The 70836-nt window shown below is 41.8% G+C and overlaps 8 protein-coding genes and 2 long non-coding RNA genes across 12 annotated transcripts in view; 5 read left to right on the forward strand and 5 right to left on the reverse strand.

Moving 5' to 3' along the window:
* Positions 1 to 2417, forward strand: part of LOC134182083 (uncharacterized) — a 2878-nt gene extending 461 nt beyond the window's left edge. The window contains exons 1-3 of the mRNA XM_062649412.1: positions 1 to 325; positions 391 to 941; positions 1392 to 2417. The exon at positions 1 to 325 is cut by the window's left edge and continues 461 nt beyond it. Coding sequence (XP_062505396.1) covers positions 1 to 325; positions 391 to 941; positions 1392 to 2107 — 1592 coding nt within the window. The 3' untranslated portion in view covers positions 2108 to 2417. The remainder of the gene's footprint in view (positions 326 to 390; positions 942 to 1391) is intronic.
* A 1078-nt stretch (positions 2418 to 3495) lies between these two features.
* LOC134182485 (uncharacterized) lies at positions 3496 to 6067 on the reverse strand. Its single transcript, XM_062649888.1, has 4 exons — positions 4793 to 6067; positions 4274 to 4717; positions 4024 to 4213; positions 3496 to 3662 (listed from the first exon to the last, which is right to left on the reverse strand). The coding sequence occupies exons 1-4, from the start codon at positions 5387 to 5389 to the stop codon at positions 3496 to 3498; spliced, it is 1398 nt and encodes a 465-aa protein (XP_062505872.1). The 5' UTR covers positions 5390 to 6067.
* Positions 6068 to 22308: 16241 nt separating this feature from the next.
* On the forward strand, positions 22309 to 25361 carry LOC134182136 (uncharacterized). 2 transcript variants are annotated; one of them, XM_062649485.1, is made up of 4 exons: positions 22309 to 22392; positions 22459 to 22959; positions 23754 to 24280; positions 24389 to 25361. In XM_062649485.1, exons 2-4 carry the CDS (start codon positions 22463 to 22465, stop codon positions 25111 to 25113), a joined length of 1749 nt encoding a protein of 582 aa, XP_062505469.1. In that variant the 5' UTR covers positions 22309 to 22392; positions 22459 to 22462; the 3' UTR covers positions 25114 to 25361. The 2 variants fall into 2 exon arrangements, with proteins under 2 accessions (XP_062505469.1, XP_062505468.1); XM_062649484.1 differs by having other exon boundaries at positions 22332 to 22959.
* Positions 25362 to 29769: 4408 nt separating this feature from the next.
* Positions 29770 to 37273, reverse strand: LOC134182180 (uncharacterized). The gene is made up of 3 exons (XR_009970284.1): positions 37067 to 37273; positions 36945 to 37007; positions 29770 to 29913 (listed from the first exon to the last, which is right to left on the reverse strand). It is a non-coding gene; the product is annotated as an uncharacterized LOC134182180 (long non-coding RNA).
* A 1693-nt stretch (positions 37274 to 38966) lies between these two features.
* Positions 38967 to 40608, reverse strand: LOC134182717 (uncharacterized). Of its 2 annotated transcripts, XM_062650149.1 has the most exons (3): positions 40143 to 40608; positions 39656 to 39780; positions 38967 to 39592 (listed from the first exon to the last, which is right to left on the reverse strand). In XM_062650149.1, exons 1-3 carry the CDS (start codon positions 40570 to 40572, stop codon positions 39143 to 39145), a joined length of 1005 nt encoding a protein of 334 aa, XP_062506133.1. In that variant the 5' UTR covers positions 40573 to 40608; the 3' UTR covers positions 38967 to 39142. The 2 variants fall into 2 exon arrangements, with proteins under 2 accessions (XP_062506133.1, XP_062506131.1); XM_062650147.1 differs by having other exon boundaries at positions 38967 to 39780.
* Positions 40605 to 42276, reverse strand: LOC134182486 (uncharacterized). Its single transcript, XM_062649889.1, has 3 exons — positions 42139 to 42276; positions 40799 to 41131; positions 40605 to 40733 (listed from the first exon to the last, which is right to left on the reverse strand). Exons 1-3 carry the CDS (start codon positions 42274 to 42276, stop codon positions 40605 to 40607), a joined length of 600 nt encoding a protein of 199 aa, XP_062505873.1.
* Positions 42277 to 58541: 16265 nt separating this feature from the next.
* Positions 58542 to 59645, reverse strand: LOC134182487 (uncharacterized). The gene has a single exon (XM_062649890.1). The coding sequence runs from the start codon at positions 59643 to 59645 to the stop codon at positions 58542 to 58544; it is 1104 nt and encodes a 367-aa protein (XP_062505874.1).
* A 6127-nt stretch (positions 59646 to 65772) lies between these two features.
* LOC134182759 (uncharacterized) lies at positions 65773 to 66525 on the forward strand. The gene is made up of 2 exons (XM_062650198.1): positions 65773 to 65871; positions 65948 to 66525. The coding sequence occupies exons 1-2, from the start codon at positions 65828 to 65830 to the stop codon at positions 66318 to 66320; spliced, it is 417 nt and encodes a 138-aa protein (XP_062506182.1). The 5' UTR covers positions 65773 to 65827; the 3' UTR covers positions 66321 to 66525.
* Positions 66526 to 69756: 3231 nt separating this feature from the next.
* LOC134181882 (uncharacterized) lies at positions 69757 to 70238 on the forward strand. Its single transcript, XR_009970213.1, has 3 exons — positions 69757 to 69853; positions 69917 to 70095; positions 70154 to 70238. It is a non-coding gene; the product is annotated as an uncharacterized LOC134181882 (long non-coding RNA).
* Positions 70239 to 70367: 129 nt separating this feature from the next.
* Positions 70368 to 70836, forward strand: part of LOC134182663 (uncharacterized) — a 1327-nt gene continuing 858 nt past the window's right edge. Inside the window, exon 1 of the mRNA XM_062650097.1 lies at positions 70368 to 70795. Within this exon, the coding sequence (XP_062506081.1) occupies positions 70478 to 70795 (318 nt within the window). The 5' untranslated portion in view covers positions 70368 to 70477. The remainder of the gene's footprint in view (positions 70796 to 70836) is intronic.

A 70836-nucleotide genomic window follows, 5' to 3' on the forward strand; every position in this document is an offset into this window, starting at 1 on the left:
TGGGACTCAATTGTCTTGAGTTTAGTAGCCACTTGCTGGACCGACAGATCGACCCCAAATCGTCTTCGCTTCTTCAACTGACAATAGGGAGCGGCTACGTTTCTTTCAAATCTGACGTTCAAGACTGGTACAAGCTACGCCGTGAGATGCACGCAAGTCTGAAGACGCCGTCGGCCTCGCCTGTCCAGATCGACGTCGGGATCAACGCGGAGCGCAAGAAGGAGTCACGCAGTTTGCAACGACACGAAGGCCAGAAGATCCACACGAGAACCATCTATTTCGACGTTGAAAGAAGAGCTGGAGAATACAGCAATCAGACGTCTAGGTACGCACATAAGTCGACAGTGATTAAAATGAGTACAGCATGTCTACGGACACCATCCGTTTTAGGACCGACGACAATGACGGTGATCCTTTTCGGTCTCGTCTTGATAAGCTCATCAAGATTAAGAACGAAGAAAAAACCAGTACAACTATGGCACAGTGTGGAGACGAAGAAAGACGTAACAAAATGGTCGAGATCTGCAAGGGTTTAATACGCGATGAGAACCGGGGAGCCACTCACTTCATCTCTTCCGTAGAACTGGGAGCGAAAATTTATCGCACCAAGAACGTCGTCGTTTGTCAAACGGCATCCAGGTTGTCGACGAACGCGACTGTAGCGGGTATGAGCAGTGCGTTGCTAGACGTTGCATTTAAGGACGAAGACATGGCTCTCGCTGCCAAGTACGACAGCCGTATGTTTGCTACTGTCGATCCCATGGTGAAAATGAATGGAGCGAAGACGGTAGTAAAAGCAGATTATGAGCGAGTTATTGGCTATGATGTGACTCCCGTCTGGACACTCGTAAGCGATCCAGAATGGCGAAGGGCAATGAAAGATGCGTCTCTGTTGTACGTGAAGGAAGAGATGGCTGCGTCACGCCCAGTAATTGCTGCAGGTAATCATAAATTCTTACAAGAAACCAAATATAATAATTTTGTCGAGGCAATATTTTCTGAAGTACAATATAAAGATCATATTGTATATTTTGGCATGCCCATATTGCTTTTCAACGTCATACAAAATTTAGCAATTTTTGGCGGTAAATTGTGCGATAGGTAATTATTACCTATATCTTGTTTTCTTGGAAGAGGTCAATCAAACACTGGTGCATCAATTTGTAATAAAACGATTGTGGTTTAGTGTGTGTCTAGATTTGTTTTGTTTACAGTTTTTTTCTAATCGTTTTACTGTATTGCCTGTTTACTCTTATTCTCATTAATTAATTTCTGTCATTTTTCTTTATCCATTTGTCTGTCTGAATATAAAAGTTTACCAAGATTTGTGTCAGTGTACACATGCTTCAGTACAGACCACGCTGCAAAACATTTTGTCTAATGTTCTATAGGCGGACCATTCTTGATCGGAGCTGGCAACTACTGTCTGAAATGTACATGTACTACAACATCGCAACCTCCAAGCAAGCATGGCAACACGAGACCGCAACTTGAAAACACCGATGAAGACAAAGAGCAACCCGAAGAACAACAACACTCAAAACTAACAGTTACCAGTATCAATCAATCGGAACGAAACATACAAACGGGCAACAGAAGCATGGAGAACGCAAGACTAGAAGCAGGCGACAAACGCACTGTCCACAAGGTCGGAACGACGGATGTCGAGTTCGAATTTTTTATCGAAGTCCCACGGCGTCGCGAGACCAGTTTGAAATGTCTCGACCGCGATCCATACGATGACTGCGATCCTATGGAAGATCCAGACTTCGGATTTTACATCTACTGCAAAGTAGACGATACCAAGTTATACTTGTGCGCAGACTCGACAGACGAGAGCAAGGTTTGTCTTGTCACCAGCGTTCCTTATCCCAACGCTTACGCTCGATTCTACGTGGAGTTTCCGAGTACCCGCCTTCTGGCACCCGTTTGTCGTTGGGCAAAGGATTCGTTGCACGTGTTGAGAAAGACTGCGTACATGAAACGACGTCAGTATCTTGTCATTGATGCACAGACTAGACAGCTGTCGTTTACCTCTGGAGACGAACTTGTTCGTAATCAGAGAGCGAGATGCCAGTTTGCTGTTGAACATATGCCAATTGCATAGGGCAATGTGAAGAGAATTGAGAAATGACTTTTATTATGAATCTAGAAAAATTGATTTTAATACTTGATGTTGGTATTTTCTGATATTTCACTTGTAGAAGGCTTAATTCTATCGTGACCGTTACTCTTAATCTTTTTTGATAAACCGCATTAAATTTGTTATTTCGTGATGCAATGATGGTGCAATTGACAGACTGTCTATTAAGAATATTTTGTGAAGGCTTCAACCGCGTGTTTATAGCACTAGCCATCAATCAGTACGTTTATTTTAACTTGTATGGTATATAAGATTTAAATATGTGTTGCAACTGTTTCGGTGCTTTGACAATTATTAGTAAGGGTCAGTGCGGTACCGATAGGCGACACACGGTACCGGTGTCACGGGGATTTGTGCACCCGGTGATTTGTGCACCCTCGCGCTTTGCTCGCGATTCCAGACCGTCGACTCGATGCTCCAGACCTCATGTCGGGTACACATATCACCGGTCATGATGCAAAGCTGCTGGTGATTTCGGACCCCGGTGATTTGTGTACCCTTGTGCTTTCCTCGCCGTCCCAAACCGTGACAACGTTTCAAGCAATCGATATTACTGAATACTCGTCTCTAGGCGTCGTTTTGTGAGTGAAGTCTAGTACGTAACCAATCAATCGGTTGACCAGCCTGACGTTGTTGATGTACGAAGGAGATTCACTCCAACTATAGTTGGAGACGATTGCAGACTCAGCTGCAAGCATAGATGGGTCTACAAGCCTGCAGTTCTCAACTTGCAACTGGGGATCGCTGTAGGAGCATTGATGTGCACGCGTGTATGCCAACTAGAGACTTATGGACGACCTGGTCATGTGTACACACGGACGGACGGAAATCTTAACACAGCTGGCAATTTAAGGTAAGTCTAGAGAAGATGTCGTTGTCAAATGTTTAATTAAGGTTCTAGATTCTGACTTAGTTCACAGTTTCAACTTTGTATATTTAAAGTTGATGTATTAATTGAACAAATTAATACTGAAGCTGTGTATAGCAAGACATTTATCTACATTTAGCGCAAATCCAAGGCTCACTACCTGACATTGTGACACATCTGTCATGATACAAGTTTTCACAGACGTAACACTCTACCATCTTGCCATGTGTCTTTGGCAACAAACACGTGCAGTGCAAAGTAATATAAAAGTGACTTCTGTCACATGTTTCCAATGGCTTGTCTTCTTCCATTGGAAAAGGTGAGAGCTCCTCTCGATCCAAACAGTAAATCAGATGTTGTCGCATTTTGGAAATATCAAAATGCATGATGGTTACATCATCTCCTAGAGCTGCATGAAATGCATATGCTATTGCAAATAGCCCGCAATCTTTACCATTTTGTTGCTGTTGCACTGGCATTTATTCTACCATGAGAATGTTGTCTTTGTGAGCCAATTGATAGATTTGCGCCAGCTGTGTTCCATACAAGGAGACAAGTGTAGGCCAGCATTGCTGTCGTATAGTCGTACTTGTTTGCCAAAGCAGGTTGAAGTCACCCAATGATGACTTCCTGTAAAATGAATCTGAATAGCTGTACAAAAATGCATTTGTTATTATTACAAACCACATGAATGCTTATAATATTATTTTGATAATATTACACTATTAGTGTAGTGTGGTGTTGTGTGTGTGGTGTTGTGTGGTGTTGTGTGTGTGTGTGTGTGTGTGTGTGTGTGTGTGTGTGTGTGTGTGTGTGTGTGTGTGTGTGTGTGTGTGTGTGTGTGTGTGTGTGTGTGTGTGTTCACGTGTATGTGTGTGTGCACGTGTATGTGTGTGTGTGTGTGTGTGTGTGTGTGTGTGTGTGTGTGTGTGTGTGTGTGTGTGTGTGTGTGTGTGTGTGTGTGTGTGTGTGTGTGTGTGTCATGTCAGTGAGAGGGGTATTTATTTCATACCATCACTTGTTACATGAGCGAATCCGTAAGTCTGGCAAAGGAGTGTTGACTCTAGTCCACTGATGTAGGGAAACTGCTTTAATAGAAGCTGATGAGCAGCATGCATGTGCTTGTCAGTTAGAAAGCCGTCGGCACACTTGCCTTGTATAATACATTTATCAGTTTCATTGAGATCCAGACCATGTACCCACTGCAAAAGAAAATTTTATAACAAATCTTCTGGTTATTGTGGCAAATTCAGTTGACTTACTCTTTGTGAACTCTCGGCAGCTGATGTTAGACTAGACAATGTTTGAGGCATACTTGCTCTCTTATTAACTACCTCAAACAAACTTCTTCCTTTACTGTTATACAGCTTTCTCATATCATATACCCACAGACATAGGTCATCAAGTCGAGAGCTGCTGATGCTGACATACACGTTTTGATATCGAGACACCCTTGGCAATGAGAGTGCTTTGTCAGTTTCCCAGACCTTAATCAAGTCCACGTCTAGTAGTAATTGCAATTCTGGTGTTATTTCAGCTTTTGCAAAATCATTGAACTCTTGATGAACAACAGGATTTACTAGCACAAAATCACTAACTCGTTTTAATGTTGGCTTTTTCTCATATGTTCGACAGTTTAGCCACAGAGCCACGTCTACATTGACACTAAGGCAACATTCTTCAACAGAGCTTGTATGTTCAGCAAGCTGCAAAACACAAAGTACATGCAGTAACCATAACATAACTAATCAATATGTGCCAGTAGCTAGATGTAAGCATACCTCTCTCTCGTCGTCTTCTTCAGCTTTCCAAGCCTCCCATATTGCTCCTGTGCGCCACAGCCGTAACAGACTTTGATCAAATAGCTGACGTTCTAAATCTGAGAAATTTGGCTTGCTGTTGCCCTTAATCCTAGTAGCAGCTGATTCATCATCTTTGCTTGTCGCATTTGCCAATTCAGAAGACTTCTGTGGTGTATTGTAGATCTTCAGCTGACTAATATTAACTTTGCGCTTCATTGTTGAATTAGTTTTGATGCAACGAAGGACACAGCCACCAGATGCAGTCATTTCTATAACTCTGTATGGTCCAAGCCAGGTGTCTTCCATCTTATGACCTTTCGTTGTCCTTTTTAGCATATTTAATTGCAAAACAGTCTGTCCAACCTGGATAGAGTTTACTACAGCTCCTTTTCTTTTTCTGTATTGTTGTTTCTGTCTTTCCTGACTGTTTTCAATGTTTTCTTTTACTTGAGGGAAAACTTTGTTTCTCATTTCCTTTAGATGATGTACTGCTTGCTGCACATCACCCAACTGACTGACAGAAGTGATCTCACTGTTTTCAGCTTCTAAAGGAAACCTAGCTTCTCGCCCATGCATTAAAAAGAAAGGAGTGAACTTGGTGGACTCTTGAACACTGGTTCGAATAGCAAAGAGAACTGGGTCAAGGAGTTCATCCCAGTCTTCTTCATGCTCTATTACCAATTTTCAAGGCATCTATGTAGTCATAATACTCTAATTGCAATAGAACTACACTTATCTTCTTATATTGTTTATCTTACTTTCTAATTGTTTGATTTGTTCTTTCATCTAGTCCGTTAGACTGAGGATGATAAGCGGCTGTTATTCTTTGCCTGACATTGAATTGACAATGGAGTACCTTGCACACCTGTTGAAGCAAACACAGTATAAACATCCAACTAGTGGTACATACACCTACAGGTGAAGCAAAGTTTACATTGGACATACATGATTTAATTAACAAGCACATAGGACATATCTCATACAACCTGGTTGACAAACTCTCTGCCTTGATCAGTGATAATATCGTTTGGTGCTCCATGCCTGCAGTAGGCAGTGTACAAAGCCCTGGCCACTGTAACAGCAGTTTTGTCTGATATGGGGAAAGCTTCAACCCATTTACTGAAATAGCATGTCATTGTTAGTATGTATTGGTTTCCTTGACTTGTCATTGTCAGCGGTCCCATGAGATCAATTCCAACTAGACTCCACACTTCTGAACGAACAGGAATAGGGTGGAGTTCGTTTGACTGCAATTTGAGAACAGAATTCGTCCTCTGGCACCTATCACATTTTCTTATCTAGACAACAGTAATTGTGCTAGTTAAATTATTTTACAAGATTAGTAACAAAAAAATTTCTACCTGATTTGCAATATCGATGTACTGGTTTGGCCAGTAGTATCTGCTCCTTATTTTGTCTGTGGTTTTAGTTCTTCCCAGATGACCGCCAATTGGATTTACGTGACACTCCTACATCAATCAACAGAGTGATTCTTCACTCATATACATAGCTATTTCAAGTAACTGCAACTAATTTTTATTATGATGCACTAGCCTGAAAGGCACGATCTTGCTCATTTTTGCTACCAAGTGCCAGTCTGAGTAAACCTGGAGTCTTTGTGTAGTACAACCTTCCATCTTGAACTGTAAAATCTTTTGCTCTTCTTCTAAATGACTTTCGTTTCCTGCTTGGAATATCAGTGTAGTCTGTCCCTCTAGAGACTAGGAACTCTTTGTATGAGTTCACAATGTTTTCCGACCATTGTTCTGCTGAAGTTACAGTATCTACTTCCTACCACATCATTAAAGTAATTGTAACGTTGCAATTGTTTAGAGCATTTCTCCAATACTAATGCATGCAGATGTCAATGCTATCTTACTGTAGCTTCTACGTCTGACTCTGCATCCGTCAACTCTGGATTGTCCATATGGCTCTATTACGCGCGTCCAGACTGAGACAACTTATTACAAGCCAAATAGAAGCATATTAGTACGAAATCGTAGATACAGCTACAACTCTAGAGTAGATCAACTGTAGCTAACCAAAGAATCAATTCTACGTGCTATGATACACAACTGCTCGCGACTGTAGACACTCAACTGCACAACTGCAACAACCTGCATCTGAATCCAGCGCTAGAGCTGTGTCTCTAAATATATAGTGTACCCGCGCGCGGCCTCGGCATGCCGCAGTCATTATCCGATTGAGACACATGTGACTGTGATCACAGTCATCCGGTTGAGTCAAAGTCACCATCCGGCAGTTCTAGGAGTCAGTCATCATCCGGTTGAGTCACAGTCATCATACATCCAGCTTCTTCTATTCAGTCAACATCCGGCTTCTTCATGGTCATCTTCCGGCCACGGGTGCAACTGTCACAAGATATTCGTTCTCTAGCTAAATGCAGATGTACAATAGATGATCGGGAACAGAGAGTACTTTAGTTTGCATTACGATCGCGAGTCCTGTAGCTTGAAAGCAGTCTGGGACGGCGAGGAAAGCACAAGGGTACACAAATCACCGGGGTCCGAAATCACCAGCAGCTTTGCATCATGGCCGGTGATATGTGTACCCGACATGAGGTCTGGAGCATCGAGTCGACGGTCTGGAATCGCGAGCAAAGCGCGAGGGTACACAAATCACCGGGTGCACAAATCCCCGTGACACCGGTATGTCTGCGCGGGTCTGTATATCGAGGCTAATTACGAGTACAGTACTGTGTAGCGTCAGATGGCGCTATGGACTTGTAGCGCGCGTACAGTACCCCCAGTTATGTAGTAAGCGCGCTACAGTACTAGAAATAGACCATTAACACGCGTAGTATCTGACGAGAAGGTGGGATTTCAGATTACAGTACGCGCGCTAGCATCTGTTCGCGCCAGGACGGTTTGACTGAGTGGGAGAGACTGCTTGAATACATTGAAGTGCTAGGTAGACGTGGGAGTCCTTGCTGTACTACCACCAGACTGTAAATATACTGGAATCGAAATTTAGAGGACTGTGGAGACAGACTACGACAGGAACAGTGAGCGTCATTCGCTGCAGAGGTCAACGACTACAGTCCGTAACAGAAAGCATTTATTGTGAGTGCCTTAACTTCTGGAGTAGCTAACGTTTGCTACTATCAGGCTGAGCTACAGAAAATACTTTTATTTATTAATGTATTAATTAATTAAAATTGACTAGAATACCCATTTCATATACCAACACTATTGCATAGAATTGCATGTGTCAAATCATAATTAACTACTTATTGCTCTAAGAAGGATAACACAAAGACTAACTAAACAAACAGCGCAGAGAACACACAAGGTCATGTCCAAACCATTGGAGAAATGTATTGCTACAGATTGTCTGACAAGTGTTCTTGCAACAGCTTCAAATGTACTGAGACAACATGACAGAGAACAGCTCAGATGGCTACTAAGCTGTGCTCTGTCAAGAGTCGAAAGTCTCCATAACCAATGCATTGAAAAGTCTCCTCAAGTAGCCGCTTGGTGCTCACATCAATTAAATATCCACTTCTTATCTCCTGCATTAGCTGTGTCACCAGCCTTTGCTGCAGACACGTTGACACGTGCAGATGAAATAAATTCCTGACAAAGTGTGGAAATCCAAGTTCCTGTTGATATCAGTTGGCCAAAGTGTCCCTTGATTTCTTGTCATCCAACTCCAGGTTACAGTTTTACTTTCATCACATGCCATTGCCTGCAAGTACAAAAGATTCCTCAAATCAGATTATTAAAAACCAATAATTGTGTTACAAACACAAACTAAATCTGACTATAATTAATTAATTAGTTCTTAGAGTGCTTATAATTAATTGCTTACAATTGTAACACTGCAGTTTGGACTTGATTAATAAAAATGTATAGAAATTGAGATGAACTGTAGTTACATAAAACCCATAATTAATTAACTCACTCCATATATTCTGTTGAGTCCAAACAAGCTGAACACAATAATTCCATTGTAGAAATAAGCCCAGGCATGTTTTCCTGCCAACGGCTCCACTGTGGACTCTCTTTCTCATCTGAAGAGTTGGGGAAGCACCATGAAGAACACCACAGAAAGGTCACTGGACCTGGTATTCATGAGGTACTAAGTCCCATAGGTATCCCCCAGTCTATTGACAGAAATGTGTTTCATGGGCACATAGGCAGGACTATCAAATGCGTACATATGCATGCATGCACACACACACACACACACACACACACACACACACACACACACACACACACACACACACACACACACACACTGAGAGACAGACAGACAGACAGACAGACAGACACAGACATAAACACAGACATAGACACAGACCACACACACGAGAGTGTATGCCACACGCCACACAAGCATGTCACCCAGAGGAAGGAATCTCATTCTCATCATAGGTTGCTGGTGGTTCTGCAAATGAAGAGACAGTCCCAACTCATGACCTGCAGAAGTTAGACACGAGATCTCGTGAGTGATCCAAAATATTCAAGACTAGACAAACATTGAACCGCCACTGTAGAAAGACACACAACGCAGAGTATGAGAAGCCTGTGTGGCACCACTGTTTCATTGAAGGCTGCAGTCAAAAGTTTATCCAAGTGAAATCTCTATCACAACACCTGGACTTTCATCACAAGATTGACATGGGTACTGTGTACTACATTTGTTCTTATCCACTCAATCTAACTACTGCAATCATAACTTTTAATTAATAAGGTATTCGGGAACTAGAATTTTCTAGCATGAAGGAGTTTGAGTTCTGGAAGGAAGCGGAAGAGACAGCAACTTTCACCTACTTTAGAACAGAGAGGAGCAACAGCTCGTAAGACAAGGACAACACTGGGTCTGGCAGCAGTGTGTGTGCAGCCAAAAACCCAGGTACATCTGTGGTGAACTTTCTATCAAGTGTAATCTGCACAATATCTATATCTGTGTATTTATCTATATCTATATTATATTTCTATAGCTATCTATAGGTATATGTATCTATCTATCTATCCAGACACGCCCACATTAGTTTCTTAAGTTAGAGTTTAGGTTTGAGTTTAGTTGACATTTTATGTAGTTTGCCGTATCTATCGAATGTCTTTGTACTAGAGAATTGGATATATCTAATAAATATTCTATCTATCTATCTATCTATCTATCTATCTATCATGTATGTATGTATGTATGTATGTATGTATGTATACATAAGTTCCCTTGGGCAAGGAACTAACATACAATTGCCTCTCTCTCCGGAGTGTCAGGTTCTGTCCAAGAAGCAAAGAAGTTTACATATAGACAGTGACTGTTGATAGTGTTTCAATTGTATACTAGTATCGTAGATTGTATACTAGTATCGTAGAAAGTATAGTAGCAAGTACTTAGTAGTGTCTGCAGTAACCTGGGCCCTAAGGGTCCTTGTAACCAAAAAAAAAAAAAAAAAAAAAAAATGTATGTATGTATGTATGTGGCTCAATTGGTTAGAGCGTGCAGTTGGAGATTGGCAACATCCGGGACCTTTGAGTCAGAGTTTGAGTGCGGGAGGGCCACATACATAAATTCCCTTGGGCAAAGAACTAACATACAATTGCCTCTCTCTCCGGAGTGTCAGGTTCTGTCTACAGCAAGTATCTACAGCAAGTACAGCAAGTGTGAAGTACATCATAGTGACTTCTGATAGTGACTTCTGCTACAGTAGTGTTAGATTGCAGTGTTAGATTGCGGTGTTAGATTGCAGAATAGTGATTGCAGGATCTAACCTGGGCCCTAAGGGTCCTTGTAAACAAAAGAAAAAATGTATGTGATGTACATGTACAGTGTATTTATCTAGCCGAGAAGCAGTTTGTCTACTATGTCTGCTGCCGAAGCTACAAACCGACTGTGAGGGACAGTACAACATCAGAACAAAGAAGAGATACAAAAAGCAAGCGAATGGAACGTCCCTGTCTTGCAAGGATGAATGTAAGCATTGAAACTGAAGGGACTGTGAAGGTGTGGTACGTTAGTGGCCATACTAGTCACAATCCAAGTCTAAAAGAGAGGAATTTTCTCCCTCTCCCGGCCTCGTGTAAGGACAAAATGATTCAGAAATTGACAATGGGAGTGACAATTGAGCGAGTTCTTGAAGACAAACAATGTGTTTGTTGCTCTCTTTGATGCATCCTTGAAATGAATGCGTCAATTGTGTTGGTCTATTTTTATCTTGAATGCAATTGTCTCCTTGATGCTTCTCACTTCCTGTAATGGTTTCCTTGCTTTACAAACAATTTAAATTGGGAACCAGGATTTTCAGTTCAAACTTACTAATTACAGGTACGTAGTGTAGCTATTGTTGTTGACTGTGGTCGTTGGTATATAGACTTCAGGCAGGAGCTAGCTAGCAGAGAGAACAGAGATGAATTTGACAATCTTGCTCGGCAAGATTACTTTGTTACAAGACAGGATGTACGAAACTGTCAGAGGAATTCAATCGACTCTGCCAAGTTTGGTCACACAAGTGATGCAGAGTCTGTCCAATCTCTTGTGCAGAAATTACAGCAGGAGAAATACAATCCAGTTCTTCTGTACAAGGAATGGGGCATAACAAATGACATTGTGCCAGATCTCCCAGCAGTATCCTTCCTTTTGTGTATTCAAACAAAGCACCAGAAGGAATTGTTTCAGAAGTATGCCATGAACGTTCTGTGCATGGATTCGACACATGGCACAAACCATTATGACTTCAAGCTTATCACAGTGATGGTTGCTGATCAGTTTGGGCAAGGTGCTCATTGCCAGTGATGCGTGGCTTTTGCACAGGACTTAACTTAAATAAACAACTAACATATTTTCCTATGCCATGTACGAAGAACGGTTGGTTGGTGCATTTGTAGCAAAGAGGAAAAGCAATATGTGCAGCACTTTTACAAGCCATCAAGGATGCTGCCCCAACTACAACTGTCAAAACAGTCATGACTGACGATGGTAAGAAAGAAGATAATTTACTGGCACCAATGCAAAACAAACATCTAGAAATCAAATGTTTACTGAACAATCATTCACATTCTAAAGTGGTACCGTATCTTCTCACAAATGTGGATTGATTGATCAATTATCCACAGATAACACTGGATGGTTTGCAGCAAGATCTGTCTTTGGTGATATCATAAAGCACCTCCTCTGCCATGGGCACGTTGATAGGTATGAATGTAAAGCAGGATGACCGGGAATGGCAGTTGATCACACCGCATATTGTTTTCTCTCTTCAGATCACTTAAACGAAACATATTTCCATAGTGAAACCAAGTCAGATCAAGTCAGCATTTATCAGTCACTGTACTTGTTGATGCACCATACAGACAAAGATATGTTCCATCAATATCTGGAGACATTTGTTGATGCATGGATACCCAAGGAACCATCATTCATCCAATATTTCAAAACTTTCTATGCCAGTAGACCAGGTAAATACATGCATTTAGTATAGCGCTGCTGTGAACATAGTGCTCTGATTTTTATATGGTTTCAGAGAAATGGGCCATGTCGTATCGAAATTTCAGTCATGCTGATACTGATACCAACATGTTTGTTGAAAGGTGTGGTTAGTTTGGAATTTTCATGTATAACCTGTTATGTCCAATCCTGGACCTGATAGCTACAAATATGATATAAATCTGTTGACAGCTTTCATAACAAGTTAAAACGAAATCCGTCCTACCTGAGGGGAATGGCAAATCGAAGAGTGGACCAATTAATTACCACACTGCTGAAGATGGAGGCAGACCAGTTGATGGATGTCCAGAAAAAGGGATTGTGGCCTACCAGAGGTGCCACTCAAAAGGAACGGACAACATCACATCAGAACGGACTACTAATCCCTGATCATCACATTACAGAGGTACATTGTATATTAAACTACTAAGTTAAGGTAACACATATTAATTACTTATTGCATGAAAGAAATCCATGTGAGAGAAGTCTATGCTTGCAATATATAAGAGCAGAGAGGATGAGCTGTAGCAGCAATATTAATACCTATATAAAACTGGTTATTTCATGGTTATTCTATGTCATCACTAGGTACCTGACAGTGCCAACACCTGGCAAGTACAGTCTCAAACAGAGACAGGGACTCTTTACACAGTGAAAGAAGTTATTTCCATCTGTCCACATTCTACCTGTTCTGCTGTTTCCTGTGATGCACAAGAATGTCAACCACTTTGCCGCCACTGCTACCATTGCACCTGCTTTGGATTTCAGACTGGTCATCTGTGAAAGCACATACACAAGATACGATCACACTTGAAAGCAACTCACAAAAGCAAAGAGACACAGCCAGTTGTAGAACATATTGAGAGTATGGTAATTGAGCAAACTGAAACAAAGGCTGCAGTAAACATTCCAGCAAAAGCAATGGACACTCCAGGCAAGTCCAGTGGCATGTTTATTTCAAATCACACCCCATTTGTGTACATTCTATAATTCTCATGATGCTAAATTGTCTTAGATTGTGTGCACCTTGAAAGAATTGCATCCATTGCCAAGAACATTGCCATCCAAGCAGAAAGAAGAGCCATTGAAACACTGCATGTACCACAGATACTGGCCCTGGTTAAGGAAGCGGAATTACTATCGAGACTGAAGCAAAACGGTACTGATGCTGCTGAGCTGAAAACAACACATCGAATACCACCAGGAAAGAAAGCCCAACAGCAGCAGCTCCACTTCAAGAGGATAACCAGAAAAAGACAAAAACAAAAATCAAAGGGGATTCTAAGGTAACGACAAGTCTCAAGTTAGTCCAAAGGAGTCGTGATGTATTCTGTTCTACAACAGAGCACCAGACAAGAATGAAGCAAAACGCATCAAAGAAAGTCTGAAGAAACATAGTGATGAGGTACGATGCACTTTGGGTCTTGTCTGTGCTCTAGCAAAGTCCTATTACAACTTCTGACTAAGATTACACATAAGACCTTCACATACTATATGACATTGAGCTAGTTAGGTGCATAGAAAAGCAGGCCAGTCTTCATTGTTAGAAGTCGATACTCCACTGAATCACCTTAGATGATTAATAGCTGCATCTGGCTGGGTACAGGCCTACACGTTGGGACAGACTAGATACTGCATCCAGACATCACAATGGTGGGCCATGGAAGGCCGATGCATTCAAAGTTGCATTTCATGTAATTATTGGATTCGGCTCAAGGGGCATTGCTAATTACAGCCTGTTCTCAATTAACGTACGCAATGTGTTTATAAATAACTTAAATAATTGCAGTTGTAATGCCATGTCTGGGGTACTTCATCTGTTTTTTAAATTGCAGAAGCACTGTTCATTGAAGCCAATTTTTATGGAGGCAGCTCATCACCACCGTTCAGCAGATACACAAAGAGTTGATGGAGATCATGATCAGTCACACAAAGAACTATCAAACAAACCAGAGCAGCCATTACAGCAGAGACAAGGGCAGCATGTGGGAGAACAGCAACATGTGCCCACACAGAACTGTCAATTGAGGCAGTACCATCAGCCACAGTGTGCCATGAAGTCACAAAGGTTGTCAGCAAAGTCCAGTTGCAATCTAGGAATTTTGCAAAGCAATGTTGGCAGGATTGACGATGGAAATATCAACTCAGCCCAGCGGATGCTGAAGCAGAGGTTTCCGGAAAAGAATGGTCTCCAGAACACCCTTTTGTCGCAGCAGCTGCAGTTTGTAGTGGCTAGGCAAAATTCAGTTCAAATTCATAACATTGGCAATCACTGGGTAACGACGTCAAGCGATGAACAAGGGAGTATACATTTGTATGACAACTTGGTCAGATACAAGCTATCGAGTCACCTAGAACAGCAGACTGCATCAATCTACCGAAGCAATGAGAAGGAGACTACAGTTTCAATAAGAGCAGTTCAGCAACAGAGAGGTGGCAATGATTGTGGACTATTTGCAATTGCTTTTGCCTACGACGTTGCTTCTGGCATTGATCCTGAGTATGTGACTTACATTCAATCTGACATGAGAAAACATCTGTTCTCATGCGTCAAGAAAGGCTATATAACACCATTTCCACGATTTTTCGAGGCTGCCGTGACATCACAAGGTGTAAGCGTTCTGTAGTCTCTTTCGCTATTTATTGTGTTTGCAGGCAGCCAGACAGTTTTGGAAGGCTGATGATCCAGTGCAACCGTTGTGATGAGTGGTTCCATTGCAAGTGTGTTTGTTTAAAACCACCTGGCAGAACATTTTACTGTCCAACATATTCGAGTGAACAAGGTTGTTAGTTGACACAACAGACTTTGTACAACAAGCAGTAAACAGTTGCTAGTAAAACTGTGGCACTTCATGTAAGGATGTTTTCAACTTTTTCCTTTTACGAGACTTGACCAATTATATTACTTCGTAGCAAGCAAAACAGTAGATTTGTTGCTTCAGGCTATCTGTTTCTGTGTCCTTTCAGCGTCAAAGTATACAGATATACCTATACATGCATATAACAAATATTTAGAAATAGCCACTTGCAACTTGCAGTGCAACTAGACTCGAGCCAGTCTCTCCCCGCCCCTGCATTCCCCGGATGTCTCGTCGGAGTGCGGACAAGACATTGAGGGGGAGAACAGTAAGGGTGGGGAGGTAGGGGCGGGAAAAGTTAGGGTTGGGGAGAGGTAGGGGCGGGGAGAAGTAGGGGCGGGGAACGGTAGGGGAAATAGGGACAGGGAAAGGTAGGGGTGGGGAGAGACTGGCTCAAGTCTACAACGCAACCACGGAGTACTCATGTCTTTTTAGGAGTAAATCTGTAAACGTTTTTCAGTAATCCAGTTTTGTACATGTAAGGAGCATCCTTTGCATAGATGCAGTATGCTGTCAACCCCTGCCAGCATGCAGGCATTTCAGGGAACTCTATCAATTCAATCGGGTGGCCCTTGAAGAGTCAGTGGTTGGGGGCGACAGCAACTCAATCATGCTGTCCATGAGGATCTGATGGATCACTAGGCAACCTATTTCAGTTAGCCTGCTTGCCATGGGACTACAGTACTGATTCGAAAAAAGGCTGATAGGCCACAAAATAGACCGGGCTGGTTTCAAGGTTTCAAAGCAAGTAGTAAGTTGTATAAGTGATAGTAGCAGCCCAGGAGATGTGTATCATCCTGACTTCATGATAGGGCAACTGGGTTATTTTGACATATCCGTTCGAAACCCCTGCAGTTGTTAACTCGTATACATATATATGTAACATTTATTTTTTAAAATACATTTAAAACTACTCGTCCCTTGTCACAGTTAACAAATCCCAAAGGCCACAGTTAACAAATCCCAAAGGTCACACTCAGTGTAAAATTGCAAACTAGTGCATATTTATAGAGAGAAAATATATGAATATATATATATATATATATATATATATATATATATATATATATATATATATATATATATATATTAGCCAGAGCAGTAAACCTAAATGCCAGAAGTATGCAGGTCACACAAAAACATACTCCTCTTGTATTCAACCAAGAACACTCAAACAACCAAGAACACGTCATTCCAACGTAATTTAGCCATTCTAAATTATTGAAACTTACAAGTAGCTACGAAGACCACAGTTTTACGGGAAAAATTTACTTTAAGAAGTGATGTCTTCCTGGCTGTTTTTGATGGTACCAGTCTCGTCGATTCAGTTAGACATCACAACAAATCACTCCCACGTGTGCGCTGCGGTCTGGAAATGTAGCGTGCGTTGGAGTCATGCCCATGAAGCACACGCTACGTGTACAAGTTCACAGACCAAAAGTCCATGTAGCGCGCGCTACAAATCCATACTGCCATTGAACGGTATTCATTGCAATACTGTCTGTGTGCGTGTGCGTGTGCGTGCATGCGTGCGTGCGTGCGTGTGTGTGTCACTGTGTGTGTGTGTGTGTGTGTGTGTGTGTGTGTGTGTGTGTGTGTGTGTGTGTGTGTGTGTGTGTGTGTGTGTGTGTGTGTGTGTGTCAGTAGCTATGTCGGACAATGCGTTTACGTAGATAGGTTCGAGTGTAAAAAACTATGAGCTTTGTTTTCTGAAAGAAGATCTATACACTAAAATCGTTTACCAGTTTTGTAATAAACTAGGAAATAGCAGTTGCAGCCTGCATGCAATCTTTAGTAGTAGTTGCAGTGTTTCAACAATGTTGACGACGCTTGTTCAATTAACGTTGCAATGCAACAAATCTAACTAATGGCTATAGATACAACAAAGCGTGCACTTACTAATCTGGCTGTAAGATTCAGCAGTAATTCAACAACTTGTGTTAGAAAAATGTGAGCTGACAAGCAGTTTCTAGGAAACCTCACTTGTTTCTGCGTTTCTCTTAAATTCTCTGAAATGCCTTCATGAACTGTCTTGGCTGCAGCCCAGTAGAGCTCGTCAACGACCTGCAAAATCGTGGACATTGGCAGCAGGGTACTTTGTATATATACACAAGACACCACCCATCCATTACATTATTGTTATTGTGTAAGTGAAGCTGAATATACAACTACTAGTACTAGTAGCTGGAGTACCCACGATTAAATGTTAAAATTGTTAGATTTGCAATACAAAGTTTACTTGATAATGTCGTAGGGACGAGACGACCTTCTAGGTGGTGATCACGAGGCAATGATGGCGTTGCAGAAACAAAGCAGGCTAGACCGTTTCACATCTCTCGAAATCGGTACAGTCTCTATATTTGTAAATTGCGATTTCAACTTTCTACTCACTAAATTTTGGTAATAAAGGTACTATACAAAACTGAAAGAGAAGGGATCGACTAATCATTCTGATGATGCATTACAAGCCAGTTTATGGTTAGTGCTGACACAAACATTGTTTCTGTTTGTATTCAATAAACAGACCCGGATCCAGATAGGGATGAGGGGGTTGATACCCCCTCTTTTTCAATAGGCGTGGTCAATTATTTTATATAATTTCTTTAGAAAATAGAAAATTAGTAATGCTATAAATAACTGCTACCAGGTCAACCCCCTGTTTCAAAAATTCCTGGATCCGGGCCTGACAAACCTACAGTCGACAAACTTAACTGTAGCGCTACAGGCTTGAGGCTAGATGTTAGTGGATAAACGTTTGAGATCTTGAAAAAATTGCTGCATATACAATGCTGAAATAAATAATATTGTTTTGTAGATCTGATAAATAGGTTAGACTATACAGAGTTGGTGCCTTTCTCATTTAGAATTAATCTAGATTGGTACGTAAAATTGTGTGTGTGTGTGTGTGTGTGTGTGCGTGCGTGCGTGCGTGCGTGTGTGTGTGTGTGTGTGTGTGTGTGTGTGTGTGTGTGTGTGTGTGTGTGTGTGTGTGTGTACTTTAGACAGCTTTGGTCCTCACACACGATTTTTAGGACCATGCCTACAAGTGATGGGGCTATAGCCTGGTCTAGTCCATGTATGCCACGCTACGTATATACACCGCTGTTATATGTATACTAATTAATTAAGGTTTATATCTAATAGTGTTACTATAATACCGGACTGTACTGCACTATGGCGTGCCATTTGTGTCAAAATTAGACAATGAGATGAGGCGATGAGATCATGAGATGAGGCGATGAGACAATGAGATGAGGCGATGAGATCATGCGATGAGACAATGAGATGAGGCGATGAGACAATGAGATGAGGCGATGAGACAATGAGATGAGGCGATGAGATCATGAGATGAGGCGATGAGACAATGAGATGAGGCGATGAGATCATGAGATGAGACAATGAGATGAGGCGATGAGACAATGAGATGAGGCGATGAGATCATGAGATGAGGCGATGAGACCATGCGATGAGACCATGCGTAGATATTTATTAGCCTTTAGATATTTATGTTAGAGCCCGTGAATTTGTCTATGCTGCAAATGCATGAATATATAGGTCATGTGTAACATGGAGTTGTCAGTCAGTGGATGGTCTGGTCATTTAATTTTCTACATTTCAATTTTTATGTTTTCATTTTTTAATTTTTATTTATTTTTATTTAATTCTGTAATGTTTTTAATTTTTAATTTTTATTTTTCAATATTTAATTTTTTATTTGCATTCTTATTTAAAATTTGGTATATCTTAAATATTAACTTTTAATTTTTAATTTTTTTATTCTCCTTTTATTATTTATAGAATGGTTTTTATCTGATGACGTTTGATTCTTGTGATCTTTAGATTTATTTTTAAAGTTTGATTTCTAGGCACTTGAAATGACTGAAGTTTCTAGGCTCAAAACTAGAAACTTGAACGCGCAGTTCGCTTATGCTGTTTCTAGAAATGAAATGACTGAAGACACTAGACACAACGGGTGTTCCAGCGGGGCTTCCATTCGAACGCGTGTCTCAGGAGATCACATTTCCAACACACAAGCAGGTGTTTGTTTTTACTTTACTTTCGTCACGTGCCAAACCACGCTGGCAGCTCTTGGCGGCGGACAACTCCGCTCACTCGTCGGACACGGAACTACTAATCGTGTTTCTATCCAAGGTGCCGGTGCCTCCTTGTCACGCAGCTTGACTGCAGATGTGAACGTACGCTACGATAATGACAGCCCAGGGATCGCCGAGTGACACGGTAGAACTCGATCTACAAACATTGTCTAGCACTATTGACTCTCGTAGCTATACGTAGCATTGACATAGTAGTCTACTTAGTGACTAGTTGTAGCTGACTAGCTATGACCATGTTCTTTCAGTTGTAGCCGCACACTGTTCTACGTTAGCTACTAGTAGTTGAGTTAGTTAATTGAGTTGAGTTGAGCAAATAGAGTTCAGTTGAGTTGACTTCAAATTGAGTTCAGAAGGCGTTGTAGAAAACGATGGTCGTGCATGTCGGTTTACTTGGTGAGTCGTGCGACGTCATGCAAATGACGAAATGTGACCTGTTTTGACTACCACGCCCATTCTTCTATACGGTATGTACCGGTACCGTACCACATTTATGTAACTGTGCCCGTGAAAGCGCGCACTCTACTACATAATTGTATTAGGTTGACGGTTTCTATGTTTTAATTGTGTGTCGAATATTCCTAGACAACAAACGAGTCTGTACACTTCATCACCACAGTTGCCAACTCGGCGATCCGCTAGAGCGGAGCCTATCTAAATACATCTAAATTCGTAGCATTTCCCCTCTAGCCGGTTCGTCTACGGTAAGGGTAGCGTGTTGTGTACAATACACGTACCTACACAGCTAGGGACCGCGATATTCACTGGCAAAACGTTGTGTGTCAGAGCCAAGAGCAGCCAACTTGATTTGGCACGTGACGGAAAGTAAAGTAAAAACAAAATAAATCTAGAGATCACAAGAATCAAATATCAAGATGAAAAACCATTTTACAAAAATAAAATATAAAATTGAAAATTAAAAAATAAAACATAGAAATTGAAATGTAGAAATTAAATGGCCGGACCATCCACTGACCGTTGTCGCTGCTTAAGTTGTATTATAGAGTTAATTCATTAGAAATATAGCTAATTTGCCTATAATGTGGCATTTTGTTGCAATTTTGTTTCTCCATAGTAAATGTAAATTGAGAGTTCAGTTTATAAAAAACATCTGATATGCGGCATAATAACACCACGCGGATAGTTCACTTTTATTAGTCAATTACCAATTGCATGGAAGACGAAAATTATTGTACAGTATGTATAGCCTGGCCACATTCATCCACGCACATATTTCATTGCATTGAAAAGGAAAACTGATCAAAGATTGAGTGTGCTGTTTGAGTCTTCAAATAACTTTAAATTGTACCGATCAGTCAAATTTTCCTAACCTATAGAATATTAAAATTGCAAGCAACTAATTTTTAATTTAATATTTATTAATGCAAGCGTATAGTGAAAATATAATAGACAAACCCCACCCTGTTGGATACTGCATGTGGCTAGAAAGAGACTTAGTCTGTAATTAATGATTTACATGGAGAAAGCCAGGAGTCACTCTGTAATTAAGTTTCTCTTGTCTTCTTTCTTTCTTCATCTGTTAGTTGCAGACAACAAGTGTCGAATAAAAACTCTCTAATAAAGAAAAAATGACACTTTTCAAAGACTTGATAATGATTAAATAACTGCAAACCCAAAATTACTAGAGGTGATAGAGGGCATTATGAAAAACCACCATCTATACGCACATAAGAAAAAGACGACGTAACATGTGTGCACGCTGACTATATACGCAAATCCGTGATGTTGTGTCAGAGATTATGTAAGTTTCAATTAATATGGAAGGAGGACTGTGGTAAAGTGGTCTACACGTGTAAGGGGATTTCCCCAGAGGCAATCATACGAAGTCCCTATATATAAAAATTTTAGACGTGTTTAGGTATCGACAACCCAATCAATTGTAGAAATAGAGTGAGTTGCAGCGAGTGTTTAGCGCATACAAGATCTAAACGACATGTTGTAACTCTACCAAAGACTTTCGACACTGCATGCGTTGTCTAGATTTAGAAACGTACGTGGGAGCGTACGCACTTCAATTGGTTTTGTGGAGCTCAAAAATGCAGCCTTGATAAGAACACGAGTAAACAACCTTCAAAAACTAGATTCTCTGCAGCAGATAAAATATAATTCTGAATCTCCAGTCTCCAATACAGTAGCTGCATGAGGTACCTCATATCGATGCATGCAGTCTCATATTGCAATCTCATATTACAATCTCATATTACAGTCTCATATTACAGTCTCATCGCCTCATCTCATTGTCTCATCGCCTCATCTCATTGTCTCATCGCATGGTCTCATCGCATGGTCTCATCGCCTCATCTCATTGTCTCATCGCATGATCTCATTGCCTCATCTCATTGTCTCATCGCCTCATCTCATTGTCTCATCGCATCATCTCATTGTCTCATCTCATGATCTCATCGCCTCATCTCATCGTCTCATCGCCTCATCTCATTGTCTCATCGCCTCATCTCATGATCTCATCGCCTCATCTCATTGTCTCATCGCCTCATCTCATTGTCTCATCGCCTCATCTCATTGTCTAATTTTGACACAAATGGCACGCCATACTGCACAATCTACTAGTGTTATTCTATCTGTATGTGTAGTGAGTCTGTGGTGCAATTATGCTCTGTATGGTGGGTTACTTTGAAAGTAGCAAACGACCCTTCCTGTCTCTACGCTTGTCGTCTGACCGCTTCCTATGTTTTGGCTTTAATACCGCATTCTTTCGATTTACGCTAAATTTTTCTAGAACAAGGGGCCGGGTTCCTTTTACTAGGAAGCGAAGCGGGTGCTACTCTGATCTGAATTGAACGGACGTCCTTTCCACTGTCGTAAGACATGCTACTTCTAGTAGAGAGGACTAGTACATGTACAGATATATCTATGCGACTTGCAGCGGCGTTATAGACGTACAGTTGTTGTTCTAGTGATCGACATTTAGCCATTTTCTGCTTTGCTTTTCCCATGCTGTACTGAAGCCACACAATCGGTCCGGAAGGTCGGGTCGGGTGTACACGCCTCAAGTATGCATAACCTGTAGTAGTAGATATCGAGTTGGACGTCCGGCAGGAGGTGTGGAAGGTTTGGCACACTGCGACACTCTGAGCGGAGGTCTCGAAACATTCGGCTAACATTGCTCTCAGTGAGGAACTAGAGTCTACTCAATTCGACAGCTGTCTCCCAAGCATGCAATCATGTCAATGTCTAGGTCTATGTCTGTTCCGGTTACTGTAGGAGATCAACGGCGTCCAATGTTGACCGATTACCCACTGGACGAGGAAACTTGTAGCAAACTGGTCATAATGGGCTTGGGGATGGGGGTGAGTTGCCTTGAGTTTAGTGACCATATGTTGGACCAACAGATCAACCCCGTGTCGTCTCCACTTCTTCAACTGACGATAGGAAGCGGCTACAACTCTTTCAAAACCGATGTTCAAGACTGGTACAAGCTACGCCGTGAGATGCACGGAAGTCTGAAGACGCCATCGGCCTCGCCTGTCCACATCGACGTCGCTATCAACGCGGAGCGCAAGAAAGAGTCACGCATTTTGCAACGATACGAAGGCCAAAAGGTCCACACGAGAACCATCTATTTTGACATTGGAAGGAGATCTCGAGCTACAGAAGCTAGAGAAGCTAGAGAAGCTAGGGAAGCTAGAGGGGCTGAAGATCTAGAGCACAGTGATCAGACATCTCTTCCTCTGTCTAGGTATAAACATATGCTTATGCATATATATATATATATATATATATATATATATATATATATATATATATATATATATATATATATATATATATATTATACTCTACATGTACGGTGAAGTCTTGTATGAAAGCCACCCTCGAATAGAAACTGCATTTTGGGTCACGTTTGTGCCTACAAGCCGCACTCGAATAGTAGCCTCGGCTAGTATTTACAACAGACTTGAAGTTTGTGTTCCACTGTCTACATGCATGGATATATTCCTTGTGTAATGTACATGAGATGTATAGATAGTGTTCTCTAGTCTACAACTATCACGCGTTCACTGATGATTGTTCTGCTGTAGAAAGGGGATAACGAGGGTTGCTAATTGTCGTTGTTCTTGAACTGCTCTGTATTCACGAGACAGTTCTCTTTCAATTTAATTAATGTGTCGTTTTGGCATGCTGAAGTGACACTTATATGGCCTGTTACTCATCTGTTTGCTCTCATCAGAGTGATGATTACTAGCCTCTAGCTTGCGTGCGTTACGAGAGCCTGTCAAAGAGGCTAAGTCATGATATGAACTGCATGTTAGGTGAACAACAATCCTGAAAATTTGTGGATATTGCAGTTGTGCTTGCTTATAAGTTTATCGTACAGATTGTGGCGATTGCGTATAAGCATGTCTTAAATAGAAGCTGGCAAAAATTCCAGAAGTTGCACATAAGCCGTGGCATATTAGAATAGATACAAGACTTTACGGTATGTCAACGGTAAATACAATAACGTATGCGCATGGACTCGTTCCGCTTTAGTATTAACGAGGCTGGTGGTGGTGACAACCATTCTTTGTCTCGTCTTGATGAGATCATCAAAGAGAAAGAGAAAGAGGAAGATTTGCAATGTGAAGACAAGGTCGAGGTTTGCAAGTCGATATTACGCCATGAGAATCGGGGAGCTACTCACTTCATCTCTTCCATTGACCTGGGAGCAAAGGTCTACCGCACTAAAAAGGTCGTCGTTTCTCAAACCGCATCCAAGTTGTCAGTGATCGCTGGGGCAGTGGCTCTTAGCACTGCCGGGGTAGGCGTTGAATTTAGCGAAGAAGACCTATCTCGTGCTTCTAAGTACGACAGTAACGTTTGTGCTACCATAGACCCCAGGGTCATAATGAAGGGAGCGAAGACGGTGGTACCAGCAGATTGTGAGCGAGTTATTGGGCATGATGTGAGTCCCGTGTGGGTACTCGTGAGTGATCCGGTATGGCGAGAGGCAATGAAGGATGCGTCTCTGTTGTACGTGAGAGAAGAGCTAGCTAAGTCACGACCAATTATTGCTGCGGGTAAGCTTGATTTTTGTGTGAAACGTTTGTCTGTTTATCTGTTCGTCTGTTTATTTATCAGAGTTTGTGTGGGTGCACATGTGTGTCGATCGATATTCTGTCTTGTAGGCGGACCATTTTTGATCAAAGCTGGCAACTTCTGTCTGAGAGGTACCACAACATCTCAACGTCGAGCACGAAATAATGTGAGTGAAAGCCACCCTGACGCTATGAGACTGCAACTTGAGGACACCGTTGAAGACAGAGAGCAGTCCGACGGACAACAAAACGGGGAACCAACAGCTACCAGTATAAATCAATCGGGACGAGACGAAGAAACGGATTGCCGCAACATCGGAAACGTGAGACTAGAGGCAGCCAACGAATCCACAATTAAGACAGTTGAAAGGAGCGACGAATTTGAATTCTTTGTTGATGTTCCACGCTATCGGAGCAGCCGGGTATTTGACCTCGATCCTGACGAGGATGACGATCCTATGGAAGATCCGAAGTTTGGATTTTACATCTACTGCAAAGTAAACGACACCAAGCTATACTTGTGCGCAGACTCGGAAGACGAGAGCAAGGTTTGTCTCGTCACCAGCGTTCCGCATCCAAATGCTTACGCTCGATTTTACGTGGAGTTCTCTAGTACGCGCCGTCTGGCTCCCGTTTCTCGTTGGGCAAAGGATTCGTTGCACGTGTTGAGAAGGACCGCTTACTTGAAACGCCGTCAGTATCTTGTCATTGATGCACAGACTGGAGAGTTGTCGTTTACTTCTGGAGGGGACCTTCTTCGTAACCAGAGAGCAGTGTGTCAGTTTACAGTGGTTAACATGCCGATCAAAAAATAGTGACTGTGATAAGGACAATTGACACTTGACTTCGTTGTAAATGCAGCTAATTGATTGGACATTATAGTGCTGAATTTTGGTATCACCTGTAATCCATCTGTAGAAGCCCACGTCATGAAGTTGCTTTGTTTCAACTGAATTTACTATCTTTGTAGTTTTGACTCTTTCATTATTTTTTTGTGTTTTTCGTAAAATAACAGGGTGGAGAAGAAGATAGAGTATGTAATAAAGACATGGTGTTTTGATCATTTTCTTGTCTGCAATCAGTACGGTCAAAGTCCCCATTAGAATATTGTAGTTTCAGTAAAATGAGATATCTTGAAGGACACTAGATGTGCTCCTTGTACACTAAGTCATATGATATATCTGTTCTTCAACTAGCATAGGTGAACTAAATAAATTTTGATTTCTATGGTTACACTTATATGATAAATATTTACTACTGCAGGGATAAATAGAAGTTAATAAAAACTGCGTTATATTTGCGCTTATACATAATAAAAGTAATTTTCGGTTTGATACCATTTAAGTATTAGTCTCATGTACACGTATGTTGGCGCCTTAATGGTCATTATTATCGGTTGTTCGATACCGATACCAGTGACTCTAGCCCATACCGGTACCGGTGTACCTGTAGTCCTCGCAGGTTTGGATGTCGAGGCTCTACAGAGCCGCATCTAGGGCTGTCTATAAATAAAAGTACATTGATCAATTATTATAATGGCGTCGCTTGGCTTCCCAAATTGGTTGTGTTACAGTAAAATGAATAGAGTAAACAGGGAGCTGTAGTACCAACCTCTAAATGCTATTTGGTCAATTGGCATTATCTGATTACACAAACTGTTAAGATCTTAAAGCCTCAAGCGGTCTACAAAAGATTACTGTTACAAATTGAGTCCAGAACAGCCACAGCATGATGAATGAAAATGGTGGTGTCATATAATGGTTATATCATCATACTCCCAATATTTCATTCCCTGTCTTCTAAATTAGCAGTAAAAGTATCAAAACATAAAATTAATGACATATAAGTAGTTGTTGGTGTTTATACCCAGACAGGTGTTATAACTTTCTAGCAATTTGCTGACAAAACCGGGAAGCGCGTCAGCACTTTGAAAGCTCCAAAAATCGCACTGTACTGTTGCCTGCAGCTGTTTCGTCTCTGGAAATATGTGCTGCTGTACAGGTCGACATCAACTACTGCTCATACCTTGTGACACATCTCAGGGTCGACCGCCAGTGTGTATACTATAATGAGCACCTGCAAATAAGACCAGAAAATCAAAATCAATGTTACGTAACTTCATAGCCCTAGGTCATCACAACGCAGTAAAGTATCGCTGATTCTCTAGCTGAACGTCCACATACATGAACCGTGGCGGGTATGCTATTTTATGGTAGCCGTATGTAAACTATAGTGTCTAATAATGACAATTTTTTATATTATACATAGAAAACAAGCGGAAATCTGACTGAAATGGGTCGGTTGGTTCTTACCTCCAACCTCAATAAGTGCGAGCCTTGTGCGTGTACAGTTAAGTTAACTAAGCTTTTCAATCAGTGTTGCTTAGTAACTAGTATATATACGGTTCTGCACTGTATGTATACTGGCGCATGGTGCTCTGTAAGGCTTGCTTTGGAAACTAGCAAACAAACCTAGTGGTAACTCACTGTGACCGCTTTCCGCCACCTTTGATACCGCATTTTGGATCTGTGCAATTTTTTTCAACGGTCACTTTCTAGGAAGCGAAGCAGTCTAATGCTTTTACAATCATTGAGACTTTGTGGCATTGAAGACGTACAGTTGTTATTTTAATTTGCCACTTTTCTTCGTTACTTTTCTATACGGTTTCTCTGAAGCCTCACAGTCGGTCCGGGAGGTCGGGTAGGGTGTACGTACATGTACTGTACGCCACAGGCATCTTAGCTAAACTATTAGCTAAATAAGCCAAACCCCGTCTGTCTGTCTCTGTGACACGCCGATCGACATGACGCCGGTCCCGGATCGTCGCAAATCGAGGCAGCTGGGTCGAGTCGAATAATTTTCGTCTAGACTGCTTCCGACGGCAGAAACGAGACTTTGGCGGCCTGAAATGAGATGCGCTGGTGATTTTTTGTTCAAATAACCGAGTATCCGGATGTGACGTGCTCGCCAGCCACTGTACGCGATCCTCTAGTTCCCATGCAACTGGTATAATATATAGAGTGCAAGATGTGCCCGCTGCAGTCAGAGTTTAACTAACTACATAATCTCCATTTCATCTCAACACAATAAAGTTAACGCTGATTCTCTACCTGAACGTCAACAAGTGTGCAAGCAGTGTTGTAACTATGGGGGGCCTGCTGGGGGCACGTGCCCCAAATTTTCCTACTTTTTAAATTTTGATCCCGTAATTTGCAAATTGCAACCAAGGTTTTTAAATTCTAGGATTAACTAGCCATTAGTGATTGCTAATAATGATAATAATGCTGATTACAATAATATTAATTAAATCTCTTGTATTCCCGTAAAGTAAATTGCCTAACCCTGTTGTCACGTGCCATCGATCAACGGTCGTTAGCGTTCTTAATGCGACCTCGTGCATTAAGGAAACAGGCTTCCAGGAAGCGACACGAAAAGGACAGTATATTATCTTTCTTTAGGCCTAAGCGGTAAGTCAGTCATAGTTTATGGCCTATAGGTTTCATATGAAACAGTAGACGTCTAGTTGTTGATCATGCACAGCTGCTAGCTTCCAGTAGTCTTCGTACTGTATACAGGTGAAACAGAGAAACATTCTGTCAGACGACGATCTTACACCATATACTGTTTCTACATCGCTTTACCAACCTGAATCCACTGTTGAATTCGTATTCTCTTACAGCCTCATTGTCATCGTCACAGCCGTTACACTTCAGCCACTAGATTTACAGTAGCAGATTCGACATTAGGTATTACCAATCGATCACGAGAGACAGACTGTGATCCAGAGTCTGGGAATGAATGCAAGGATTCGACGATTGCAACAGAATCAGACTCTGCAGAATACAAAATCGACGGTTCGGATATATTGGCGTACATAGTAGTTGGAACGTAAACTGCATGAACATTGAGCATTAGCTAGTCGACAAATTGCTGTCTATTGCAGACTTGTCTCGTAGTGCAGGAGATGAGGCTAGACAGCCAATTCTGTCGAAACATCCATCTATCACGTTTGCATTGTGAAAAGGCTAAATCGTTCATTGCAGATTGGTATCAAAAATACACTTGGCTCGAGTATTCAGTAAGGCATGATGCGTCGTTTTGCTACGTGTGTCGTCATTTAATACAGATTTGAGAAAATTTTCCAGTGTGATCCCCAAATCTTGGACTCTGGCTACGCCGTGGTGCAAGGAATCGCTAATCCAAACTTGATTTCCACATAGATAAAACGAGGTGGGTATGTTATTGTATGGTTGCCGTATGTAAACTAGATTAGCGATCATCATTAGTGAAGACATGAGGCAACGGTACATACAGATGCTTGACCCACCTCATCGATCTGGACGGCACTGATACATGTTGGATGTTATTATGGAGCTAATGGAAGGTAGGGAAAGCGCGGTTACACATGTTTGCGGTGTCACTGTGTACAAATACTATAGCCAGTGCGTACTGTGCGTGAATTTGACGCAGAGATGTAGATAATGTACTAACTAAATTAGCAATTATCGTTTAATTAATTAATTAATTATTAAATGAAGAAGCACTTGAAGTGCAAACTCTCGGCCGGTATGCACCTTGAAGGTAAATTAGTCGCGCTATGACAAAATCGTATGACAGAATGGTATAATGTGGGTAATAACTAGGAAGCATTATTGAAATGGTCACAGGTCGAGCTTGAGGTAAGTCACGTGACTGGCTGCTACGGTGTACAACGGGTAGCTACGCAGTCTGTCAGCTAACGTCCCGTAGGACCTCGCTTCTATTTTTTACAACCTTCGCTCGTCGGTTCTTTGTGCAGCTTTTGAGGTCGTAACTATGGCCGGTTTTAGGCGTGGCATAGGTACAACAGCCAAAACAAAATTAGATGTGAGAACGTTACAAATGCAGCTAGATTAGCTAGGTGTGGTTTCTAAATGCATGTTACAAATGTAGTTGTTTCCAAATGATGGAACAAGCCAAATGTTACAAGTCGGAGAGCCTCGACGCTAGGCCGGTGTCACAGCGATTTGCCCTGCTAGCGATTTGTCCTGCTAAGGGCGCGACGCATGTGCCAATTTACCATATAAAGTGTGAAGCCGCATCAAATTTGGCGCCAAATAATCTGTTTCAGGAGTCGGTGATTTGCCCTGCTGCGGCTATAACGCATGCGTACACATACCATATATGGTGCAACCTAATTAAATTTGGCGCCAAATATTCTGTTTCAGACGTCAGTGATTCGCCCGGTGAAAGAAATGAGACCCTACACCGAAAGAGACATTTTAGTGTTTCTCAAGACTGGAGAAAAACCAGGAACCCTGACATCAAACCAGAAGTGCTCATTTAGCCGTCAAGCTCGCTCATTCAAACTAGATGGTACGCTTATTACCAAGTACAACGTTGTGACTTTGAATAACTTACAAATTAGATGACTATACAACGTGTCAGTCTGCAAAATTACTCTTGCACGGAAGATAAACAGGAATACATAGTAGAATTCAATTTATAATTGATTTAAAACAAACATTAGAAATATTCAACACATCTATCTATCTAGAACAGTTCCCTGCTGCAGCCTTGAAGTTGTGCTTTGTTTTTGTTGTTGTTGTTTGTTGTTGTTGTTGTTGTTGCTGCAGCTGAATAGACAAGTAGAAACTTGTAAACAAGCATAAACTTATGGAACGTCTCACGCTAGAAAAGTGTTACTAGACTAGTCTTAAATTTTTCCACTTCCAGCTTAACATACACATAACAGAAACCAATAACAAGCAGTCTAGCAGTTACACAGTATATGAGCACTGAGCAGTATATAACTCAGACTTACATAAACAATGCCTAGATGTTTGATTAATAAAAAATACTCTATTGACTTGATCAATAACAGTCAATATCAGCCCTTAAAATGATTGATTGTTGTCAAATTCAGTGGCACATAAACGCCTTGTGGTTAAATTTATTGTCATACCTATAGATTCTGGTCAACTTTTCTACATTGGACCTAAAGGTAAAGCCAACAGACGGGTTCTAATAACTGATGAAGAAAGAAGGCTGGCCTTTATCCACTGTCACGACTCCCCTCAAGGTGGTCATATGGGACGTGATAAGACACTACAAAAGATAAACTCTCGCTATTACTGGTCTGGATTGTATGTTGATGTACTGCAATGGATTGCTGAATGTGCAAAATGTCAAAAATTTGAGCAGATAAAAACTGTAGCACCACAGCTAAAGCCAATAAAAACAAGTGGCCCCTGGGAAGTGGTGGGAATTGACCTAATAGGACCATTTAATGTAACAGCACAAGGAAACCGCTTCATACTGACCTGCACTTGTTTATGGAGCAAGTTTCCTGTAGCCTGTGCAATTCCTGACAAGTCAGCAGCTTCAGTAGCTAGCAAACTTGTCAAAATGTTCTGGCAGTATGGACCTCCTCAAAGAATCATCACAGATAATGGTAGGGAGTTTGTTAACCATTGCAATGACTTTCTCTTTGAAAAATTTGGTGTCCGTCAAGCTGTGACCCTTGCATATCATCCGCAAACAAATGGTCAAGACGAGAGAACCAACCAGACCTTGAAACGAAGACTGGGCAAGTTAGTAAATGAACAACAAGACACCTGGGATGAAGACCTGGAAGCAATTCTATTCGGCATTCGTTCCAGCATTTCACAGGCAACAAAATTCACCCCTTTCTTCCTGATGCTTTGCAGAGAAGCCAGGCAGATTTCAGACATGGTCTATGCTGATACAGAATGTGCTGCAACCATGCCTCAAAGTGCTACAGAAAAGCAAGTACAAGAACGGATGGAGTTTTGCCAACAGATAGGGCAACGCGTTAAAGTGAACATAGAAAGAGCACAGGCAAAAATGAAGAAGACTTATGAAGCCAGGGTGTCCAAAGGTACAAAGTGTTTTACATTTAAAGTGGGTGATGTTGTCCTTGTCAAGAACCAAAGAAAAGCTGGAAGAAAAGGTGGAAAACTGGAACCAGATTGGAAAGGACCCTACACCATCACAGAAATAAGTGAAAATTATGCATACGCACAAAATTCACAAGGAAAACCGCTGGCCAATAAAGTGTCTCGTGAAACAGTGCGATTCCAGTCCAAATGTTGACACCTTCAGTTCCCTCCAAAGAAGACTCTCCAACAACAGTAGTTGAAGATCCCACTGAATTGTCAATATTGCATGAAACACTTCCTGCAACCCGTACTGTGCCGTTTGGTCTAACAGCAAGTAGAAAAAGAAGGATAAACAGTGGAAGGGGTTCTCGTGTCAAAAGGTTAAGGCCATTAGAGAAGACAAACCTTGTGAAATACTTACCACCTACTGTCTACACGTCAATTCTGCAACCCAATTACTGGCTGAATGATGAAACAATTGACTATGCACAAGGACTGCTATCAACTCAGTTTCCTAACATTGAAGGTTTCCAGGCAACTGTAGCTCTTGCTGGTAGTTCAGTGGGTGGTTACATTCCTATCGCTACTGATAAATTCGTTCAAATTGTTCATATCAATGGCAATCATTGGATGACAATTTCAAATGTTTTGTCAACAAACCCAGATACTTTTCAGTGGTATGACAGTCTTGTAAATCCAAGTAATCTCCCTCAATTCCCACAAAAGGTAGCTGCTGCAATGCTTTTTAGCTCAGCTGAGAGACTGGTTGTAGAAGTAATGGATATACAACAGCAGAAAGGAGATTCGGATTGCTAATTGTTTGCAATTGCAAATGCAACTGCACTGTGTCATGGTACTGATCCCAGTTGCATTGTCTGGAAGCAAAGTGAGATGAGGAAGCACTTGCATTACTGCATTACACAAGGACAACTCGACCTGTTTCCTCATGACATCATAGTTCACTCTAAAGAAGGAAGAATTAAACTGCAGCACAATATACCTCTATACTGTCACTGCAGACAACCAGACACAAATGAGGCCATGATACAGTGTGGAACATGCAAGAAATGGTACCACCCAGAGTGTGAGAACAAGGCCAACATTCCAGTCAACAACACCACTGAAATGGTATGCAGCCTGTGCAGTACAGTATACAGATAAAACCCGTTTGCAAGTGTGAACATGGTAACTATAGCTGACTAAAACTATATTGTTCCTTATCCTTCCAAAGCAATTTGACACGGTCACCGTAAGAAAGTTTCAGTTTGAGTAACCTAGCTACCATAGGGAATATGCTTTAAATCATTTTTCACTGACATTCAATCAATATGTGCAAAAGTCTTTCATTCTTCTGGTTCATCATGCATAAACTGTGACTTTCTCCCTCTCCCTCTCTCTCCCTCCCTCTCTCTCTCTCTCTCTCTCTCTCTCTCTCACACACACACACACACACACACACACACAAACACACACGTACACACACACACACACACACACACATGCATGCACACACACACACACATACACACACACACACACACACACACACACGTACACACACACACACACACACACACACACGTGCGAGCTTACACACACACGTACATACCTACAACAACATGCATGTACACACGTCAACACACACACACACACACACACGCATGTGCACACATACACCTGTGTTAGAAAAATCCGGTCGCCAAGTCACCATACGGCGACCACTACTAGGTGGTGGCAACTAAACGAGTGATGTGGTCGCCAATTTGGCAACAAGAAATATTTGGTACTTTTCAGTCTTTTGTGGCAGCGGCTCTTGGATGGAAACCACCTGCTCAGCAGTATGTAGCCTCCTAGTGTGGATTGCAGCCCCGGATGCGCCGCCATCACCACTACGTCTATCATTTAGTGGCAAACTGCAAAGTAGACCATATACAGTCACCCTACCCCTATAACGATAACCTCTATAGCGATATTACCTTTATTACAATAGAAGCTGCTGAAACCAAAATTTCCCGATACCGTACATTAAAAAACTTTACCTCTATAATGATATTTTTATAACGATATTACCCCTATTTCGATTTCTGCCGCTGGAACGAAACATGTCTGTAGTAGTTGTATAACAATATTCATTGATATTAATGTGCTAAAAGTGCACACACTACTGCGAGGTACTTTAAAAATGCAAGCTGCGCATGTGCATTGCAACAAACATGGAGTCAAGTGCTGCTGCGAGGGATGCGGAATCTCGAGTGGAAGAGGAAAGTTCGACTGATCAAGCGCCTCTTTCTGCAGATGGCCATAAGAAGAAGGATTGCCTTCTCCGTTGCAGAGAAAGCAATGCTGGTAAAGCGGAGTCGCATGGAGCTAAGACCTAGCCAGAAAGAACTGCAGTCGTGGTTTAAAGACACTTGTGGTAAAGACATTGCCCAGTGCACTCTTTCTGCAATTCTGAAGGAAAGTTATAAGTGGCTGCATCATGAGAAAACCGCCTTGTCTGCTAGAGATAAGCAGAAAAAGAAGCAGCGATCTTCCAATGTTGAAGAACTAGAAGAATTGTTGTACACATGGTTTCTTCACATGGAAGCTAAACGAGCTCCGTTGACTGATCTTGTGACTATTGAAGCCGCTCAATTGATTGGGACAAAGCTAGAACTCCCAGCCAACTTCAGGTACAGTAGCAAGTGGTTGTGGGATTGGAAGAGACGCCATCCTATCAATGTACAAGTTCGCCACAGGGAAGGAGATTCTGCTAACACTGTTGGTATTGCAATTGCTAGAGCTGATATTCCCATGTTATTAGCAGGTGTGGATCCTGACCTAATCTACAACTTTGATGAAACAGGTCTTTTGTTTCGTCAACTACCCAAGAAGTCTTTAGCTTCAGTTCATAGCAAAGGCAGGAAGGGAAAAAAGTTTGCAAAAGATCGTATAACAGTTGGTCTGTTTGTGAATGCCACAGGAACTGACAAGTTTGTTCCAATTGTCATTGGCAATGCAAAGTCTCCTCGTTGCTTTGGACGGTGGAAGCCTGCTGATATTAATGTGCCATATTACAGTAACAAGACTGCATGGATAAATGGACAAGTATTTGTTGCAGTCATACACTCGTTTATCTTGTATATTGGAGCAAGAGCCAATGCATCCACACGTAACTCCAAAACTTACCTTGTGATGGATAATGCCACGTCCCACATCTTACCTCATGATGCAGCTCCATGGCAAAGTGGACAGTTGAAAGTGTTCACTCTTGGTAACCTTGTAGTCATTTTCCTGCCTGCCAATACCACATCCACTGTACAACCTCTTGATTCTGGCATTATCAAAGCCTTTAAAGCAGCTTTTTGAAGGAGGCACGTCTCCTGGATTGTAGGAGCAGCTTGAATTAGATGATACTGACAACGTCAGTAAAATCAAGCCCAACATGAAGCAAGCTATTGAATGGGTCAGCTACGCCTTGAAAGAGGTTAAAGTAGAAACAGTGGTCAACTGCTGGAGGAAAGCGGGCATATTGCCACCAAGAGAGACGGAGATGGATGAAATTGACACTGGCATTTCTACAGAAGATAGAGCTTTTAGAGGAGTTATCAACAGTTGTGAATCAAATGGCTAGAACTGTCAATGTTGTTGGTGAGTCATTTTTGAGCCCTGATGAGTTGCTAGATTTGCCAATTAAAAGAGAAATAGAAAACAACCCTATTGACGATGCATTACACGAAGTACAACAAGACCCAGATGTTGATGTGGTTGAGGAGATTGAGGAAGACCCAGTAGACAACATTGACCCTCCTATAATCACTCTTCGAGATGCCCGTTGCCATATTCGAGCCGTTTCCACTTTCCTATCTCAGAACTTAACTATACTAAAGAACAAGAAACTTCTGCAGGTAGCTGATGGAATCAAGTCTTCATTAGACAGAATGGTTACTTCTGTTCATCATCGACAAGCGACCTTGAACCAGTGGATCGATGACTAGTGTACTGTGATTAATTAGACTAAACAGTTGGAACATTTAAATGTCACTAAGCATAGTTCAAAGTAAGAACTTGTGCACACACAGCGGTTCAGATTGCATTTCCTTTATAACAATATTACCTTTATAAGGATATGTTAGCGGGAAACGAAGATATCGTTATAGGTGTAGGGTGACTGTACTTAGCACCTTGGTACATATCACGTAACAATGTATAACGTAGCAATCTATTGTGAGTTGCTGGTTGACAATCATTTTTATGGACTTTACTGCCTGTACCGATCTCATCGGTCTCTGCCATCAGCTCCAGACAAACCCAACTAAAGACCTGCAGGCGCGTTTAATTTTTCAAACAATCGCGATCGTGCACTCCTATTCTTCATATGCTACACTAGCAAATCCAAGTCACCAGCTCTATCATCGATGAGACGCTATTGCGCTGCAGCTCTTGAATAAAACATGAAATTTGCAGTCAATTACAGTTGAAGGTGACGGCAACTGCTTCTTTAGATTCCTTTCTACGCTGTTCAAAGAAACACAGAATCTAGCTGACAATCTTGAATTATTTCAAATGAAAACTATTACGTAGATCTTTGCAAGTGGCGGGCGTCGGAAGTGGCAAAACAAACAGCTTTTCTCACCGCATGCTGCCTGAGTGTCTCTCTATCAGAAAAAATACCAGATACGTCCAGGAGCTCGTACATCTCCTAGTGCTATTAGGAATGTCCGTTCAGACAAAAGTTTCTGCATGTCCAGTTCTGAAATCTAGATGTTGAATGATGCCATGCTAGTGAAGCGCTACAATAACAAAAGTTTATCGCTTGTGTTCCAGAGATTAGCACAGCTAGCCATAGGACCGGTGGGGTTACATGCAGTAGCCGGATGTACTGTTCTCAACAACAATAGTGGCACTGAGTCATAAGAGAAGAAACGCTCTTATCTACTCAACTAAAGAATGCTCATGTCTTATTGGATGGATTTCCCAGATGTTGATGTGATAACAAACCACATTTTTGTTTGGTTGTAGCTATACAATTAGTTGAAAGTTAGGATAAAATACGAATACTCATAGTATTACATAGAAAGAATCCCTAGCATAATACTGTAGATTGATGTGTTTACTTGCTATCTACAATGTTCATCCAACGTTACTGCAAATTCCTAGTTAGGTCTTAATTTAATGTCAAACATGATAATCTGGGAAAAGGTCTCAACAGTAATATTAATGACTTGTTTACTTCTGGAATTCCTGACCTAGAAGGTAGTGAAAATTTGGTGACTAACCGTTCCTCTACGTGGCCAAACTGGCGACCAGATTCAAACACATTTTTTGAACCCTGCACACACACACACACACACACACACACACACACACACACACACCAGAGGCATCGCGTGGGCACATAAAGTGGTAGGGCTGACTTGCTGCTGAGACTTCGGCTCTGGTCTTTGATATTGAAAAAAGGAAAATGCCCCCCAAAAGTGGTGGAGCTTCAGCCCCCTCTAGCCCCTATTACGCGACACCCCTGCACACACACACACACACACACACACACACACACACAACTACCCCATCTGCTTTAATTGCCTTAGCCAACCAGATTGAAAGGTTCACAATGCTCAGCTATCTAAGTCATGCGTGTGTGTGCGTGTGTGTGTGTGTGTGTGTGTGTGTGTGTGTGTGTGTGCGTGTGTGTGTGTGTGTGTGTGTGTGTGTGTGTGTGTGTGTGTGTGAATGTGAATGAGTGTCCACAAATACACATGTACTATCTAGAAACAGATGTATCATACCTTAGTTTGCAATATGAGGAGTTTGGACGTCTAGAGGTAGAGATGATACTCGTATACTCCACCCTAATTATACGTCAGTCTATTGCAAGGCAATCACAGCAAGAAAATGATCAGCTCCTTACCTTTCCGAGACGAGCAAAAACTGTGTACAACAAATCAGTCATCAGGGCAAATCGCTAAAACAGAGCAAATCGCTGCGATTACACTGCAGCGATCTACCCTGCGATGCCTGCGCCTGCGTAGCTTGCCGCGTAGTCCAGGGCAAATCGCTGAAACAGAGTAAATCGCTGTGATTAGTACAGCGATTTGCCCTGCTTATCTATGCGCATGCGCAGTTTTACACCAAGCAGGGCAAATCGCTAGCAGGGCAAATCGCTGCGACCCCGGCTGGCAATCTTCGCCTTACGTGATGAAGTAATGGGCGTGATCATTGTTCTGTTTGTTGGTGGGAAACCTAGGTTACAAATGGAGACCAAACAAGCAGCTCACCACCGATTTTCCAGTACACAAGAATGTAAAAGTCCCGTTCTTTGTGCAGCTTCTCTAGGCATCTTGTCGTTTGTGCGGCTTCTCTAGCTAGACGTCCCCTACTGTTGTAATGAGGCGACTCCAGAGCCAAAACAAAACATGCACGTGCACATGTAGATTAGCTAGGCGTCTGTTCGCTCTGACTTTGGATACCGTAAAACAGAAATGAATAGAGAGGCACTAGCGTACTTACAGGTCGGCCAAGCCGCTTTGTCCCACAAACAGACGCTGTCATGGACAATGCACGTTCTCCTTCGCAAATTCCCGTCAAACGCCAAATTTCTGTTGAAGACGACACTAGTGATCGTTGCAACAACACCACGGCCGCTCAGCCACGCACACCCAAAATTCAAGCTGGCAGACTGCAGAACCACTATGCAGAAACACTGTGGAGCAAGCAAAATGTTACAAGTCAGGTACAGCTACACACCTCGCCCTAGTTGTTGTTGGGGAAACATACACGTACAAATGTATGTGCTAAACTCTGAAAGCAAAGGACTAAACACCATGTACAGGACGGACGCCCGATGGCCGAATTCTCGTTAGCAGCTACCAAACAAGGCGAGGTGGAGCCTCATGATGACATCACGTTCGTCTATTGGTCGGTAATGACACCACTTCTCGTCTATTGGTCGGAATAGCCTCATTTGCATCTCCGATAACCAACTATATATACGGTCGATGGGTCGTTGGGTCGTACGGTCGTCGAACGACTACTATACTCTCCACCCGGAAATCCGGGCCTCGAGTAATAATGACATAAATAGCGAAAGGGTTATTCATCATCGCCCTTGTTTGTTGTTTTAGTGCAAACAGATAACGCCTTGAATTCGTAAGCACCACTAGAGCAATTGTAGTAGCGAAAGCTACAGTCGATATTACACTAAATCAACATTGCTTCGACGTACACAACAGCACTTGAGCTGGACTGCATGGTACCGTAGTGCAAGTTCAAGGATTAGACCAATGTTACGAGAACTGAAAATTTGAGACGTTACCTGACACATGCACTAGTTGCTCTTGCCATGAACTTTCAGTTGTAACCAGAGCCCTATATGGCTCTGGTTGAACTAATAGCCTCGATATCCAGACCTGCGCGGACATATCGACTGACTGATACCGCTCGTCACTGGTATCGGTACCGCAACAAAAGATATAATGATCATCGAGACGTCATATCAAGACAAACTAGCATAACACTAAAACTCTTATTATATAAAATCATACTACTTATCTAAATGATAAAACCATTACAAGATTTTTATTAATTGTCTATTTTATCATTGCAGCAGTAGATGTCTTGTTATGACAGTACAAAGAGCGAACAAGACTAATTATTTGTGACAATATTTTAATTAAAAACCTATTGACTGGTTTTAGATATCGGACCTCAGTAAGACCTCAACTATCTTTCCTGCAGCTTTTGTAGAGATTTGAAGCGCATTAATTGCATAAAAATGCCGAACACACCCGTGATAGCCTTGAAATGTCAACATACAAAGACATAGTCATTTGTACTTATCTTATATTGCATTGTTATCAAGACAAAGACACAAAAATTTGCTAAAGAGTGAATTAACACAAAAAGGATTAAGACTAGCTAAAGCTGTCAAACAAATCGTAATTGATGTGGCCTCCTACAGCAAGTGCATGATACCAATAAATTCTACTTACAACGAAGTCTCGATAATTTCTTCGTCGCTGTCTGGTTTCATGAGCATATTTTCTACAGCAAACTGACACATTGCTCTCTGATTACTAAGAAGTGCGCTTCCAGAGACAAACGACAACTCTCGAGTCTCTGTATCAATAATAAGATACTGACGACGTCTCAAATAGGCAGTCTTTCTCAACAGATGCAATGAATCCTTTGCCCAACGAGAAACGGGAGCGAGACGGCGCGTACTAGGAAACTCCACGTAGAATCGAGCGTAAGCGTTGGGATGCGGAACGCTGGTGACGAGACAAATTTTGCTCTCGTCTTTCACGTCTGAGCACAAAAATAGCTTGACGCCGTTTACCTTACAGTAGATGTAAAATCCAAAGTCTGGATCGTCCATAGGATCGCTATCGTCATCAGAGTCGTTGATAAACAATTCTGAGCAGTTGTAACGCGGAACCTCAATAAAAAATTCGTATGTAACGTTAGCCGTTTCGATGGTGCTCTTGTCAGCTGCTTTTACTCTCACGCTGTCGATGTCGCCATAATCCAGGATTTCATGGATTTTCTTGTTCCGTTGAGTTTGAAGCTGCCGTGTTCTAGTGCGTCTCAAACGGTAGCTTCCAGCTTCGATCATAAATGGTCCACCTACGAGAGATTCGACAAAGAGTCGCAAATTGTGTGTGTGTGTGTGTGTGTGTGTGTGTGTGTGTGTGTGTGTGTGTGTGTGTGTGTGTGTGTGTGTGTGTGTGTGTGTGTGCGTGTGCGTGTACACCTACACAAATGCTAATAGAAGAACAAAAGAAACGATAAATCGGACAAACATTCTACACAAACCAATTAATGGAAATGCGAGTAGACAGCTCTATCAATAAAAATATTAAAAACAAACTAAACAAAAATAAAATCTCGACACAAACAGAAACACTACGGACATTCCACAATAGACATATCCAACACTATATTTAACTTTGTTATACAAAATTTAATTAATGTATTGAAGGGTTTACCTGAAGCAATCACCGGGCGTGAGTGATCAAGCTCTTCTTTCACATACTGCAAGGACGCCTCTTTCATTGCTCTCTGCCAGTCTGGATCACTTACCAGTACCCACACGGGTCGCACATCATACGCAATGACTCTCTCATGTTCTGCACTTACTACCGTCTTTGCCCCGTCCATTTTCACTCTGGGATCTACTGTAGCAAACATGCGACTTTCGTAATTAGAAGCAAGAGCCAAATGTTCGTCCTTAAAGGCAACATCTAGTCCAGCAGCATTCGAAGCCTGTAACCCTGCTTTCATCAAAAACTTGGCTGTCGCGTGAGAAATCGTGACCTTTTTGGTTCGGTAAATTTTTGCTCCCAGTTCTACGGAAGAGATGAAATGAGTGGCCCCGCGGTTCTCGTCGCGTATTATACTTTTGCAAATGGCAATCATTAGTTTATGTCTCTTTTTGGCCGAATAATGTCTCAAATTTCTCTTGTTTTCTTCTTGTCTGATTCTGATGAGCGCATCAAGACGAGACGGACTCGGCGAAGAGTTGCCATCAACGTCGTCAGCCCTATACATAACGGAGCAGATCTCATCGCCATGATATCCTAGTCACCGTTAACATGCATGCGTACATAACCGCAAGTAGGGACGTCGTATCGCTCCTTCCAACGTCAAAATAGATCGTTCTTGTGTGGACCTTCTGGCCTTCGTGCCGATGCAAACTTCGAGATTCCGTCTTGCGCTCCGCGTTGATTGTAACGTCTAAGTGAACGGGCGAAGCAGTTGATGTGCTGAGACTTCCGTGCATCTCGCGGCGTACCTTGTACCAATCTCGAACGTCGGTCTTGAAGGAATTGTATCCGCTTCCCATCGTCAGTTGAAGAAGTCGAGACGGTGTAGGGTCAATCTGTTGGTCCAGTAACTCTGGATGAAACCGCAGGCAGCTGACTCCCATTCCCAAACCCATTTGAGCCAGTTTCTTGCACGTGTCATAATTGTCATCCTGCATGTAGAGACATAGATCGCGTTTTCAGGTGTTCTGTGATGGCATCAGGTTATTATAACTAATAAGCAAGTTACTGCAGAGTGTGTTCATTACGCTATCTTGCACATCAACACTAAAAATTATGCTAATTAGTTATTGGTAATTTATATAAAGTCAATATAATTTGGATTTTACAAATTTAAAGTTTGTAAATTTTGTTCTGGCATTTTCTAATATTGATGCGTTTTTTGCCAAGGAGAAGAAACTTAAAACGACACCAACGTTCTAGTTACTGAGATGCCTATTGAACATATTGCCATATCAGTAGATGTGCATGGTAGTACAGCATATCTAGAGCTAATTAAGTGTTGGTACATCCATTGTTTGTGAAGATAAATTCTTCAAAGAAAATATCTTTTAGGTTAGCAGTTGTGCAGGTGTGCAGGTGTGCGTGTGTGTCACAGTAACTGCAACAGTGTGTGTGTGTGTGTGTGTGTGTGTGTGTGTGTGTGTGTGTGTGTGTGTGTGTGTGTGTGTGTGTGTGTGTGTGTGTGTGTGTCTGTGTGGTGTCTGTGTGTGTCTGTGTGTGTGCATGTGAGTATCAATACCGGCTAAACTAGCTCTACAACAACTACGTACCGCAAGTAGTCATAATTACAGGATCTAAGGCAACATAGTTAGCGTATTTGTGGCACGCACCTCTAGAGTCTGTCTGCCCTTCTAGACCAGACTAGATTTTAACCATGGAGTAGGTTCCGTGAAATGAACCAGCTCTGTCCTAATTCCGATCCCATCTACACACTGTTACTCCAAATATTGACGCTGCAAGTCCTCTAGAGGTTGTTTTTACTACAGGAAAGAATTGTAGCTCATTGTGTCTAGACACTACATCTCTAGGTATACTGCTGCATCCATATGCATGACAGCACTACAATTGTAAGTACTAGTAGTCTCAGCATTGAGCATAAAACATGAAGCTTTGATGAGGCAGCTCGTAGAGTTAGACAGTTTTCATGAGAGCTTACCTTTTTCTGCGATTGTCTAATACTCTCCGAGTTGTCGTCTGGAGGATCCTCTCGAGGAGTCGAGACATCTCTGGTAGTGGTAGTTGTCGTGTCTGTTTCTGCTATAGCTCTTCCAACGGCTCTCAAAATCGCAGACATGTTGTAGGTTCGAGCAGCCGGGAACTTTGTCAAAGGCCAACAAGTCCGGTGGAAAGTAACAAACATGTGCGTACTTAGATTAGACAGTTAGACGGGTTTGGAGACATGTTTGATACCCTTACGGACTTACCGCGCACATGTTCTATTTATATAATATGTCAATCATTGCTCTAGTCAATCAAGTAGATTAATTAACTGCAACGGCAAAAATTAAAATTTATTTTAGTAATGAGAACGGTGCCTGTGTCTTAAAGTCATTTAAATGTTTTATTTTAATTTGGTATGTTAGTTTTAGTTGTCTTGTGCTGGTTCACATATTTCTCTAATTTTTATTCCTTTAGTACGCGCATTCGTAAGGTTAAAATCAATGCATGCATACTCTAAAAAGCTGCCGTGGAACCAGAAATGCGTTTTGCGTGTCATGTTCGAGTTTCAAATACTGCGTATATCTAGCAAAACATGGAAACGGGACGCAAACTCCCAATAGCTGAACTTGCATGCAACACAATGCAGCTATAACTAGTTGCTCGAACAATGGTCATGCACTAGACACGGATAACGCCTAGATTCGTGGTCAGCAGCGAATACAATCGTGGGGACCTTCACGAATGTTCTTGTCTAGGTTGCTCTGTGTTGGCCCTAGGGCATTATCTTAGTCCTACACAACTGTCAGGGGCCTAGAGTGACCTCTAAAATGGTGCTAGATGCCTCGGAGCACGCCCATATTTATAGACATGCTCACTTTATTGTGTTTATTTTCCAGTTTCTGTTGCTATGGTTTGGCTAGTCGTTGGAAACCCTACTGATGACCCCATGAGAGGGACCCCTAGGTTTGTCAGGGTCATATATACGTGCACTATACGTGCACTATTCTGAGCTCTCTATGAGTGCTTTTTTCTCGTTCTTTTCTTTGTGGCTTTATAACGTGTAATATATATATAATACTAGTATAATACGTTTACATTTGAACTTGCTTTCCGTATTAAAATCTAACTAAGCTGCATATAGTTGTTTTCATACTTCTTGCTTGAATTTACGTAATGAGATCATATGCATACAAACTTCGGGAAATTTAATAATTAATTACAAAAAAATTATTTTATACGATCGATCCGACAATCAGTTAGCTAGAGTATAGACTAAAAATTGTCTTGCAAAATTTGTTGATCCGTTAATCACGAATGAATTTAGATACATGCTTTGTGGCGATTTGTATCGAAGATCGTCCTTTTTGGGATAGTATACAGCATGCGAAACCGCACGTTTTTACACAATGGTTCTTTTAGTTATTGTATTTGAACGTTGTACGGTACACTACCAATATTTCTCAAAAGTCTAATGGTTGCTGCTAGTTATTAAGCCATTTTCGAGACGACAGTGTGCTGCAGATCTCGAGGCTGCCAATATTGTTAAGGTGAGACTGTACACCGTTGCTTTTGCACAGACGAAGGTCATCCATGATACAGACAGCTCTCGAAGAGAACAAAGATTAAGAAACAGCCCAGCTCTTTGTAGATAGGCAATTTGCATGAAGCTTTGACTGCTGTGTCGGTATTCTAAGATCCTAGAGCAGCTATCCGGTTTACGCAGTTGTTATAGTGGCGCTTTTGAGTAAGGAAAACACGTTTAGCAATCGACGAGCCGTTTCTAATTATTGAATTAATGTTTTCACTCTAACTCAGACTTTACACAGTTTGACCATGAAATCAGTTTTGTGCCCAACAAGTGACAGACGAAGGGAAACTGAGACTTCAGACTTTGCTACAACGGCAGGTCCTGATCTAAAACTATCACGCGTCCAACACCAGCACTAATGCATCCATTTTTGATTTTACTGTTGAGCAAATATCGATGACAGCTAGAGATAAGAAGAAATTATTAAACAAAATAGTGCAAATGTCGACAGTAGAAGTTTTACACGCACATACTACCGTTGGTATGTTTTGTACCGTAATTTCTGGTAGTCGTACTACTTACTGTCGAACTTTCAGACACAATAATTAATTAACTGTTTCATCTCGCTTGCATTAATACATACAGGTTATTACCGGTATGTATGAATTTGTTTTGTAGTACATTTCTCAGCAGTTGACCTATAGAGGACGCAGTGACAGTACAAAGCAAATAGTAGACTATACTAGCACTCAGGAAATTCAAAAGGACGGTGCAATTGTTCTCTTGCATCTGCTTTGGATCTGCTAGGTAGAGTACAATGTATATTATTATACTCTCCCCAATTCTTTGGTTAATTAAGTTCCAAACCACCAAGACCAGTAATGTCTATGATTCATGGACAACTACATTATCATTCTCATAGAACTTCTATCGGTGGCTAATCACCGGTATTACCCGAAAAAACCTGCTTTACCACAACCCTAATCCTAACCCATAAACCGAGAAACTAAATTTCTAGTTATTTTTTGATCGTGTAAAGCAAATTATCAATTTCAAAAATATTAATCTTGACGTGCAAATCAAGAAGCGAGGAGCAAGCTGCAAAGTTGACGTGGGATAGCAACTAATCGCGCGTCAAATCGTAGACGTACTCTACCTCGTGAACTAGTGTTTGTCTTTTGCTTGTTGATATTGCTAGAAGTCTTTTCAAGTTCAGCAACATCTCTCTATAATACATTATATTTTAAGTCATGGGTAACACAGTTTTGTGATACAGCGTGATTTGTCTAGAAGCCCAACATATGGTCACGCCAGTCCTGCGGTCACGCTTTAATTGGGGTGACTACTCTTATACGAGTCATAAACCGCATTCCTCAAGGGTTCAGAGGCAGACTGATCTTGACTACTAGCAGGCACTTACGGCGTGCTGTACAAGCTGGGAATATAGTCGAGGTGAGGGAGTCAACTCTGTAGACTGCATATTTGCAAACCATGGACAACACATGTAGATTACAGGTGTACTAGCAAATTTTGCGTGCTAGCAGATTTGGTCCGCCAGACTGTGGTTTTACCCAGACCATGCACACACGCATCGCGGCTTTAGTCCCCCTACGCGGATTTGGTCTAGCTACGTTTTGGTCTAATATTCTGCGCAGTATTTTTGTCTTATATACCGATACCAGTGACCCTAGCCGCTTCCGTTGACCATAGCTGATACCGATACCGGTGACCCTAGCCGATACCGATATGGGTGACTCTAGCCGATACCGATACCGGTGACCTTAGCTGATACCGGTACCGTTAACCCTACCTGATACCGATACCCGTGACCCTAGCTAATACCGGTAACGGTGACTCTAGCCGATACTATGTACCGGTGACCTTAGCCAATACCGATACCGGTCACCGTAGCCGATAACAATACTGGTACTGTAGTCCGAGCATGTTTGGATGTCGAGGCTGTATTACACAACAGGACTGTCTATATGGTCTTTTATTTATGTACATTGATCAATTATTATAATGACATCACTGGGCTTTCAAAATTGGGGAAGCAAGACATAAGTTGTGTGACAATAGAAACTACAGTAAAATTGATATTTTAGGTAAACAGCGAGCTGTAGTGCCAACTTTCATGCTATTTGATCAATTGGCATTATATGATTACACAAACTTTTGCAAGATGATCTTAAAGCCTCAAGCAGTCTAATAGTGATTCAGGTTACAAATCAAGTCTAGGTAATTAACTAAAACACAACAGCCACATCATCATAAATTAAATGGATGGTAATATATGATGTTTATATTATCATATAATTAATTTTCAGTTCTCTGTCTTCTAAACTAACAGAAAATTTATGTAAGTGGTTGTTACATAAGTGGTTGTTGGTGCATATACCCAGACAATTGTAATTTATAGCTTTCTAGCATTTTGCTGACAAACTGGGAAGCCTCAATACTCTCGAAAGCACCCAAAACGCACAGTCCTATTGCCCGCAGTTCTTTCGTCTTTGTGAATATGTGCAACATACTGCGCAGGCCGACATCAGCTGCTGCTCATACCTTGTGAACATGTATTTGTACATCTCAGGGTCGACCGTCAGTTTGTAGTGAGCGCTTGCAAACGATACTAGCACATCAAACCCAACGCTACCTAACTAACTATATAATCCCCATGTCATCTCAACACAATAAAGTTAGCGCTGATTCTCTACCTGAACGTCAACAAGTGTGCAAGGAATCGCTAATCCAAACTTGATTTCCACATACATAAACCGAGGTGGGTATTATTGTATGGTTGCCGTATGTAAACTAGATTAGCGATTATCAATAGTGAAGGCATGTGTCAACGGTACATAAAGATGCTTGACCCACCTCATCGATCTGGTCGGCACTGGTACATGTACTATGATGATTAGGATGTTATTATGAGCTAATGGCAGTTAGATAAGGCGCCGTTACACATGTCTGCGGTGTCACTGTATACAAATAATATAGCCAGTGCTTACTGTACGTGCAGTCGACGCAGAGATGTAGGTACTGTACCAACTAAATTAACCATTATCGTTTAATTAATTATTTAATTATTAAATGACATAAAATGGGAAAGGGTTATTCATAATCGCCCACGTTGGTCGTTTTAGTGCAAACAGATAACGCCTTATATTTCTAAGTACCACTAGAGCAATTTTACTAGCGTGAGCTACAGTCGATATTGCACTAAATCAACATTGCTAAGACGTAACAACAGCGCTTGATTTAGATTGCATGGTTATACCGTAGTGCAAGTTCAAGGATTAGACTAACGTTACAAGAACTAAAAATTTGAGACGTTACCTGACACATAAACTACTTGCTCCTGCCATGAGCTGTGTTGTACTAATAGCCTCGATATCCTGACCTGCGCAGACATGTCGACAAACTGATACCGCGCGCCAACGGTATCGATACCGCAACAAAAGATATAATGATCATTGAGACCTCACATCAAGACAAACGCGCATAACACTAAAACTCTTATTACATAAAATTATACTACTTATTCAAATGGCAAAACCATTACAAGGGTTTCAATTAAATTGTCTATTGTATCATTGGAGCAGTAAATGTCTTGTTATGATAGTAGAAAGAGCGAGCAAGACTAATTATTTGTGACAACATCTTAAGAACCTATTTACTGGTTTAGATATCGGACCTCAGTAAGACCTCAACTATCTTTCCTGCAACTTTTGTAGAGATTTGAAGCTCATTAATTCCATACAAATGCCGAACACACCCGTGATAGCCTTGAAATGCCAACATACAAAGACATAGTCATTCGTACTTATCTTATATTGCATTATTATCAAGACAAAGACACAAAAATTGCTAAAGAGTGAATTAACACAAAAAAAGAATTAAGACTAGCTAAACCAGACTATTTACACCAAAGTCTCGAAACTTTCCTCGTCACTGTCTGGTTTTATGAGCATATTTTCTACAGCAAACTGACACATTGCTCTCTGATTACTAAGAAGTGCGCTTCCAGAGACAAACGACAACTCTCGAGTCTCTGTATCAATAATAAGATACAGACGACGCCTCAAATAGGCAGTCTTTCTCAACAGATGCAATGAATCCTTTGCCCAACGAGAAATGGGAGCGAGACGGCGCGTACTAGGAAACTCCACGTAGAATCGAGCGTAAGCGTTGGGATGCGGAACGCTGGTGACGAGACAAATTTTGCTCTCGTCTTTCACGTCTGAGCACAAAAATAGCTTGACGCCGTTTACCTTACAGTAGATGTAAAATCCAAAGTCTGGATCGTCCATAGGATCGCTTTCGTCATCAGAGTCGTTGATAAACAATTCTGAGCAGTTGTAACGCGGAACCTCAATAAAAAATTCGTATGTAACGTTAGCCGTTTCGATGGTGCTCTTGTCAGCTGCTTTTACTGTCACGCTGTCGATGTCGCCATAATCCAGGATTTCATCAATTTTCTTGTTCCGTTGAGTTTGAAGCTGCCGTGTTCTAGTGCGTCTCAAACGGTAGCTCCCAGCATTGATCGTAAATGGTCCACCTACGAGAGATTTGACAAAACGTCGCAAATTGTGTGTGTGTGCGTGCGTACGTGCGTGTACACCCACGCAAACGCTAATAGAGGAACAGAAGAAAAGATAAATCGGACAAACATTCTACACAAACCAATTAATAATGCGAGTAGACTGCTCCATCGGTACAAATGTTAAAAACAAACCAAACGAAAATGAAATCTTGACACAAACACAAACACCGCAGACATTCCGCAGTAGACGTATCCAACACTATGTCTTTAATTTTTTTTATATAAAAATTTAATTAATGTATTAAAGTAGTTACCTGAAGCAATCACCGGGGGTGAGTGATCAAGCTCTTCTTTCACATACTGCAAGGACGCCTCTTTCATTGCTCTCTGCCAGTCTGGATCACTTACCAGTACCCACACGGGTCGCACATCATACCCAATGACTCTCTCATGTTCTGCACTTACTACCGTCTTTGTCCCGTCCATTTTCACTCTGGGATCTACTGTAGCAAAGATGCGACTTTCGTAATTAGAAGCAAGAGCCAAATGTTCGTCTTTAAAGGCAACGTCTAGTCCAGCAGCATTAGAAGCCTGTAACCCTGCTTTCATCAAAAACTTGGCTGTCGCGTGAGAAATTGTGACCTTTTTGGTTCGGTAAATTTTTGCTCCCAGTTCTACGGAAGAGATGAAATGAGTGGCCCCGCGATTCTCGTCGCGTATTATACCTTTGCAAATGGAAACCATTAGTTTATGTCTCTTTTTGGCTGGAAATTGTATCAAATAGCTGTTTTCCTCTTCTTGTCTGATCTTGATGAGCTTATCAAGACGAGACGGACTCGGCGAAGAGTTGCCATCATACTCGTCAACCCTATACATAACGGAGCAGATCTCATCGCCATGATATCGTAGTCACCGTTAACATGCATGCGTACATAACCGCAAGTAGGGACGTTGTATTGCTCTTTCCAACGTCAAAATAGATTGTTCTCGTGTGGATCTTCTGGCCTTCGTGCCGATGCAAACTTCGAGATTCCGTCTTGCGTTCCGCGTTGATTGTAACGTCTAAGTGAACGGGCGAAGCAGTTGATGTGCTGAGACTTCCGCGCATCTCGCGGCGTAGCTTGTACCAATCTCGAACGTCGGTCTTGAAGGAATTGTATCCGCTTCCCATCGTCAGTTGAAGAATTTGAGACGGTGTAGGGTCAATCTGTTGGTCCAGTAACTCTGGATGAAACCGCAGGCAGCTGACTCCCATTCCCAAACCCATTTGAGCCAGTTTCTTGCACGTATCATGATTTTCGTCCTGCATGTAGATACACAGATTGCGTTTTTAGGTATTCTCTAATGGCATTAGGTTATTATGAGTAGTGAGCAAGTTACTACAGAGTGTGTCCATTACGCTATTCTGCACATCAACACTAAAAATTATGCTAATTAGTTATTGGTAATTTATAGAAAGTCAATACAATTTGGATTTTACAAATTTAAAGTTTGTAAACCTTGTTCTGGCATTTTCTAATATCAATGCTACTTTTGCAAAGGATAAGAAGCTAAAAACGATACCAACGTTCTAGTTACTGAGATGCCTATTGAACGTATTGCCATGTCAGTAGATGTGCATGGTAGTACAGCATATTTAGAGCTAATCAATTAAGTGTTGGTACATATATTGTTTTTGAAGATAAAACTCTTCAAAGAAGATATTTTTTAGGTTAGCAGTTGTGCAGGTGTGCGTGTGTGTCACAGTAACTGTAACAGTGTGTGTGTGTGTGTGTGTGTGTGTGTGTGTGTGTGTGCGTGCGTGCGTGCGTGCGTGTGAGTGTGTGTTTGTGCATGTGTGTATCAATACCGGTTAGACTAACTCTACAACAACTACGTACCGCAAGTAGTCATAATTACAGGGTGTAGCTAAGGCGATACAGTTAGCGTACTTGTGGCACGCACCTATAGAGTCAGTCTGCCCTCCTCGACTAGACTAGACGTCTGACCATGCAGTAGGTTCCGTGAATAAACCAGCTTTCTCCTAATTCCGATCCCAACACTGTTACTCCAACTAGTGACGCTGCAAGTCCTCTAGCGGTTGTTTTTACTGCAGGAAAGAATCGTAGCTCATTGTGACTAGACACTACATCTCTAGGTATACTGCTGCATGCATATGCATGGCAGCACTACAATTGTAAGTACTAGTAGTCTCAGCATTGAGAATAAAACATAAAGCTTTGATACGACAGCTCGTAGAGTTAGACAGTTTTCATGAGAGCTTACCGTTGTCTGCGATTGTCTAATACTCTCCGAGTTGTCGTCTGGAGGATCCTCTCGAGGAGTCGAGACATCTCTGGTAGTGGTAGTTGTCGTGTCTGTTTCTGCTATAGCTCTTCCAACGGCTCTCAAAATCGCGGACATGTTGTAGGTTTGAGCAGCCGGGAACTTTGTCAAAAGGTCAACTGCTGCAGGTCCGGTGGAAACTAAGAAGTATGTGCGTACTTAGATTAGACAGTTAGATGGGTTTGTATATAGACATGTTTTGATGCACTTACGGACTTACCGGGCAGATGTTCTATTTACATAATATGTATCTAGTCAATCAGGTAGATTAATTAATTAATTGCAACGACAAATATTAAAATTTAGTTTAGTAATGGGAACGGTGTTTCTTAAAGTCATTCAAATGTTCTATTTTAATTTGGTGTGTTAGTTAGTTGTCTTGGGCTGGTTCACATATTCTCTAATTTTTAGTCCTTTAGGCTAATACGCGCATTCGCAAGATTAAAATCAATGCATGCATACTTGAAAAGCTGCCGTGGTACCAGAAATGCGTTTAGCGTCTCATGTCTCAGTTTTACATATTGCGTGTAGCTAGCAGAACATGGAAACGTGACGCAAACTCGCAATACCTGAACTTGTATGCAACACAATGCAGCAATGGTCATGCGCCAAACACGAATAAAGTGGTCAGCAGCGAATATACAGTCGTGGAGAAGCGTCACGAATGTTCCTGTTCAGGTTGCTCTGTGTTGGTCTTAGGGCAATACCTTAGTTCTGCACGACTGTTAGGGGCCTAGAGTGACAGGGATGCCGGTCCAATTTTTGCCCGGTGCCAAAAATGTGGCCCCAATAGCGTTTTCGGTGCCACTGTTAATATCAATATTAAAGACAATTCAAATTAATATCAATGGCAATGTAATCAGTTTTCTATTTCAACAATAAGCATCACTAAAGGACATTATTATTCAGCACCTTATCAAAAGGAAATGTGTCCATTCCTCTACTGTCTGAAGCTATCGCCATAATCGCGTTTATCGTACGTTGACCAAGCCTATTGCGAGAACAATTCTTTGTTATATTCATCAAGCTAAATCCACGTTCAGCTTCAACGCTATCCGGCGCTAAGGAATACAGGAGAAGGGCCAACTTGCCTATTTCACAGTAGTTCTCGCACAAAACTATGGTTTAATAACTTACAAAATTCAAAGTACTGTATAATTAGAAATATTAATTATTAGCAGTTGCTTTGCTCCTGGGGCCACATTTTTGTTGGCTGGGGCCACATGTGGCCCCATCTCCATAGCAACGACATCCCTGAGTGACCTCTATAAGTGGGAGCTAGATTCCATGGAGCACGCCCATTTTATAGACACGTCCACTTTTATTGGATCATCTTCCAGTTTCTGTTGCTATGGTTTGGCTAGTCGTTGGAAACTCTACTGATGACCCCATGAGATGCGCCCAAAGGTTTGTCAGGGTAATAATAATAATGTAATAATATAATAATAATAATAACCCGGATATTGATGGAAGATGGACGTCTAGCTGTATCGCTCGTCTCAGAGCTAGCTGAGGAGCGCGTTCCTTGTCGGGAAACCAGGACAGGGCTCGAAAAGTCGGCATCTGGAATCACTGGAGCTGTTCGGAAGACCAGGAATAGTTCTGGGCGTAGGGCGACTGGTCGAACTATCTCTTGTGCGGCGTCTGATTTGAATTTGGCTTCAAATCCCGCTGACGAGACTACTGTGATGGGTCAGTGGGTCTTTCGGGTCAGTGGGTCTTTCGGCCATTTCAAATTTCAAATTTTCAAATTTTTAAATTCCAAATTTTCAAATTTTAATCTCTTAATTTTTTAATTTCTAATTTCTAATTTTTTTACATAACGTTTTTATTTTTTAAAATTTGCATTACATTTTCAAATTTTAATTTTTAAAAAATCAAAATTTCAAATTTTATTATTTCAAATTTGCAAATTTTTAGGTTCAGTATATTAGAAATTGCTTTGCCTGCGAGAAAGCGGACGTAGTTGTCTAGATGAACTGATGGCCGGATTTGAACTAACAGAAATTGAACGCTCATCCGTTCTTTCAAATAATTTGAGTACATCAGAAAAAGAAAATTGAAAGAGCGAGTAGCAGTGTACGCGGTAGGGAGTCCATTGGACGGCGTAGGGGTGCATTCCAACGCGTGCTGATACATTGATTCAATTAAACTAGGCGCGGTTTCTGCTAATCACATCAACACGTTTCCTGTACCGTGTTTCTGCACCTGTACGTACGGCGCTTCAGACAGTTACTAATTTTTAGTAACTCGAAGTGCATGGTCGCGTCATTACTGTAGATGTAGGAGTACGATTGGCCCAACTGCAAGTTGCACTTCATGTCTAGATTTTGTACATCACATGGAACACTACCCGATAGCGCAGATAGAACGTCTACAACCTCATGCTGTGTCTCTCCTGTGCCGTGAGAACAGAACCCACACTGACTACAAGTGAGAATTACGAGATCAAATAATAAAGGTGGACACGCAAGCAGTGCTCATGGCAGGAGGGCATAGGGAACGTACGTGTACACTCCTGCTGACACGTCCCTCCCCTCGACGGTACCGCGTCCAACTACTACATTTACGTATGTCGTACTGTACCGGCAGAATAACCGCCAATTCAATACCAACTAACTTTACACAAGCAACGTACTGCATGATCGCGTGAATTACGTTTGTACTGTATCGTAACCTTTCTACAGAGTCTCTAATTAGCTAAGAATGCAACAACACGCAGCTAGAGATCCTCTAGTATCGGTACCAACATCTGTTAGGGGTTTAGTTGAAGGACGCCCCCACACTACACATAGAACGCACGCACACACAATAAACAACGGATCCGAGTCAAAGACATCGTTTAGCGCTCGGTAGGGGTTGATCGGTAGAGCGTGCGTTGAAAGAATGCTGTCACATGTTCGGCAAGATCGCTAGCGTTACGAGGTCGTGGAGGGCACAATCACGTTGGTGGTCGATGGTGCTTTGGAAATACTCCTGGATCATGAGAGCTGGCAGCGCCGACTAACTAAATTTCCGGACAGCGAACAACTTGGGGATTCCCCAACTAATTAGCTGTAACCTATACCGCCGTGCAGCACATCGTATCAAATTGAGTCACGGGCTAAATTATGGTATTACATCATATTGGCGTATTGTATATGATATTGTAGATGCTATTAGAAGGTAGTTGTAAGGTGATAATAGCGCCAAGAGTCATGTAGTTGCTGCCAACGGCCGTTGACTGTTTCTGAGTAAATGTTATCAAAACTAAATCTCAACGTAAAGGCTTGTAATCTCGCTTGGCGAACATGGTCGCATCTGATGCGGTCCGTACCAAATTCAGAAAGTCTATTTAGAACTCCTCCCTCTCCTTCAAATGATCGAACAGCATCATCTACAGTTGGGATGTCTTGTGCTTGAAGTCTGACAGCCATGGACATCTGAATTCTGTCCCTGGGAATACCCTTTCTTAAAGTTAATGTATACCACACCAATTAGTACGATTTCAAACGAGCTCAGTGTATACGCAACATTCTAAATCTCATACTTGGAATGAAATGATTATTCCAGGCAAGAACGCAACGTTCAATTCCGACTTGACACACTCTCATTGTTATCCAGGACAAACAAAATCTAACAATAGGATCATTCATGTTCAGCTGGTCCACCTCTACTAGAGCATTGAGAGCTTGTTTTATCGGGTAATTTACTCTTTGATTGACTTCTACCCAAATTCTTTCAGCAGGATGATTCTGTTTCAGAAAGCAAAAGAGTTATATCATTACAGACTGTAAGAACTAGAATAACATGCATGAGTGTACAATACATAGGTACCTCTCTTGACATAGACTGCACATGAGGTGCTCTCATTTGATTTCGACTTAGATAACTTAGGTGTTCCTGCACATACAGAAGAAGATAGAACTCTCTCCCATGGTCAACGCGAATCTGGTCCCATAACCCAAACTGCTGAAGTATAGGTCTGAAAAGCTGATTATAAATTATAAGGTTGTTCTTGACTGGCATAGTAATTAGACCAAGAATAAAACCACTGTAACCGTCTATGGCAAGAACGTGTGTTGTTCCATACATAACAAGTTTCTCATTTTGATCTACATGCATTTTGTGTCCAGGATATTGAGCGTAGTAAGGCACAGGATTTATTTGCCGATGACCTAGTTGCTGCCTCTTTCCATGACATCCAGGAGCAACTTGTCTTAGAATGCGTCCAATGCGTTTGTCACCAACTCTAAGTCCTCCTGCTTGAAGATACCCTTTCATCATCTTTCTTCCGTACGCTGGACCAACCTATGTAGATACGTGTAATAACGGCAAAAGTCTCCATCTGTTTATACGGGTTTATTAAATAGAGAACATATTACTTCTCTAACAGCTGGCTGGGCTACCATCCTCATGTCAAAGTCAGATAATGCAGAACGTTAATGAATGTTTTGCTCATGACAAAATCGTCTAGCGGATCGTTCAGAAAAACCTTTGACTCCAGGATGTCTTCTTTGAAGTATATAACTTATGGTTGAGTGCGATAGCCCAGCCTTCACCATTTCCTGAATTTCTCTCTCGTCCATTCGTGACTCAATTTGATACGATGTGCCTATACTGTACGTGCTGCACGGCGGTATAGGTTACAGCTAATTAGTTGGGGAATCCCCAAGTTGTTCGCTGTCCGGAAATTTAGTTAGTCGGCGCTGCCAGCTCTCATGATCCAGGAGTATTTCCAAAGCACCATCGACCACCAACGTGATTGTGCCCTCCACGACCTCGTAACGCTAGCGATCTTGCCGAACATGTGACAGCATTCTTTCAACGCACGCTCTACCGATCAACCCCTACCGAGCGCTAAACGATGTCTTTGACTCGGATCCGTTGTTTATTGTGTGTGCGTGCGTTCTATGTGTAGTGTGGGGGCGTCCTTCAACTAAACCCCTAACAGATGTTGGTACCGATACTAGAGGATCTCTAGCTGCGTGTTGTTGCATTCTTAGCTAATTAGAGACTCTGTAGAAAGGTTACGATACAGTACAAACGTAATTCACGCGATCATGCAGTACGTTGCTTGTGTAAAGTTAGTTGGTATTGAATTGGCGGTTATTCTGCCGGTACAGTACGACATACGTAAATGTAGTAGTTGGACGCGGTACCGTCGAGGGGAGGGACGTGTCAGCAGGAGTGTACACGTACGTTCCCTATGCCCTCCTGCCATGAGCACTGCTTGCGTGTCCACCTTTATTATTTGATCTCGTAATTCTCACTTGTAGTCAGTGTGGGTTCTGTTCTCACGGCACAGGAGAGACACAGCATGAGGTTGTAGACGTTCTATCTGCGCTATCGGGTAGTGTTCCATGTGATGTACAAAATCTAGACATGAAGTGCAACTTGCAGTTGGGCCAATCGTACTCCTACATCTACAGTAATGACGCGACCATGCACTTCGAGTTACTAAAAATTAGTAACTGTCTGAAGCGCCGTACGTACAGGTGCAGAAACACGGTACAGGAAACGTGTTGATGTGATTAGCAGAAACCGCGCCTAGTTTAATTGAATCAATGTATCAGCACGCGTTGAAATGCACCCCTACGCCGTCCAATGGACTCCCTACCGCGTACACTGCTACTCGCTCTTTCAATTTTCTTTTTCTGATGTACTCAAATTATTTGAAAGAACGGATGAGCGTTCAATTTCTGTTAGTTCAAATCCGGCCATCAGTTCATCTAGACAACTACGTCCGCTTTCTCGCAGGCAAAGCAATTTCTAATATACTGAACCTAAAAATTTGCAAATTTGAAATAATAAAATTTGAAATTTTGATTTTTTAAAAATTAAAATTTGAAAATGTAATGCAAATTTTAAAAAATAAAAACGTTAAGTAAAAAAATTAGAAATTAGAAATTAAAAAAATTAAAAAATTAAAATTTGAAAATTTGAAATTTAAAAATTTGAAAATTTGAAATTTGAAATGGCCGAAAGACCCACTGACCGTGATGCCCACCGTTCCTAGCGAATCTTGTGTTTCGGCTAACAGGAACGGCAATGCAACAAGACGAAGGAAATGGACGCGACAAATGAATAGGGAAGTGATGTTTTGTTATTACTACGTGCTGTTGTCATGCAAGTTCTCTGCTTTCAGAAAACCCATGCATCAGCTGTGGTGTGAACGAAATCCTTCTCTGACTGACGTCTCTGAGCAGCGTTTGGCAGACCAGAAGCGATATCTCTTAACTGCTGGAAGTCTGACTGAATCAGAGTTGGAGGAGATTAAACGCGAGGCCGCACAGGATGGAAAGCCCGTCTTAAGCTGGATTTACAATATGCAAACGCTTGAGCGTCGCGTCGCGTCACGTCGCGTAGTACAAATTCAAATTGTAAATGGTCTACGCGATGCGACGTTCGACGGACGCGACGCTCGCGACGCGACGCGTCCAAATAGAACCAAGTTCTATTTGAGCGTCGAACTGGAAGCTGTACACGTCGCGTCGGAAGTAGCACCTTGATTTCGACCAATCACAGCCAACGCTAGATGAACTTGTGGCTTCCGTGGGCAAAGATTATTGATTTGGGCGCTGTACTCGACGTTGAGCGGTCTATAGATTGTGTAGGGAGCTTTTCTTTCTTGTGGATGATCAACTGCGAGACGTACAAAGACCTGCGTGCATGGGAGAACGCCTAGAAATTGATTTTGAGCAAGCTGGGGGTTCCAGCAGAGTTCTGCTAGTAGAAAATCGAAGTGCGAGTGGTCAGTTCAATAATTCAGGCAGCGACGTCTACGGCGCGCTGAAATCGTATTGTGAATGGTACGACGCGTGGGACGCAATACGTGCCACTCCCACGCAAGACAACGTGACCGGACGCACGCGACGCGACGCTCAAGCGTTCCCATATTGTAAATCCAGCTTTAGGTTTGTTATCTGTTACGACTGATGTTTGTCTTGGTGTGCAGATGTCGGCGTTGGATGTGGTTTCTGCTCTATCAGCTGATAGCTCAGTTGTCACGCCTTTGCTTGACAATGTGTCACCTTGCATGGCTTCAGTCAGGATGGCGCCTGCTGCACTTGGTGGGAAACCTGTCGATGCAAGAGGATCATGAGTTTAGACCTACGGATGGCTAAAGGCAGCGAATCTTCCTGCTGCAACTGAGGGACTGGTTGTTGCTGCTCAAGACCAAGCTCTTCGGACTCGGTACTATGAGCGCAAGATTCTACATCGTGATGTTAGTCCTACTTGCCGCATGCGCAGTGTAGGCCTGGAAACAGTCGACCACATTGTGGCAGGCTGTAGTGCTTTGGTACCGACGGACTACACTGATCGACACAATCAGGTGGCATCCATCATTCACTGGGACGTTTGTCGCCATTTTGGGGTTCCAGTGGAGAGCAGATGGTACCGGCATCATCCTGATAGGCTTGTGGAGACGGATGACATTACTATGATGTGGGATACCACCATCCCCACTGCCAGGAGGATCAAAGCCAATCGTCCAGACATCTGTCTCAGAAATAGGAAGACAAACACTTGTCTTCTTATTGATATCAGCTGTCCTGCTGATGGCAACATTGGCAAGAAACATGCTGAGAAGTTGGCGAAGTACAGCGACTTGAGGGTGGAGATAAGCCGCATGTGGCATTGTCGAACACTGGTGGTTCCGGTGGTCTTGGGAGCTTTGGGCACAGTGCACGCAGGTATTGCATGGTGGCTGGACATTATTCCAGGTCATTACAACCTGCAGCACTTACAGAAAACAGTGCTTCTGAGATCTACTCGGATCCTTCGTAAAGTCATGTCTTCTTTCTAGACAGCCGTGATGGTCTAAGTACTTCTGAAGCAGGGTTTGCTTCCGGTGCTTGTAATAGACTTTACAAACCAGACTGATCTGGTTGAGCACGACAATATATTTTGTTTCATACCACTAAAGGTACAGTGCTATAAGCCAGACAAGATACATACACTAACAAGTAAAAATAGATAGTCATAGAAGAATAAACGTAGAAGAATAAACAAACATAAATTAAGGTTTAATCCAGCTCTTAAAGTTCATGTAGGACAACACCATGATTCTTGTCCTTGTCTCATTGTCCACCGATCGCCACAGATTGCCTTGAGTATTCAGAATGAACCCGCTCACTAATTCATTACTAGAATGAACTGCTCTCCATAAGAAAGAGAGCTGGCTAACACACAATAGATCTGGAGCTTCCCTGATAGGTTCTCCAAGAGTTACACGCAAGGATGTTCTGTTTGAGATCCCTAGCCCTCTACGATATCCTCTTCTCCACGCTTGATGTAGTAAACGTTTGGTACTTCCCATTCCCAAATCCCACAGTTCGCATCCATAGCCCAATACAGGTAACAATACATAGTACAGTATTGTTGTCCATACTGTAGGATTACGACCCACACCTTTGACAGCCCCTACAATTGAGTATAATGAAGAGTAGAGTTTCCGACACCGCTCTTCCACCGCACCAGTTGTTTCTTTCGGAACAGTCGATAATTTATGACCTAAATGAATGACATCATGTACTTCAGGCAGACTCTCTCCATTGATGGAGAAAGCTGTCTCTTTACAGTAAATGAATCGCCTCTTTCTAAAACTAATTGATTTACTTTTCTGAATATTAAATTTCAGGCAGTGGTCTGTTGCAAAGCTCTCGCAGATCTGCAATAACCTCTGCATGCCCTCTCTGCTTGTAGACAGAAGCGACAAATCATCCGCGTATGCGATGCCACCACTAAACCTCCCGTTAATTCGAACACCTACTCCCGATTGTTCCGATCCAGTAATAAGGTCATCAACGTAAACATTAAATAGAGCAGGAGAGAGTACACTGCCTTGGCGAACTCCATTAGATGCTTTGAAAGACACTGATTTTGACGAGTTCCATTTTACATATAGGTCTTGTTTCTTAGACCAGTTCCTCAGGAATTTCACGATAAAAGTAGGGGTATGCCGTTCCATCAGCTTCATAAACAATAGATCATGATTAACTGTATCATACACTTTCGATAAGTCAAGAAAGCATCTAAATACAATCTCGTTTCCATTTTCAAGAAAATAATTGATAGACTTTTGTACGACAAACGTAGACATATCGCAGTCATGACCAGCCATGAAACCGAAATTGTTGCTTGTTTGTATGCCATATACGTGCACTATACGTGCACTATTCTGGGCTCTCTATGAGTGCTTTTTTCTCGTTCTTTTCTCTGTAGCTTTATAACTTGTAATATATATATATATATATATATATATATATATATATATATATATATATATATATATTGTTATATATAAGTATATAGGACAATAATACTATTATAGTACGTATACACTTGCTTTCTGTATTAAAATCTAACTAATCAGCATATAGTTATTTCCTACTTCTTGCTTGAATTTACATTATGAGATCATATGCATACAAACTTCAGGAAATTTAATAATTAATTACTAAAAATATTTTTTTGCATGATCGATCCGACAATAAGTTAGCTAGAGTATAGACTAAAAATTTTCTTGCAAATTTGTTCATCTGTTAATCACAAATTTAGATATATGCTTTGTGGCGATTTGTGTCAAACATCGTGCTTTTTGAGATAGTATACAGCATGCAAAACAGCACGTTTTTATACAGCGGTTTCTTTGGTTAATGTATTAGAATAATATACGGTACCAATATTTCTCAAAGGTCTAATGGTTGCTGCTATTTACTAAACATTTTGCGAGATGACAGTGTGCTGCAGATGGAGGCTGACAATATTGTTAAAGTGAGACCGTAGACCGTTGCTTTTGCACATACAAAAACTTGTACGTGTACGCATGGTTATGCATGATGCAGACAGCTCTCGAAGAGAACAAAGATTGAGAAACAGCCATTTGTAGCTAGACAAGCTGAATGCATATGAAGTCTCGACTATTGTGTTGGTATTCTAAGGTTCTAGAGCAGCTACCCGGTTTACGTAGTTGTTATAGTAGCGTTTTTGAGTAAGAAAAACACGTCTAGCAGATCGACGAGTCGTTTCTAATTATTGAATCAATGTTTTATGGCCGTTGACGTTCGGTGTCATAGGAAATTTGACATCCCCTGTATGTTGACTGTGATGTGTTTGCTATTGCATTTGCTGTACATTTAGCTTTAGGAGATGATGTAGCAAGCCTGAAATTCGACCAACCGCGAATGATGGAACATCTCTCCAAATGCTTGCAGAAGAAGAAATGACAGGTTTTCCGCAATGCGATCAAACAACTGCTAAACGCATTCCTAGACTTCGCCATACCTACATAGAAATTTGCCGCAACTGTTTGATGCCTGAAGAGTGTGATGATACCGTGCGGAGTCAAAATTGTAAGGACTGGTTTCACGTTGGTTGTCTTCAACATCTACCAGAACAAAGTGACAAATTGAGCTGTAACAACTGTTTGTAAGAACGCTGTGGTTATACTCTAGACGATATAGAGTAACTTGCTAACGAAGTTAACTAAAATAGACGTTTTCAGTCGCAAGTGTAATTAGAAAGCTAACACGCGATTTTTAACTTATTAGTTTGTTAGAAATTTAGCACAAAAACGCAGTCTATAAAATATACGGATTACAATGTCACATTTTAGGCATGTGAAATTGTCACGATTTATACGGTTAGAAGATGCCATATTGTCTAGGAAATACGGATTAGGGATGCCAAATTCCCTAGGATATACGGTTTGGGGATGCAAAACGTCCCGAAAAGTGCAAATATCGGCAGTAGCAGTTTTACACTCACATACTACCGTTGGTATGTCTTGTACCGTCATTTCTGGTAGTCGTACTACTCGCTGTCTGACTTCCAGACACAATAATTAGATAACTGTTTCATCTCCCTTGCACTAATACATACAGACTATTACCGGTATGTATGAAGTTGTTTTGTAGTACACTTCCCAGCAGTTCACTTACTAGAGGATGCACTGACAGTACAAAGCAAATGGCAGACTATACTAGCACTCAGAAAATTCAAAAGGACAGTGCAATTGCTCTCTTGTATCTCTCCTTGGATTTGCTAGGTAGAGTACAATATATATTTTTATACTCTTTCCAATTCTTTGGTTAATTAAGTTCCAAACCACCAAGACCAGCAATGTCCGTGATTCATGGACAACTACACTATCATTCTCATAGAACTTCTTTCGCTGGCTAATCACCAGTATTACCGGAAAATTCCTTACTTTTACCACGAACCCTAGCCCTAACCCCTAGACCGAGCAACTAAAAATTCTAGTGATGTTCCGATCGTGTAAAGCAAATTATCGATTTCAAGAAAGCAAAAATCTTGACATGCAAATCAAAAAGCGAGGAGCAAGCTGCAAAGTTAACGTGGGACTATAGTAACTAATCGCGCGTCAAAATTGTAGACGTACTCTAGTGTTTGTCTTTTGTTTGTTGATAGTGCTAGAAGTCTTGTCAAGTTGAGCAACATGTCTCTATAACAAATTTTATTGTACTTAGGTCATGGGTAACACAGTTTTGTGATGCAGTACCGCGCTATTTGTTTGGAAGCCCAACATATGGTCACGCCAGTCCTGCGGTCACGCTTTAATTGGGGCGACTACTCTTATACGGGTCATAAACCGAATTCCTCAAGGGTTCAGAGGCAGACTGATCTTGACTACTAGTAGGCGCTCTTCCAAGGTCGCGGCGTGCTGGACAAGCTGGGAATATAGCCAAGGTGAGGCAGGCAACTCTGTAGACTGCATATTTGCACACCATGGACCACACATGTAGATTACAGGTGTACTAGCGGATTCGGTGCGCTAGCAGATTTGGTCCGCCGGACTTTGGTCCTACCCAGACCATGCACACACGCGTCGCGGCTCTATTCCCCCTACGCGGATTTGGTCTGCCTACGTAAGACTGTGCCATATTCTGCGCAGTATTTTTCTACCCGCTCCAGCGGCTATAAGTCCACTGCGTCTCAAGAAAATTAGCCCGGCACGGCCTGTAGCTATACGCACAATCCTTTTTAATAAGCAACCTAGAAGTCAAGAGGTTCACAACAGTTTTTCATGTCTGCACGAATCAAAGTCGGTCGTGCGTGGACTTTGCAACGGACGTCTCTAATTAATTAATTTAATTCGTTAAGCAAGTGACCTGTTTGTGGCATGTCAACTATGCAGACTACGATCAGAAATTGTACTACTAGTTTTTTAGTAGACAGTGAACCGTACGTTGCAAGCGTTTGTTCACTAGTTAGACAGTGTACTTGCAAATTTCCTGCTGGTCTAGTTAACTAAGTAATGATAGAACGTTTTGTACTCGCTGTCTTGGATCTGACTCTTGTTCTGTGAGCGTGGGTGTAAACATGATGTCTCGATAACTCTTGACAGAAAAATGATTCTTGGCATCTTGGCAAATTGTATCCTAAGATTACGTAGTTGACCACGCCTTTTAGCGCACGTTAGGTCGGACCAGTGGTTCAGAAAGCGACTTGCAGAATGATGTGTCAGTGCATGGTTAGCGCATAGCGGTAGTTGGGTTTTACCACATGTGGCACGCTTTGTGTGTGTGTGTGTGTGTGTGTGTGTGTGTGTGTGTGTGTGTGTGCGTGCGTGCGTGCGTGCGTGTGTGTGTGTGTGTGTGTGTGTGTGTGTGTGTGTGTGTGTGTGTGTGTGTGTGTGTGTGTGTGTGTGTGTGTGTGTGTGTGTGATAGTAGTCAGAGAAGAGAGCAAAAGTCACAGCAGCATAAACTAGTTTAAAAATATATGTTGTAATTTGCAATTATTTAGATCTCAATTTTCTCAGAATGACGGTCAACGTGATTGTGATAGTTTTGGTGTGCGACTTTCTTATTATTGGTCATAATGGAGAGGCAGCAAACAAGCTCAACTTGAAAATGGCGACCTATGTTTCTGGTCATAATCTAGCAGCAACTCTCAAATCCTTACATCTAGGTGAAGCGGCACTCAATCGAGCACAACGGGATGTGAAAGCTGATGATCCTCAGTGGGCTGGTGTTGTATTTGGTCTCTTACTTCCGGCAAAATCTTCTAATGACCCTTTTTCTGACTTCCGTTGTGAAGCTGTTCTTGTTGGTCCCAGACATGCTCTCACTGTTTATCCAGAATGTAACCCATCAGATGGTGATTATCATAAACATCCGGTGAGCAATGGAGGCGTAGACTTCAGGTACTCTAAAGATGGGGCTGAAAAGCGTGTTAGTGTAATTTCGATGTGGCGAAAAACTTTTACATATTTTATGATTGCTCTATTGAGCGAAAACTCTGATTTTCACGACGTAGAGTTCCCCATTTTATCTTGGCTAGGAAAGCCGTACTACGGTGATTATGATCTGTTTGTGGAACGGGCTTCTCAAAATCAAATTATAGTGTACAATGCAGCGATGAATTTTATTAACAATAACTTCGAATTTGGTGAATGTTACAATTGTCTCAAACTGGAACGCAAATCACCTACTAATGATAGAGGAGAAATGTTGCCACTGAACGGTGCATCATTTTGTAAAATTGCAAGAAAAAACGTCAGAGCTCTGGTTTCTCTCAACTCGGGACTTGCCATTTCTACTTGTTCTTGGTCACAGTTATCGTTGTTTAAGATGTCTTCCTATATTTCATTTGAGCCAGTGAGGAACAACCGCAATTACGTGTGTGGTTTTCGGTGGGATTGGAATGATGTGAAATCTTTGTACGAAATAGGGTTGTCAGTTGCCTCATCATTTCCTCAAGACAACGTTATTCCTGACGGCACGATAGGTACGAAACAGTTGGAGCTAAAGCCTGTTTCTACTTTTTATGTTTGTATTGTTTAGTTGCATCTTGGAACATGAACTCTCTTGCTATGTTGAACTCTAATGTTCCTCTCTGGCAGAAACTTCTGAATGTAGTAGAAGACATCTTTACAAAAGCAGATATTATTGCTTTACAAGAGGTTCGAGGATTGGATAAAAATTTAGCCATCACACGTCTTCTGGAGCGGCGTCAAGAGCTGAAAATTGTATCCAACGGGGAGTTTGCGTTTGTCTACAATAAGAACAAAGTTACACTAGTGAAAGCTGATTGTGATTCTCTCGAGATGTATGCATACTTTTGCAGATTTCGGGTACAGTGTACTAGAGATCAATTATTTTATCAATATGACGTTTATCACAGAACTGTCTGTGTTGGAATAGTTTGACCGAGCAGAGGTGTTTACTGTCTACAGTGCTCACTTTAGCAGTGGAGACGCTAAGAAAAGAACAGAGCAATTTATAGACTTTCAGCATCACACAGAATCAACGACTTCATCGACCAGAATAAAAATCGTTGCAGGAGACTTTAATCTTAAAGGGGCGGAACATAAACTTGATGCCGTGCAGTACTTGTATGTATGCATGCAACCGCTCATATATATATATATATATATATATATATATATATATATATATATATATATATATATATACTGACTTTTATTGGCTTTTGTTTTCTCTATAGCGTTCAATACCGCTTCCTTGAGGCTGGGTCTACCACAGTTGCTAATCATTTTGACATGATACTTGTCAGCGAAACTCTGCGAATGCCTCATCATTATGTGTTTCCTCGCAAAGGTGGAGGTTGGTATGAACCTTGGATACCATTTGTAGACAGTGTTAGACATTGGTACAATCGAGAAGTTTTGGGGGCGGTAAATGACGATAACGAGAGATCTGCGTTGCGCGCTAGGATGCCACGCTTTCGCTCCATAGAGCTAAGCGATCATTTGCCTGTGAGAGTAGAGTTACGTGACGGTTTGTACATTGGAACTTGGAATGTGGCTAGAAAACTGTCATCAAACCATCTACTGTTTGATCTACCCACAACTTACGCAAGAGTGCTCTCTCTTTTCAGTATCGTAGCTGTTCAAGAAGAAAGGAGGGAGCCGCCGAATGGCATAGCGTACGGAAAACATTGGAAGTGCTCTCGCCCTTTGCGTGGCGGCGAGATACTGTGCTTTGGTTACAATGATGGCATAACCCTTAAGGGGTGTAGTGAAATCGCTTTTGTGCAGCAAGAGAATAGAAACCAACGATCTGCTTATGGCTGTGTGTTCAACGTAGGTCATTTGCAGGTTTGTGTGCGTGAGGATGTATTGTATACAGGTTTTCGTAACGTGCATGTCTTGTATGTAGTTGGCTCTTGTTAACGTGCATGTTTTGAACGAGTGCGATGGTCTCAAACCGATAGTACGGCGCACGAATGAATTGATCGACTTCATCAGGCAAGCTACGACGGACATCCAACTATCCGGAAAAATAATAGGACGTAAGAATTGGAGAGATGCTTACATAATGGGAGACTTCAACTGCGATGATATAAAGAATATATGGAACTAGTAAGCGCACGATAAATTATTAACTTTAATTATAAATGATTAAGATCTCGTATATTTTAAACTTGTGCTTTTTCAGCAATCCAGACAAGATGTGCAAACACCAGAAGTCTCTTTCACCACCGTCACCCTGGACGTTCACTCGCATTCCGAGTAAGAAAACGCTGGATTACATTTTTAGCCCGGAATCTGCTCAAAGCGATACACACGTCCCTGGATCCCGGTATTGTGATGTCATAAACCCGGAATTATGGGTTGAAAGGGACGAACTACTTATTCCTGACAAGTTGTTCCCACTGCCGTACAGTTTCATTAGTGATTGGACCGAAGTTTCAGATCACTTTCCTGTGTTTATGAAGTTTGAAGAGCCAAGAAATCCTCAAGGAGATCTGCAAACCAAACGATCAGAGCTTGGAGTGAATCAGGTGTGGACACAAGCACCTACAACATAGTTACTACTGCTAAAGAGCAAAATGACGACATAGACATGGAATTAACGACCTGACTTGCTGTTTGCGTGTTATTATAGATAATTGCATAGCCACAGCCACAACTTCTGTCTCGGGAAACACAGATACTTGATAATTGTTATAGTAACGTTCCTGCTACGCGTTCTGGTGTATTTAGTACACAAGTTACAGCAATATATACTGTAGTTACTCGTTCATTGTAAGTTGCGCACGCGTAATATGTCTACGACGTGTACCACAATTTAAAGTATTGGAACAACCTTTTGCTGATAGATGCAAAGCTCAAATATACTAACAAAGTTTAATTAATCTTGCAATCATGTTAATTGCTAGTAAGTACAGACTACAGTACTGCACCTTTCATAATATAATATGTAATAATAATATGTATTTTGGTTCTGTCTGAAGGGCTGGGTGGGCTGGATGGGCCATGCATGGCCACCCCACTATTAAAAATAGATCTCCACCACTAACCGATTGGCGTACATTTTCGATTAAAGGGTCTGGCGAGTCGTATACACGGCTTTGCCGACAACCGGAGCCGTATGCCGACATCTAGCCTCGGAGTCCCAGTCGGTCACACCTAAGTAGATATACGGGCATTTGTATTGAAGCAAGCTCACTTGTCTTCTCTTGCCTGACAGATGCAACCAATCAAGATTCTTCTCGTTTCCTCAAAGAGAGTAAACAGTCCAAGGTGAAAACAAGGTTTCAGCCTTCGTGGTTCGACCAGTGGGCTTGGCTACAAATTACTAGCTACAAATGCGCATGCAGGGAGTGAGAGATCTTCAGTTCACTTCGTAGACTCAAGAAAGCACAATTATTCTGTTGCAGGATATGGGATATCAGGATTACTTTACCAATCAAACAGTGATCAGTCATTCCGATGCTTTACGGAAAGGCAGTTGCTTGTGTGCGTGTGTGCGTGCGTGAGTGCGCGCATGTGTGTGTGTGTGTGTGTGTGTGTGTGTGTGTGTGTGTGTGTGTGTGTGTGTGTGTGTGTGTGTGTGTTTGTGTGTGCAGGGTAGAAAATCAGTCACGACTTTAGTCTGACAGTATACTACTAGTATATGATCAAACATGACATTGGGAAGTCATGGTACTGTAAGCAGTGACGTCAGTACTAGGCAATGCTATGCGTCTAGGCATGGCTTTATTTTGTCTTTGTGAAAAATAAAACTTTTATACTACTCATACCTAATTAGATAAAGTTACAAAGAAAACTTGTATCAGCAGTCAAGACTGCTTGTGAATCTTGACTGCTCTAGTAGACCGAAACAAGACCAACATTTTTATGTTTGTTTGCAAATCTGTGACAAAACTATCTCTGCAAAGGTTTTCGGCCAACGCGGACACATGCTGTTGTACTTCCGGTATGTATTTGTATGTATAAGGAGGTACACGGGGTAGGTATACGGGGCATTACCGCATTCCAAAACTTTCAGAGACGGCTGATCTTGACTTGGCGCTCTTGCAAGATCGCGGTGTGCTGAACAGGCTGGGAATAGAGTGAAGGTGAGACATTCAACTCTGTAGACTGCAAGCTTGCATGCCATTGAGACAACTAACGATCTACTTACAGCTTTACGCATTTGCACAACCTACCTACTGGTCGAGATAGCAATTGGCCTAATACGAAGAACGTGCATGGAAGACTAGAGATTTTCAGAATTTTTCAAGCGCAAGGGTGTCGAATCTTTTGAGGACTGTCGCCCAATAATTGGTAGCCTCGTTTCCAGACTCTCTCGCGCTAGTCTTGTCCAGTGCCCGTATGACAAGTCCAGTTCGGAGCGTGTGTGTGTGTGTGTGTGTGTGTGTGTGTGTGTGTGTGTGTGTGTGTGTGTGTGTGTGTGTGTGTGTGTGTGTGTGTTGTGTGTTTGTGTATTTGTGTGTGTGTGTGTGTGTGTGTGTGTGTGTGTGTGTGTGTGTGTGTGTGTGTGTGTGTGTGTTTGTGTGTGTGTGTGTGTGTGTGTGTGTGTGTGCGCGCGCGCGTGCGTGTGCGTGTGCGTGTGCGTGCGTGTGCGTGTGCGTGTGCGTGTGTTAACTAAGAATGGATGAAAACGTACTTGAGGAAAGCAGAATAAAAACAGCAGACATAAATAATTATAAATTTATTTTTAAAACGTATGTTGTAATTCTTAATTATTTTGTTTCTGAATTTTTGCAGAGAAATCTTTTCAACATGATTGTGATATCCTTTGTGTGCAACCTTCTTATCATAGTTAGTCATGGTGCAAAGGCAGCAGACACGCTTGACAAAGAAATGGCAACCAATGTTTCTGATCTTGATCTAGCAGCAGCTTCGTTACCTCTCAAATCATTGCATACATTTACTGCGCCGCCCAAACGAGTTAAACGACAAGTGAAGTTTACTGACGCTGAGTGGCCTGGTATTGTGTTTGGTCGCTTAGTTCATTTAACGTCTTCAAACTCTGTGGCCCTTCGTTGTGAAGCCGTTCTTGTTGGTCCCAGGCATGTTCTTACCGTCTTTCCGGAATGTAACCCATTATATAATTTTTACAAGAATCGATTAGATCCAGTCTCCAAGATGTGGTTTTATTTTTCTAAAGATAATAGTGTAAATCATGTTCCCGTAATTTCAACTTGGCGCAAGGATTACACAACCTTTATGATTGCTTTACTTCATCCCGACGTGGATTTTGGCTACGTAGAGTTTCCTATTTTGTCTTGGCTAGGGGATCCGGATGTTGGGGATTACCGTCTGTTTGTGGAACGAGCTCTTGGCTATCCAATGAGGTTAGTGTTCAGAACGGAAACATCAAGTGTCAACGTTCTCGGTGGTGATGAGTTTACGTTCGGTGAATGCTTGAAACGTGTTAAACTAGAATCTACCTCTATTAAAAGTCATGTAATGAAACTAAACGGTGCATCATTTTGTAAACGCGGAGGAAATGACGTCAGATCTTTGGTCTCTCTCAGCTCGAGACTTGCTAGATGTTGGTCTCAACCATGGTTTTTTGGCGATTCCTCAGTTGAGCCTACGAGTAACAATCGCAACTATGTGTGCGGCCATCGATGGAATTGGCAAAATGTAAGAGATCTGTATGAAATAGGATTGTCAGTTGACCCATCATTTCCTCGAGATGACGTCATTCCTGACGGTACAATAGGTAAGAAGCCATGCAGTTGTATAGTGTAAAAGCAATTGTTCGATTTTTATCAGTTTAATGCATTGTTTAGTTGGATCTTGGAATATGGACTCTCTTTCCTTGCTTAACGTTAACGTTCCTCTTTGGGAGAAAATTCTGGTTGTAGTAAAGGACATCTTAACAAGAGCAGACATAATTGCTTTACAAGAAGTTTGGGGGTTCGATCAGAGCGAGGTCATCAAAGAGTTTCTAAAGGGCCATAATGATCTGAGATGGACAAGTTTCGACCAGTTTGCATTTGTCTACAAGATCAAGAAAGTTGAGTTAGTGAAGTTGTATGACAATGGTAAGCAGAAACCCGACTGTGAATTTTTCGAGTCGTATGCATACTCTTGCAGGTTTCGGGTAAGAAAAAGAGATAATCCCATAAAGTTGTATTTTAAACTAATTACCTGTGCGGTTCAATAGTTCCATCAGAAAGAGAAGTTTACCGTTTACAATGCTCATTTTACTAGTGGCGACAAGGCAAGAAGAAATGAGCAATTTAAGGATTTTCAACGTCGTACCAAGGATTCGACAAGAATCAAAATCCTTGCGGGAGATTTTAATCTAAAGGCGAACGCTAAACTGAATGCCGTGCAGTACTTGTATGTACGCAAACGTTGTATCGTTTCTGACGTCTTATTGTTTTTTTTTCTTTTTTAGCGTCGAGTACCGTTTTCTTGACGCCGGGCGTACCACACTTGCTAGTCACTTCGACATGATACTTGTAAGCGAAACTCTGCGCATGCCCCACTATTATGTGTATCCCTATCATGAGAATGGGTATTCATCTTGGAGCCGGTATATTAGATGGTCTCTACCGCACAATGTTAGGAATACGTATAATGACGAAGTTTTGAGGAAAATAAAGGTACAGTTATCCGACTCGAATCGTTTGCGTGTTAACGAGCCACGGTTTCGCTCGATACAACTCAGCGATCATTTGCCTGTCAGAGTAAAAGTACGCGACAACTTGTTTATTGGAACATGGAACGTGGCAAAAAAACTGCCGTTGAACGAAAGCCCACTGCTCGTCACGTACACAAGGTGATGTCTCTTTTCAGTATTGTGGCTGTTCAGGAAACGAAAAAGTCACTACAGAACAGAGCGTTTGGAAAATACTGGACTTGCTCTCGTCGTCTGCGTGGCGACATACTGTGCTTTGGTTACAATGATGACATAGAACTGAAAGGGTGTAGTGAAATAAACTTTAGCACTAACGTTCAAAACGGCAATTTGGTGCAGCAACAGAATAGCAACCAACGACCTGCCTATGGCTGTGTGTTCAGCGTGAACAATGACGAGGTTTGTGCACTTGACACGCTGATTTAATACAGTTTCATAGA

The sequence above is a fragment of the Corticium candelabrum genome, chromosome 7 (genome assembly GCF_963422355.1).
Source record: "Corticium candelabrum chromosome 7, ooCorCand1.1, whole genome shotgun sequence".
In the NCBI taxonomy this organism is placed as follows: Eukaryota; Metazoa; Porifera; class Homoscleromorpha; order Homosclerophorida; family Plakinidae; genus Corticium; species Corticium candelabrum.

Coding starts and splice junctions, on each gene's coding strand:
- LOC134182136 (XM_062649484.1), top strand. CDS start 22,445: ATGTCAATGTCTAGGTCTATGTCTGTTCCGGTTACTGTAGGAGATCAA. Junction 22,960..23,753: donor ACATCTCTTCCTCTGTCTAG/GTATAAACATAT, acceptor GTTCCGCTTTAG/TATTAACGAGGCTGGTGGTG. Junction 24,281..24,388: donor ACGACCAATTATTGCTGCGG/GTAAGCTTGATT, acceptor TCTGTCTTGTAG/GCGGACCATTTTTGATCAAA.
- LOC134182717 (XM_062650147.1), bottom strand. CDS start 40,572: ATGATTGCCATTTGCAAAAGTATAATACGCGACGAGAACCGCGGGGCC. Junction 39,781..40,142: donor ACGCCCGGTGATTGCTTCAG/GTAAACCCTTCA, acceptor AATCTCTCGTAG/GTGGACCATTTATGATCGAA.
- LOC134182486 (XM_062649889.1), bottom strand. CDS start 42,276: ATGTCTGCGATTTTGAGAGCCGTTGGAAGAGCTATAGCAGAAACAGAC. Junction 41,132..42,138: donor TTAGACAATCGCAGAAAAAG/GTAAGCTCTCAT, acceptor CTCTACATGCAG/GATGACAATTATGACACGTG. Junction 40,734..40,798: donor CAAGAACGATCTATTTTGAC/GTTGGAAGGAGC, acceptor AACGGTGACTAG/GATATCATGGCGATGAGATC.
- LOC134182485 (XM_062649888.1), bottom strand. CDS start 5,389: ATGCATGGGCGAGAAGCTAGGTTTCCTTTAGAAGCTGAAAACAGTGAG. Junction 4,718..4,792: donor AAGAAGACGACGAGAGAGAG/GTATGCTTACAT, acceptor TGTGTTTTGCAG/CTTGCTGAACATACAAGCTC. Junction 4,214..4,273: donor CTGCCGAGAGTTCACAAAGA/GTAAGTCAACTG, acceptor TTTCTTTTGCAG/TGGGTACATGGTCTGGATCT.
- LOC134182759 (XM_062650198.1), top strand. CDS start 65,828: ATGGGAGACTTCAACTGCGATGATATAAAGAATATATGGAACTA. Junction 65,872..65,947: donor ATAAAGAATATATGGAACTA/GTAAGCGCACGA, acceptor GTGCTTTTTCAG/CAATCCAGACAAGATGTGCA.
- LOC134182487 (XM_062649890.1), bottom strand. CDS start 59,645: ATGGCTGGTCATGACTGCGATATGTCTACGTTTGTCGTACAAAAGTCT.